Below are 62,500 nucleotides of genomic sequence, written 5' to 3' on the forward strand. Positions count from 1 at the left end.
CAAGCCTGAACACCTCTGATTGTTTGCCTTAGCTAATGTTGTGTACCCCATGACCCTGTGTCCTCAACACACACACACACACACACACACACACACACACACACACACACACTCACCAGAGTCTGCATGCTGTGTTAGCCTGAGATAAACAAGCTATTGTGCTATTTTCTTTCAGCACCCTCTGTGTGTGTGTGTGTGTGTGTGTGTGTGTGTGTATGTGTGTGTGTTTGTGTGTGTGTGTGTGTGTGTGTTTGCGTGTGTGTGTGTGTGTGTGTGTGTGTGTGTGTGTGTGGGTTGAGAGAGAGATGGGGAAACAGGAGCAGCTAAAGTGCATCAGCTATCCATCACGCAGTGACAACAAACACACACACTCACCCAACACTACAAAATGACAATGGGACAAACTATATTTAATGAGCGAACATGTTAGACATTAAATCAATCAGTAATTGGGTAATAATAACTATCTCAGTCAAACGGCTGTTGACCAAGAACCTCAGCAAGCAGCACCGAGGCCGCGCACACACACACACACACACACACACACACACACACACAATGAGAGAGATTAGTTTGAAGCCTGGGCGAGGCTGAGGCAGAACCAGCAAGTAGTATTTACCTTGACTGACTCTAAAACACTGAGACTATACACCCCCACTACTATGTTTTAATTTTAAACCGGCGTTTTAAAACAAAAACAATCTCTGTCCTCATGAGTATTTTAGGACCGTCTCAGAACTAATCTCTGTCCATACTAACATAAAACTGCACAACAGCTGCTAGCATTGACATGACAGGTCAGAAACAGCTTTAATACATTATCCATGTTGAATTAACCACCGGTAGTCAAGGCTGATGTCGTTGGTTTTCTTCCGGAAAAGGGTGATGTGATAGGAATGTGACGAATCAGGGAAGAACACCTTGTGACTGAGAAGATCCAATCAGGAGGTGAGTGTGGTTGTCTGCGCCGTTGTTTTCAAAGGTCTCCGTTTCTGCTCGTCCAGACTACAATGCAACCAAGGATTTTTTAAAAACGAGAACAGGGTCAGCAGCGTCTCCAAACGGCTCCGTTTTAGGAGCTCCGAAATGCAAGAGTGCTCTGGACGCCGAAATAAATGAAGCAAAAGACATGCGTTTTAAATAGGTTCCTCTTACGTGTGATGAAACAGGTAGCAACATGACGAGTAAAAAAGCAAGGCTATAGCTCTTTGGAAATACATCCATATTGGGCAATTCTGCACCTTACAATTTACGTCTAATGCCAAAGTTCAGTGTCAATGAATGATAGTCTCGCTTTGCCAGACCTTCCTCCACAGCACTGCAAAAGGAGGGTCTGGCTAGTCCACACAGCATTCCGGGATGGGAGAAAAATGTGCTCTGGTTTATTGGCATTTCCTTAAACCACTCACAATCGACATGGGTGGGGCTAAGCACCAGGCAGAGCCACGGTGCCTCTGCAAAATAGCCTCGGGAAGGAACTTGTTTTGGTGGAACATGTGTACGTTCAAAAGTTTGCAACAGAAAACTCACATTGGACAGATAGTCTAGCTAGCTGTCTGGATTTACCCTGCAGAGATCTGAGGAGCAGTCAACCATAGTCCTCAGAAATCCACCAGAGTTTAAAATTACACAAAGAAAGTGGAAGGTAACGGGACATCCGGCCGAAAAGAGTGACATCCGGCCGAAAAGAGTGAAATCCGGCGGAATTTCCGGCAGCAACAGAGCAATCTGCACGGAAGTGGGATGTCGTGGATATAGACTAGTGAAGGAAACTGAAAGAAAGGCAGTGAAGGTTGGGGTTTTGGATGGGCATGATGTCTGACTTGGTGTTGAAGAAAGTGAAACATGGACATTGAATGTAAAAAAAACTTGTTGGAAATAATCCAGGGTTTCGCAGAATTGTCCAATACTAATTATCTTGACTGGGGGCAGGGTCTGTAGATCAGTAGATGGATTTAGTTCATGAATTCACGCTGAGATCACATCTCTAAAACATGTGGTTGGTCTTTGTTTGCTTTCAGAGTCTGGCTGGAACCAAACAAATATGACATGAAAAGGGGGTCTTGGTCCAGCTTTTGGTCCGTACCAGAGTTCCATTTAAAGCACCCTAAATTTGACCTGCACACACAATGTGCTGAACAAGATTCATCTATTATTTGTCTATTAACTAGTGTTGAGGAAAATAAATCGATCAATATATTTGGTGGGACCTTAATATGTAGTCTTAAGTCAAATAGTTCCATTAAAATGTCATTAAAAATTAAACATTCCCAAGGAAGGCCAATCTTTTAGCATTGTTAATAATGATTTCTTGTTATGATGAGTTGATGTTATTGCTTTGAGGGATCAATATCCATGTAAAAAACACCACAGGCAGATCACGCCTGTGTTTAGTGCTGTCCACCTGTGATTGGTTCACTCAAGTTGCATTTAGTGCCACTGTGTGTCTCCGGTCTGTTCTGTTTCCTGGAGGCCAGACAGTGAGGTCATGACCACAAGTTACCATCGATCAGCAACAGTTTGACCACACATACACCTCCAAGACTCGCCTGGGGAAACACACGCCATTATAAGACCTCAGGTTGCCAGGTGAGAAGACTTTATCCTTCTTTTATGGCTCCAGTGCAGCCATGATTGAGATCTTTCCTTGTGCCCATTACATTATTGTTGTTGGGTGAGTTGTAGGGCTGCCAGGTTTGGAGCTGTTCCCCTTTTATGGCTCCCATTGACACATGAGTGAGGCCTTTTGTCATCTTCGTATGTATCCTTATCATTGCCAGTTCAGTTTTAAGGTCGCCAGTTTACAGTGCCCCCCCATCCCCAGTTTGTGACTCACCACTGAGCTCCTCCTTTTGTCTTCTTATCCTGTCAGCTCCAGCCTTAAACTTCCCAGTTTGGACCAACCTCCCCATTTGTCGCCACTTACTGCACGACTTTCCATTTGTCTCCCTGTAGCTGCTGGGTCATTGGTTAATTGCCAGGTTTGCAGTGGTCTATCCTCTTTTTTATGGCTCCCTGTGACTAGTGACTGAGCTCTGTCCTAGTTTGTTTCTCTCCTTACAGTTTTTTTACTGACATTGGTGACATTTACATCACTGTTTCTTAAAGTATGCTCCAGAAACATTAGCAGGGCCACGGCCATTGATCCAGGTCCAACATGTGTCAGCACCGTATGAGGCTGATATAACCTCTTACACGTCTGTCAGGGGCAATTCCAGAATTTGTGGGGTGGAACAGGAGGGGCATTTTATCAGAATACAGCATAGAAAATCTTCTAAGAAATATAGGAAACATTGGATAGGATAGAACAACACAATGCAATTCTGCTAAATAAAACATCAAATTCATTATTTCACTTGTTTTAATTTTAAACAAATTGTATATCCAAATACAATACACAATGGGAAGGCAGCCAAGTGACAGTACTGTGATCCAATGGAAATCACAATTGTCAGATTGACAGCACTCTAGCCCAATGGATTGGCGGGGGGGGGCATTCATATTTCAGGGGGGGCTGGTGCCACCCCGTGCCCCCATTCTAGCCCCGCCCCTGCACGTCTGTCCGTTTGTTGTTAACATAAACTGAATTTAAAAAAGGTGAGAGGTACACCGGCAACCGTTGTGTTCGGTAAGCTCTCTGTAAAAAAGCAAGCCCTCATTTCAGCATCTGCAGCTACTATTGACCAGTCAGTAAAGCTAAGCAATGCCTCAAAAACACAGCTGGATGTATAAAATTACAAGTTTAATATGGAATGGCAAGGCAGCAGAATTGCCGATTAGGGAATATAGGCAATTTATTTGTGTAAGCATTTCTATTAAGTCATACTCTCACACCTTTACTATATGTTTAAATATCAAATTAATAGTTAGATTTTTGGGGGCATTTTAGGCCTTTATTTGTATAGGACAGCTTAAACTTGAAAGGGGAGAGAGAGAGGGGGGAATGACATGCAGCAAAGGGATGCAGGTCGGAGTCGAACCCGTGGCCGCTGCGTCGAGGAGTAAACCTCTATACATGGGCGCCCGGTCTACCAGGTGAGCTAACCAGGCGCCCCAAATTAATAGTTTTAATTAGAAGTTTATGCAATCTTTTTAGATATAACCTTAATATATGGTATTTTACCAATCCAATATCATCACTGAGTGGAGTCTGCACTCTGCAAATGGCAGTGTAGAGCCTGTAGTAGCCTGGGCTAGCTAGCCAGGTGGCTGATCAAGTTTTCAAATGTAAACATAAGAGTAAGCGCTGAGGAAATGGTGAAGATGGTTATCAGCTATGACCTATGGCTATACAATCCCGACTACGTGGAGTAGCAAGCCCATCTCTGCGTCCATCTCCATCTCCACATCAGAGGGACAAGAGCTCGACAAGAACAGGACACGAATCCCGGTCTCCTGGGTGAAAGTCCTGTGTTTGACCCATCCACCACCCCAACCAACCTCCTTACGCGGCATTTCGGTCTTTCATACTACTCGCTACCGTTGTCGCTCTTAATACTAGGTCATCAGCTGGTGCTCTGCCCAGTGCGTTCCATACAGATGCTGAAGGGTGATTTTTGCGTCGTATCTGACGCTGAGAGCCACTGCCCAAGCATCCGTATTTTACGAGTTAGGTAGTGAGAACGGGTTGGTCCTGTTAGCCATTGTCGGGCGTCGGACAGTGAGCTGTGTAGCCTCTGTGCCTCCATCGGTTTCCAGAAGGATGTTGGGAGCTGAGGTGTTTTTTCGCCAAGACTTGGCTAGATCCTGGAGTGCCAGCCGGTGACTCTTTTTCTGTTTGCTGATCTGACGGCGACATTCTGCTTTATGATGAATCATGCACAAGATGAAGAACTGATGGGATAGAATGTCACTGGAATTGTACCTCCTACAATTTCACATGAGAAATAAAATTGATTGATTGATGAATAATAGTTTAATTAACTGGGAAATATCCCCCCCAACACTGCCTGTAACCGATAGACCTGTAATGTGTCCCATAGTATAACATGTTGCATAACCCAAGGACCCCTAATAACACTTTATAACAGTCCGGCTGAAATGTCAGCTTGTTTTGCTATGACGACTTTCGGCCAAAGAAAGGTCAATAGTTTCAGTCCGCAAATGAATGTCGGGAGGTACAAAATGGACAGATGAAACTGTAAAAATGAGATTGCCTTGACCTCAAAGTCAGAGGCAGACAGAGAGAGAGGGCAGAAGGTTAAAGGTGGTCAAACATCCGCCCCATCATTCATCTTTCAGCTATTTTTCTTGTTGCTGTTCCTTCACCTTCCTGTTGTCCTTACATTCTGTCCTTTATCTGTTATGCACACTCTGTCTGTGTGTGTCCCAAGAAAAAAGTATGCAAGCACTGAGTAATACTGGGAATCATCAGGTCTAGATGCTTTAGCTGGCTGTCGAAACTAGAGATGGTCCGATACCGATACCAGTATCGGTATCGGCTCTGATACTGCCTAAAATGCTGGTATCGGTATCGGGAAGTGCTGGAGATTATGCACCAATCTGATACCACGTAATAAAGCCCTAAAGAAAATCTACGTTAAAGTAGTTTATTTATGTTCTTTTTCCGTTATAATGTTATAAAGTTCTGGCATTCATTGTTTTAGTTTTGTTCATGTTTCACAAAGAGTTTAACCTGAGCCAGACAGACAACAAAGATAGAAATAATATCACATCCATACAGGGATAGTAGTATACAGTTGTTAAAACATAATAAAATATATGACACACTGGTATCGGATCAGTACTCGGTATCGGCCGATACACAAGTTCAGATATCGGAATCGGTATCGGGAAGCAAAAAATGGTATTGGGCCATCTCTAGTCGAAACACAGAAGTTGGGTTCATATTTCAAAAGCATTTTGTTTTTGTTTTTTGTCATTCTAAAAAAGCCAAAAAAGAAGGATATGGTAGACTTAACTATAGGCCTATAGACACCAAAAGGGCAAACTCTGCCACTCAAACCAAAAAAAGACCAAATTTGAACCTTTATTCTATATCAAGAGTTCCCAACATGTGACGCAGGCTTTTCTCAGCCCTGTCCTGACAGTATCACCACCACTGTGTGTGTGTGTGTGTGTCTGTGTGTGTGTGTGTGTGTGTGTGTGTGTGCGTGTGTACAGAGATAGCCTAGCTCCTCTGAATCAGGTTTCGTTGACCTTTGTGGACCTTTACTGGGGTCACAGTGAGGTTGGGCCAAGAGATTCTTGACATTTCTCTCTTCAACACCTGACCCAGCACATAGAGAAAATGTGTGTGTGTGTGTGTGTGTGTGTGTGTGTGTGTGTGTGTGTGTGTGTGTGTGTGTGTGTGTGTGTGTGTGTGTGTGTGTGTGTGTGTGTGTGTGTGTGTGTGTGTGTGTGTGTGTGTGTGTGTGCATTATTGGCCCTCACCATGTTACAGTGTGCTGACAGCAGGGACAGTTTCCTATGTATAACTCCACAGAGCTAACATCATGACAGGATGACAAATACACTGCAGGATATATCCTGGGGGAGATACGGCAGGCAAAAACATATTTTTATGCACTGGTCAATTTTGAGATTTTGAGCAATTTGTCCTCCATAACATGTCTTCTTTCGGACTTAAAAAATATACATATATATATATATATATATATATATATATATATATATATTATATCCAAAATACACATTTAGATCTTTATTTTAGTACACTTTGTCTATTTGCGTCTGTAGATTTCTCCTAAATTCTTCAAAACAAAAGTTGGCGTTTCTAAATCAACGTGCTGCTCCGTGATCGCTGTCTGCACCCTGTCATCACATATACCGTTAGAAAGCTCTCTCTCAATGTTGTCAGATCCAAATATGGTCATTTCCTTTTTAAAGTACAATGGGGGATTTAACTCTAAATGTGCAATCTCATTGGCTGATGCCAATTTCTGACAACATGGTTTCGTCACGTGACGTGCGTAAATATATAGGTGTCACATATATACTACACTGTACTGACTGCGATACAACACACTATATTACAAAACAATTACATTACACAACAGTTACAGTTTTTCTATAATATCATTACTATACAATACTAAACAAATCGTTAATTTTGGGATCAGGCAGGCAGGCAGATTCATATTTAGCTGTCAGTGGAGCTGCTGTCCCCTCTCCTAGGAGAACTTCCAGCTTTCCAGAACTTTTCTTTCTTTTTTGGTTATTTTTCCAAGATGCAAATCTCTTAGTGAAGATACATTTTCACAGTGGATGAGGAAGTGCATCTCTGTCTGACCAAGTTGGTGGTCACTGAGCCTGTATTTAGTCAGGATCCGTCTCTTCTTCGTATCTCTGATAGTGTGCAGATACTCCGTCAAATAACAATTTAGTCTACTTTGTTTGCTTTCTCCAATGTTCTAAATATTGATCTTTTGAATGATTCATCATTTGTTTTTTATTGTGTCGTGTTGTTATGAACCAGTGCTGATGGGAGCCTGGTCAGTTAGCTTCACCATTGGCTGACTGAGGGGACTGCACTCAAAATGCAAATGAGTGCCTCAATTCTGTTATTTAAGTGTGGTGTCCAAAAACAGTCTTTGTGGGGAAAAGTAAGCTTGAGGCAGCAGCAAGTATGGCCATCTCCACCTTCAATGAAGGTGCCTCTGCCATGCTTTCTGTTTGCACAGTTGTGACGGCCAATTCAATGAGAGAAACTGATCTCAGGATCTTGAAAGCTGAGGCCGTCACAGCTGCCAGTGCAAAATATATGCGCAAGAGTCTGAGCACAGCTAAAAAGGTGAAAAGGTATCAGCAGGAACTGGATGAGGGGCCTATATATGAAGCAGGCATGGGAAATTAGGCTGTAGACGGTATCTTGAGGCCAGGGTGGCTGTTCTAAATGGGACCATTTGTGTGTGTACACTGTTTTTTACTGGGGTTCTGTTCAGTTGAAGGCCATAAATGCTATGTGTGTTGTTTGTTATGAGTTTTGATGTGTTTTAGGTGGTTTGTATTGTTGGTGCTAATTATTTGATAAGATATTGTGTCTGTAAATAGTTGTTTCCACTAAAAAAGTATGAATTTTTACAATACAAATCTTTAAAGGCTGTTTTCTCAAAATGGGTTTTTTCTCATACTCTGAGCGAGAAATCTCCACTTTAGCAGCACTTACATACACCAAACTTTCCAGTTGTATTCCTATGTAAATTCTTAAGGTTTTTACAGAGGGGTCTGATTTATACAACATTTTATACCTAAAAACGGGGCGAAAATGGATTTTTTATGGCTGTTGACAGTATTTTCTGATTAATTGAGTGATAACAAGAGATATCCAAAATCCCCTCTGTAAAACATAGCGCGTATTTAATGAGATGATACCTTCTTTGCATATTTAAACATAAACATTCTAAACACTTGTAATACTTTTTCACTATTCACCTGGGATGTCTCTTAATTCAGACAAAAACACTGAGACCTTTATGGTAATTAATTATAAATAAACAAAAAGTTGTCAGTGTTCACACCAAAAAACCTGGTCATAAATTCAAAAAGAACAAACAGTAAATGAAATCTATTAAATAAAATAAATTATTAATTGCAACTGTTGAGACAATTATACTCTTTATTATTATAAATACAAAATAAATAAAATAATCCCAACTAAAAACATTTTGGTGATTTGAGTAGAAGATGTTAACATCTGTTTATGTTCTAACTTGTGTCCTGTTTACATGGTAATTATTTTTTCAATGGATTTCATCAGATCAGAGAGAAGACCAAAATTCTACCTTTTTAAAATTGTTGTGAGCGTTATATAATTATATAAATGTAATGTTAATGTGAGCGTTGTGCACAAACAGGATCGCTATTGTGGAAACTTTTTGTCAACCATGGCATTAGGGTAGGCACTCTATATATATATATATATATATATATATATATATATAGACAAATACACACACACACACACACACAGGGACAAACTACAGCTGAGCTGTAGGCCTGCAGTGTGTGTGTGTGTGTGTGTGTGTGTGTGTGTGTGTGTGTGTGTGTGTGTGTGCGCGTGTGCACGCAGGGGTCAGAGTGTTAGAGGTTGCAGGGAGGACAGGCTGAAGTGACGCCGCATCTTGTCTGCAGCACGGCATGGTTGGAAATATGAGAACAGAGGAGAGAGAGAAAGAGGTCAGCTTGTCATCACCATCATGTGGGTTATCTGAGATTGGAAGGGTGGGGGGGGGGGTGTCGTTGAAGGATGTGGCCGTGTCAGATGAGTGATGAGTGAGAGGAGAGAAGTAGAGAGAGTAAATATATCAATATTTTAGTGAATTACTATTTATTCTCAAGACGATTTTGGAATATTTATGACATACAGTATTTTGTCTTTTTTCGTCTTTGTCTCAGGATACACTGATTTGGGGTTTTTGTTTGTAACTTTAAAGGATAGATTCATATTTATTTCAAGTGGATCTTATGTAACAACAAAGATTAGAAGAAATAAATTAAGTATAGCTGGGCACTGTAGTTTTCAAGTGCATTTGTCGGCGACTATTTTAGTGGCGGATTAACACTACTGTGTACTGTGAGACAACACTACTGTGTGTTCATTAGAGACAGTGGTTTTAAAAACTTTAGTCTGTCAATCAATGTGCTCCAGTCCAACCAGTTCTCACGTTCCAACCTTTCAAATACTGACGCTTGGTCAACGGCTCTCAGCGTCAGATACAGATGCAAAAATCCCCCTTTAGCGTCTGTATGGAATGCACCATAAGATGACATAGTATTAACAGCGTCAACGGTAGTGAGTTGTTTGAAAGACCGAAAATCCTCATAAAGAAGAAGGTCGCCCCCCGACCTTCTTCTTCTTCACCCCCCCGGTGGATGGGTCAAACAACATAGGACTTTCACCCAGGAGACCGGGGTTCATGTCCCGTTCTTGTCCCACATGTCACTGAAAAGCACATTTTGTAACCCCACCCACAATCTTTATTGTACCTAACCCTAACTGTCCCATTCTTGTGCCGCATGTCAGTTGAACATACGTCCTGACCCAGAGCGTGAAAAAGTGACGCCAAGAGTTCCGACCAAGCGCGTCGAAAAATAACGCCAAATGGACATTCAGTAAGAAATGCCAAAGGCACCTGACCAAGCGTTGCTTTAGTGACTTGCTGGGAGTGAGAATGTGTTGTCCAGTCCCTTTCTTTCCCTTGTGCCATTTTGTGTCTCTTATCTAAGTTTGTAAATCCTCTTCTAAACATGAAAGGGTGACAATTGCCTGATTACACCGGCGTTATGTTGCTTTCTTTACCGCTAGTGCTTTCTAGGTTGTGACATAGATATTCTTTCTCCAAACTTAATTTGTTAGTCACGTAATTATTGCTCTAAGATTCCCAAAATGAAAGGGAAATGATTTTAGGGTAATAATTTCAGGACTGTTTGGGAATTTCTATATTACAGTTACAGGTAAATTACATTACGTTTTATGTATGTATCCATATTAGTTGTTTTTTGATTCGGATTCTTTCTTAGGGAATCATAGCTGGTTGGTTTAATTCATTGAGTCATGTTTCAGCTCATAGAGTCAGACATGAAGGTTTATTAGCAGAACAACACAGACAAATATGAGCCAACATCAGCCTGCTGCTTTTCACAGTGATCCATTCAGTGCTGCGTGCTGGATGCCAGAGGAAACATTAGCTTTCTGTGGCGGCGCAGCATTCGTCCACCTCGTTAAAGACAAGCAGCTCGGGCGGCGGGACACGAACCTCACGCAGGAGTTCCAATTTGCCCGGAGGCAGGTGAGCCCCGCGGTGCAGGTGAGCCCCACAGTGCAGCTCGTCCACAGGGCTCTGTGGCCTCGGCTTCATTCATCACTGGGCTGACACATTCCTGCTGTCTGCCCGAGGCTCACATTCACACGCACACACAAACAGCAGGCTGTTGTACTCCCACACAGTGCCATGCGGTCAAACTGACAACCCTGCTCACCCCATACACAGAGTCCATTCTGTTTGTTAGCCGGAGGTGAACAACACTGGGATTCATGTCAGTTGTTTTTCAGGAGATAAATGGTTCAACGGTTATGAAACATACAGATTCTAAAGATGCCAAAACTGAAAATTTAGCTGAATGATAAATTAAACCTCATAATGTGACACAAACACTGCCAGGGCCAAAGGCTTAATTCCTTGTGCCTATAGCTGTTGTATCCGTGTTAACCAAATTGTTTGAAGACTACAGTAGCAACAATGTTGGGAAAAACAATCCAATGCTGCCTGATTTTTGCAGTTCAAGCTAGCTAACAAAGAAGCAGAGGGGTGTCCACTTGGTTCCCAGTAACTGAGTCTAATTGGGTCCTACCTGAGTGGATGTGAGAGCACTCTGGCAGTGGATCATAATCATCATGAATGTAATGAATTTATATAGCGTGTTTCAAGTCTTAATGACTACTAAAAGCACTTTTACAGAGTACAGCAGGGGTGTCAAACTCATTTTAGTTCATGGGCCACCTATCCTTAATTTGATCTCAAGTGGGCCAGACCAGTAAACCACTCCAGAAAGATCAGAAACTTTATCTGCCACAGAGTTTCTTGTTTTCTTACAGACATGGGCGAGAGATGTAATATTCAGAGAAAAAACTCAGAATTTCTAAGATTAAAGTCGTAAATTTGGAATTGTAATTAATTACTTCTCTGCAATTTTCACACTTTGCAAAGTCATCCAGTGGGCCTGATTGGACCTTTAGGTGGGCAAGTTCTGGCCCACGGCCATATGTTTGACCCCCTGGAGTGCAGGAACCATTCACACACATTCTTACACTGGTAGTCTATATCCACGATGTTCCACTTCCGGGATTGCTCCGTTGCCGACAGAAATTCCGCCATATTTCATTCATTTTTGCCGAATATCCGTTGCCTTGGGCTTCCTTTGTGTTGGCATTTTAAACTCTGGTCAATTTAGGAGGACTACTGTATGGTTAACCTTTTCTCAGATCTCTGCAGGGTAAACCCAGACAGCTAGCTAGACTATCTGTCCAATCTGAGTTTTCTGTTGCACGACTAAAACAACCTTTGAACGTACACGTTCCACCAAAACAAGTTCCTTCCCGAGGCTATTTTGTAGCGGCACCGTTGCTCCGCTCAGCGTAGACATCGGACTGCAGGGCCCGGGATCGGACAACCAACCTTCTGATTGGTAGGTGACGACTCTACCACCTGAACCACATCCACCCCTCACAGTTGAAACATTCATTTTTTGAGCAGATGGAGAGTTTGAAGTGTGAATGCAGTAGGAAGATATTGCTGCTCTTTTTGACTATGGTTGTTTGTTATCTGGTGTCTGCATTTTGGATAAGTCTGATCATCCTCATGTTTTCGGGTCCTTTTCGGATTGGCTAAACCACCAACGTGAATAATTGAGACCACACTCTATAATTGACAAATAACCAACAATTCCCCCAAGAGCAACTGCATCACCCTCCTCATTCTTCATGTGAAAATCATATATCATATACCTCTATTTTCTTACCACCAGAATGCTTCATCTACATTTTAGCGGAGGGATGCTCCCACATGCATGAGTTTTGCATAAGAGCTGGAACCTTCACCGGCAATTTCCACTGGATGCGGAACGTCTGCGGAACGTCTCCGGAACATCGACGGAGTCATTAGGTTTCCAATAAAGTCAATGTGTGTATTTCCACTGACTGCAGAACGGCTGCATCCCTACTCCGTCCCAGTTCCGTCAGTCTGCGGACTGACGGAGCAGATACGTAGAGCTTCTTTTTTTGACGGACGACGGAGAGCTCCGCAGCAATTCAGCACAATTCAGATTTTGCGGGACAGGAAGTCGAGCACAGAAACAAAATAAAACATCTGGTTACTTTTCAAAATAAAATACACCGTGCTCACGGCAGGTCATATCTCCCTGCACTACACCTTGAAAACACAGCACAGAGTTGTTTCCCCTCTACTCCTCTGGATGGAAACAAACTGTTGTTGGTTTTATGGTTCTGTTTATAGAAACTACATCCCGTTATATCGCATGAACATACGTGAATTCGCGAGATTTCGTGGGCGGCTGGCCGCAGCCGTTAAGCAACAAATCCGGACCTGGTGGGTATTGACGGACGGCGGAGCACGCAGCCGTTCCGCAGCGGAGCCGGTCCGCAGACGTTCTGCATCCTGTGGAAATCCACGGCCATGATCCAACTTTACAGGTCTGGTTTTAGTGTTTGATTGTGCTCACAGACGCCAGCAAAGAAGCCTGAACTACTTGTTATACCTGAAAGTGTCAGTAATGTCCAACACCTTTTATTTTTTTAGCATTTGGTTGTCTTGTTCCTGTCATATTTGATCCTTTACTGTTTGCAGTGAACAGTAGGATGCATCCACTGTACTCCACATGAAACTGGAAGTGTAAAGTCTGACAGTGTTGTGGCATATACAACTATTCAAAATAGGAGAAAGTACCTAAGCTAAACAATCTACCTTTTTATAGATTAAAAAAAAAAAAAACACCTAAATGATCTGCTCCATTCTGGTTTAGCAGTTTGGCGTTGATAAACATATTCCATTTCGCTGACCAATGAGCAACGAGGAAACAGAGTGTTACTTCCTGGTTTCAAGTTATTGGCTTGTACACAAAGAGAAAGGCAGATGCTTTGGCACATGTTCTACCAGCAGCATGTGGAAATAGTGGTTGTGTGTGTGTGTGTGTGTGTGTGTGTGTGTGTGTGTGTGTGTGTGTGTGTGTGTGTGTGAGAGAGAGTGAGCAGTGTGGAAGACGGATGAGTGTGTGAATTCATCTGACTTCCTGTGTACCAGTCAGCTGGAAGCTTTTGACTTGATTAAAGCCTTTGTCTGTGTGTGTGTGTGTGTGTGTGTGTGTGTGTGTGTGTGTGTGTGTGTGTGTGTGTGTGTGTGTGCGTGCATGTGTGTGTATGTGTGTGTGTATGTGTGTGTGTGTGTACAGTAAGTGTGTCTGAGTTACGAACCAGATGCTGCTTGCTGTGAGAGACAAGACTGTCTGGCACAAAGAGATGAACACCACCTGGACGAGACAGAGAGAGACGGGGTTTCACAAATAATTTTTACACAACCACGACATCCTAAAATGCAAAAAACAAAGAGAGTGAAGAGAGAAGTTCATGTCTATCAGGAAAGACCAGGTGGATACAGGAAGTAGGTTGACTTTGAAGGCAAAGCCGTGTACACCAGGAAGTGTGCCGGGATTTGAAGCAAATTGAACATAGCCGCCAAGCAGCAGTGGAACTGCAACTCCCGGCCCATCACATGATGCCCTCTGGCCCAAAAATACTTTTTCCCATAGACTTAGATGGCAAAAGTCTGTAAATCAATGGATACATTATTTTCTAGCGTCACAACCCCCACGGAATAACTTGATTCCCTGTCAGAATTTGACCCTCTCGGTGCTAAAACATTTGGAAAGTTTAAAGATTGTTTTATCCTGATTCACGTTAGCGGAGCGCTAAATAGGAAGTAGCCAGCTCAGCCAGCGGAAGTCTCCAGTGCATCTGCTCTATGGGCCCCATACTGTGAAAGCAGCACCGATGATCCGGCTAATTTTAAATGCGGTTTTGGCTCCATTATGGCTTTATGTGCCACTGAGCACCGCTCATAGGAATTAACGGTGCTCCGCCTCGAACGCTGTATCCAGTTTGTATAGCATGGCGGACACCTGGCACAATAACAGCCATCTTGCAGATTCATCGCTTGTTATTTGAAATGGGTCTGGTAAAGTTTGGTCTCAATTTTTGTCAGACTATACAGTATAATACACACTTTATACAATCTAAATTTTGAAATCTAAAAATGGAACTTAGAATGGTGTGTAGGCCAGTGTACTGTATTATTTAATGTAATATTTCAGCACTTTTCATACATACAAATGTAGCACAAAGTGCTTCATACAATATCCCCACACACACACACACACACACACACACACACACACACACACACAGATATTCACACTTGACACATAATACAATATCCCTCCCCCAGTTCTATTTGCCCACCCACAACTAAATCGACAAAAAATGAATTCATTAAAAACAAACTGAGGAAACGCCGTCATAAGTGAGGAAACACCAGAGGCAAGAAACTTAAAACCAAAAGGTAAAATAAATATATGAATAAATAAATAAAATCTCTAAACAGTGGCTAATAAGTACATTAACTGTAGATTGTTAAAAACAATCAATAAAATACAAATAAATAAATAAGTAGAATAAAAACAACCAATAAATTCAATTATAGAACCAACTAAAACAATCAGACTACATACACATAAATAATTAAATAAAGTAGTTTAATTAAAATAGATACATAAAATGGATAAATATGTTGTTTAATGAACGGCCTGACTACAAAACAAGATTTTAAGTTTGCCTTTAACAAATATTAACACTCTCTGAGTCCCTCAGGTCTTTAGGCAGGCTGTTCCAGAGACATGGAGCATATTAATAGAAGGATGCCTAACCGTGAGTTTTCGTTCGGACCTTTGGGACTATTAAAGACCACTGTCAGAAGACCTGAGGGTTCGAGAGGGTTCATAAGATAAAAGCAAATCTGATTAATATCTAGGTGTAAGAACATTAAGAGCTTAATAAAGCAATAAAAGGACCTTAAAAAAATGGTAATTTTGAAATTAATATTTTACGCCATGGGAGAGTGAGACTCATGCGGTGACTAGTACATTCTAGCATCTTGTTGACCGGTGAAAGAGCAGTGTGCATCAAGATATCTAGAAACAGTGGAGGGATTTAGCCATGGTCTACATGTTTGAGCCTCGAGCCGGGTTCAGCCAGGAGGCAGCGGGATGGCCATCGTTGTCTCGCAACGGCCGTCTCAGGGGTCCGAGCGGCTGTGTCGGAGGGGCTCCGTGGAAGGCCAGCCCGCTTACAGAGCTCTGCAACTACAGTTTCAGGGTCCTGTCTTAACCAGGTGTCAGTCAGACCCTCAGTCAGACTGATAAGGATGCTGTTGTGCACTAAAAAAGCAGACATATCAGAATGGTAAGTGTAGTTAGCATCTTTTATTTGTTCATGTTTTTTAGCTTGTTACCCTGTAATTGGCAGTGGCTGACTAATACGATGACGGTGTGTTTTCCCTCCCTGTACTGACAGTCTGCTCTGCTCTGAAGGTTTCAGATTTCTTTGCCGGTGTTGTGTCGAAATTGTTGCCCCGTCAAATAGTGTTGCCCATATCAAACGCTTTAGTGACGTATCTATCTACCTAATCAAGCTTGCCCGGGATACGTTTGGATCTAAAATTTCAGGGAAGTGCACAGACATCTTCAGTAGAGGAATGTGAAAACACCTCTATAGTGACAAACTGTGCAAATAAAAGTCAGTATTAAAAGTCAGTATAGTCAAGGTCTGACATTTTAGGGGACATAAACCCATAAACCCATTTTTTAGTGTTGGGGGACTTTAAAATGTTTGTACTTTTGAAGACAGTATGAGATTAGGTACACATAGATCCTGAGTGCAAAACTCTGTAAACTAAATGTATTTATTACGAGAGAAAAAGGACACTGAAGGAAGTGCACCTCACTTCTGGGAAACCAGCTCTTTTCCCATTGGCCTGCAGACCTGGCGTCCCCAGATAGTTGGACTCTCTGGGGCTTGCCAGATCACAAAGCAGCCTACAGCAGAGATCAATCAAGGAAAAACACGCAAAAACACATTGTATTCACATAGAAGTTAGTAAGCTGAAAAATATATTTTCAAGCTTCACACTGCTAATATTTAATGTCATTACCTGATGTTTTTAGTCTGAAGTTCCACCTTTCAAATGGAAACAGGTTTTGGGGAAATACAACTAAATGGTAGCAGTGGGTATACTTCAGGGGGCCTGGGAGATTAGGTCATTTACAACAAAACACTGTGTGTGTGTGTGTGTGTGTGTGTGTGTGTGTGTGAGAAGAAGAGGAGGAGTCTCTCTGTCCCTCAGGTCTATTGCTGTGCTGTCTCATCAATAACCTTCATATTGACAGGTGAAGGGACACACACACACAGGCAGGGACACCCCCACGGTGTAAAGACTGTGTGTGTGTATGTGTGTGTGTGTGTGTGTGCGTGTGTGTGTTTCTAAAGCGGTGATGTGAATGAGGTTTTTCGGGTTTAGGACAAACATCTCAGTGTCTTCAGCTCTGTCAGTGAGCAGGTGGTGAGTCCAGTCTCATCTGCCTTCCCCTCTGTCATACAAACATACACACACACACAGAGACAAACACACACACACACACACACACACACAAACACCAGGACAGCAGTTCTCTTGGAAAGGACAGATGTGTGTAGTCAAGAAAGAGTACACCGATGGAAAAGACAGTCAGTGTCTTTCATTTGCTCCCTATGTGTGTGTGTGTGTGTGTGTGTGTGTGTGTGTGTGTGTGTGTGTGTGTGTGAGTGTGTGTGTGTGTGTGTGTGTGTGCATGCATGCGTGCATGTGTGCGTGCGTTTGTGTGTGTGTGTGTGTGACAGTTTTATAAGAGTGAATGAAGAAACAGAGAGAATTACTATGGAAACTGACTTTTATAGATAGTTTTACGTGTGTGTGTGTGTGTGTGTGTGTGTGTGTGTATGTGTGTGTGTGTGAGTGTGTGTGTGTTATGTGTGTTATGTGTGTGTTGCTGCGGATAATTAAATGCCAATAGGGGAGAGAATCTCATTTGCAGTGAAGGTCTTTATAGCAGAGTTCCCATGTCAATCACACACACACACACACACACACACACACACACAGGTTAACGAGGAAATTAAGGGAGAACAGAGAGGAGCAAATCAGGAGGAAGGAGTGGTGTAGATGGAAAAAGAAAAGAAGATTCAATGTGCAGATCGAGGGAGAGAGGATGTTTACGAGGAAGACTTGTAGGTCATAGACGAAGAAAAGAGAGGAGGAAGTCAGTAAGGAGCAAGAGGTGAAGATAGAGGAGAATATAGGGAATGTAAGACAAATAGTACAAAGAGGAGTTTATGGAAGTGGTGAAGAAAGAGGAGGAAGAGTTGAGTGTAGGATAGGAAAGGACAGGTGAAAGGACAGGTGAGAGAGGAGGAAGAGGAGATGATTTGATTGATTGATTGACATGAGTCAATCAATCAATCAATCAAACTTTATTTACAGAGCACTTTAAAACAATAAACGTTAACCAAAGTGCTGTAGAGAAGAATGAGTAAAATACATAAAGTACATAACTCACACAGGCATAAAATACAAATAAGACAAATTAAGAGACATGAAACATGAGAAGACAGCCATACAATAAAGCAATAAGAAGCAAGAGGACAGGGAGAGGATGTTAAACATCAAGAGGAGAAAGAGGAGGAGTGGAAAATGAAGGAAGAGGAAGTCGGCGAGGTAAGAGAAGGAGGTATAAAGGGAGCAGAAAGAGGTAGCAGCAGCCAGTCCTGATGAATAATCTGAAGTGACACTTCATGCTGACAGCCTGTGACTCTACTTTCACACTGTGTATGATACAGGACACAGAACACACATTCAACCAATGACAACCACTAAAAGACCGCTGACTGCTGACCATTTGTACCAGTCACAGGTCCCAGGTTGTCAGTGATCTTGGAAGATGTTAGACCTGATCCGAATCTGACCCGTGGAAAATCTACTTAAACCCAACATCCATAAATACATTTTCTAAAAAGAGATTCAATCCCTGAGCACAGTCAAACCCCATCTGAATTTGTAACCTTTATTTATACAGGTAATCTCATTGAGACACAGGGTCTCATTGTCAAGAGAGACCTGTTTCGGACAGTACACAACATCAGTTACACACAGTCAGACAGACAGGTTTCAGTATATACAAGATTTAGCAAAAAGCATATACAATATGTAAACAAAAGTGCCAAGTAGACTTAGAACACAAGAACAATATTCCAAAGATGTTTTTATTTACAGTGCCCTTCAAATGAGTTTAAAATCCCCTAGCAGGATCAAGCTGGACAGCTTTAGATCCTGCCGCAGTGTATTCCAGGTTGAGGGGGCAGAAAAAGAGAAAGAGCCTTTTTACAGTAAGCTCTGTACAAACTGATGGAACTTTGAATAGACCCCAAGATAGCTGATAGATGACGCACTATTTTCTCGTTAACAAATGTTTTTAATTGTCTTAACTGCTCTTTAATGTTTTATGTAAAACACTTTGAATTGCCTTGTTGCTGAACTGTGCTATACAAATAAAGCTGCCTTCTTCCAAAACCTCACTGTTTTGCTATGTTCTGTACATATATTATCCAACTGTACATTCGTTGATGTTTGATACTTTACATACCTCACATTTGCAATCAGTACTGTCTACATTTTAGTATATTCACTGCAATACTTACGCCTGCACTTTCTGTATACATATAGATATATACATATATATCACTACATTCCTGCACTCTGGTTAGATGCTAACTGCATTTCATTAGCTCTGTACTTAAACTCTGCTTCATGACAATAAAAAATGTAATCTGAATCTTGAATCTGAATCTTCTTGCTATTAACAAATAGTGATGTTCTGTGAATGAAATGTATTTCTCATAATATTTCCTTCTGTGATTATGACATGCTACGTGATCAGAGCTGATACTCTATGTATGTATCCATTTGGATCCACTATGGTAAACAAACCAGAGCATTGTTGTTTTTTCCCTATCCCAGAAGCAGTGAAGCTAGATCATACTTAGTCTATATTGACGGCATTTCCAGGATTGTTCAGGTGCCGCCAGAAATTCCGCCGGATGTCCCTCATTTCTATAGCTCTGAGTAGTGACAACTTCATGAGCTTCTTTAATGATAAAATTATAAAAATTAGAGATAAAATTCATCACCTCTTGCCCTCAACTTTTAATGGTTCACCTTTAAATGCAGGACCGCTAGAAAGAACGACAAGACCTGACATACAGTATACTTAGACTGCTTTTATCCTATAGACCTTCAACAATTAATGTTAAAGGTCTCTTCAGCTAAGTCATCTACCAGTCTCTTAGACCCCAGCCCAACGAGGCTACTTAAAGAAGCGTTACCCGTGGTTAACACTTCATTACTAGCTATGATCAATATGTCTTTATTAACAGGTTATGTACCACAGTCTTTTAAAGCTGCAATAAACCTCTTCTGAAAAAAACCCACCCTCGATCCTGAGGTCTTAGCCAACTATAGACCTATATCTAATCTTCCCTTTCTCTCCAAGATCCTTGATAGCAATAGTTTATTTGAGGACTTTCAGTCAGGATTTAGAATGCATTATAGCACAGAGACGGCACTGGTGAAAATTACTAATGACCTTCTAACTGCTTCAGACAAAGGACTTGTCTCCATACTTGTCTTACTAGATCTTAGTGCTGCATTCAACACTATTGACCATACCATCCTGTTACAGAGATTTGAACATTTGGTTGGCATTAAAGGAATCAATTTGTTGATGTTAACGATGAATCCTCCAGGCACACTAAAGTTAGCCATGGCGTTCCACAAGGCTCAGTGCTTGGACCAATTCTATTCACCTTATATATGCTTCCTCTAGGCAATATTATTAGGAACCACTCAATTAACTTTCACTGTTATGCGGATGACACCCAATTATACCTATCAATCAAGCCAGACAAAACCAGTCAGTTAGCTAAACTTCAAGCATGCATTAAAGATATAAAATCATGGATGACCTACAATTTTCTGATGTTAAACTCAGACAAAACCGAGGTTATTGTGCTGGGGCCAAAACACCTCCGAACCTCATTATCTAAAGATAGAGCTACTCTGGATGGCATTCCTCTGGCCTCCAGCACTACTGTCAGAAATCTAGGAGTTATTTTTGATCAGAATATATCCTTTAACGCCCACTCAAAACAAACCTCAAGAACAGCTTTTTTCACCTTCGTAACATTGCCAAAATTAGGAACATCCTGTCTCAAAACGATGCTGAAAAACTAGTCCATGCATTTGTTACTTGCAGGCTGGACTATTGTAATTCCTTACTATCAGGTTGCTCAAATAAGTCCCTTAAGACTCTCCAGCTGATCCAGAATGCTGCAGCGCGTGTTCTGACAAGAACTAAGAAAAGAGATCATATTTCTCCTGTACTGGCTTCCTGTAAAATCCAGGATTGAATTTAAAATCCTTCTCCTGACCTACAAAGCTCTAAATGGTCAAGCACCATCATATCTTGAAAAGCTCATAGTACCTTATTGTCCCACTAGAGCACTGCGCTCCCAGAATGCAGAGTTACTTGTGGTTCCTAGAGTAGAATGGGAGCGAGCCTAAAAGTTAAAAGTTAAAACTCTCCTCTTTGATAAAGCTTATAGTTAGGGAGTGAGGAGTTGCGGTGTTCGCCTAGACCGGCGGGTGAGCCACAGACATATAGCTACAGACATGGCACCCCTTCTCTTCTCTGCTTCTCTTCATAGTCATCAGATTAATCTACCAACCCCTATAGAACTGGCTCAGGTTTGCCTTGCACCAGCTCTTAATTATGCTGTTATAGTTTTAGACTGCCGGGGGACTTCCTTTGAGACACTGAGCTCCTCTCTCCTCTCTCTTTCCATCTGTGTGCATCCATGTCCCAGAAATGCTTGTTACTAACTTATCTCTGGGGGGCTTATTCCCCGGAGTCCTTATGTTTTGTCGCCCAGCAATCTTCCTTGGATTAGGGTGGCACCTAAATCATGGTTGCAACTGTTGCCGTGGTCCTGCTCCACACCCTGCTATGTCCTGCTACATCATGCTACACTCTGCAATGCCCTGCTACGCCCTGCTACGTCCTTCTATGCCCTGCAATTCCCTGCTGCGCCCTGCTATGCCCTGAGTGCCCTGCTGCGCCCTGCTACACCCTGTAACGCCCTGCAGTGCCCTACTATGCCATGAACTACTACAACTACTATTTCTAGTCATAGTTCCATAATCTTTATTGTGACTATTATTGCCACTGTTCATCACTCTCCCAACTGGCACCATCAGACACCTCCTACCAAGAGCCTGGGTCTGTCCATAAAAGGAAGCTTTCCTCACCACCCAAGGTTTCTCCCTAAAAAGGAGTTTTTCCTCGCCACTTTCGCACTAAATGCTTGCTCTTGGGGAATTACTGGAATTGTTGGGTCTTTGAGTGTGGTCTACCTACTCTATCTGTAAAGTGTCTTGAGGTTTATGATTTGATACTATAAATACAATTGAATTGAAATGAATTGAATTTTGGCTGGATGTCCTTCACCTTCTGCTTTCTTTGTGTTGGCATTTTAAACTCTGGTGAATTTATGAGTACCATGGTTAACTGCTCCTCAGATCTCTGCAGAGTAAATCTAGACAGCTAGCTAGACTGTCCAATCTGAGTTTTCTGTGCACGACTATAACAAACTTTGAACGTTCCTTCCCGAGGCTATTTTGCAGTGGCACCGTTGCTCCATCTGGCGTCTAGCGCCGCCCAAGACGATTGTGATTGGTTTAAAGAAATTCCAATAAACCAGAGCAGCGCTGTGGAGGAAGGTCTGACAATGTGAGACTACTGGGGGACTGACTGTAACGGAGTATAGCAACACTTTCTCCTGTGAAAAATCACTAATGTAGCTCAGCGTAAATTCTGTCAGGTAGACTTCTAATACATTGTCTCTATTCTCTTTAACTGATCAGCTGGGCAGTGGGTGTTTCGGTTCTGTATACCAATTAGAATCGGGCACGTATGTTCTATCCAATCACAGCATGACTACCTTGTTTTAAATATCTTCTCTCTCCCGTTTCTGTCAGTTGTATTTTCAGACGAGAGTGCGAGTGCGACTAGTAGTTGTTGGCTTATGGCATTAGTGTTTTTCTATGTTGCGTCTGGTTCGTGGGTGTGTGTCATTTCAGGTTAAGAGCACATTTCAATTCACCTTTTCCGGCGTGTCTCGTGTGGTAGAAAATGATGTCTATCCTAGAGGATTTCTCTCTCGCACTTGTCCTGCAAGCAGTTTTCCGTAGCCATGGCGCATGCACGCGGGTGCAAACAGTAGCATCCTGGCAGGCAGAAATCACTCCAGAAGTACTTTCACACGACTGCAGTCCCGGAGATTTTGCCTTGTTTGTAGCTCCCGACTCGCTGCACGGCCCGCTCTGAACTGCAGCTGGCCTCCAGCCGCGACTCTCAGCCGTGGCGTTGTACGTGTTTCGGTCAGGTTCATTACGGCAGAGGAACCGGCATGTCAACTCAGATGAATAATCCAACCCTTCGTAGTTAAGTTATCTCATCGGGCATATTTTGTTCATTCATGTTTGCCGCCCACCAGTAATGCGGATCAGGTTGCTGTGGCCTGGAGTTCCGGGCTCTGTCTAAACTCTGGCTTCTGCCGCAGATTCCTCTGCATCTCTGGGGCCTATTTACCGTAAATTCTATGATAGAGACAGCCGGGGACGTCGTTTTACTTCTATACATGCATCAAGGTTAATTGTGTACTTAGACTAGCACGTCTTTTCTCTATGGGCTCTCTAGGCAGGCTGCTTTTTAGTTTTCCGACATTTTCTTAGTGTGCTGTCATTGCAGCTGACGTTCTAAAATAAAGTATGTGCGCGTTTACATGCGCATTTACGGTGGATTCAGTTTTTCAACAGGTGTTGCTCTGGACATGGATGCATTAGCTGGATGGTGACACTGAAGTATGTTAGGGCTGAGCGCTACTGCGCAGCTGCAAACTGAGTTTACCTACGTAGTTGTGGTATGAAGAGCCTGTCCGAAGTTGTAGTCTTCTGATGGTTGTGCATGAGTAAACTCCATCGTGTCAATCTTGCAGAGTGAGATTGAGTTATGTGCTAGGAATAATGTAGGCAAGGGGTAATTGTTGCTAACTAGAATGCTAGTTAACATTAGTTATTATCTTGCAAGTAACGGTAGCTTTTTTGTTTTTAACTATAAACGTCTGTTATGGTGCACACCGTGACATACAAGCTATGGAGCATTTATACATTGTTGTGTTTCTTTAGTTAAATGTACGAATTACGTCTTTAACGCTTCGGATGTAAGTTATTGGTGTCAAGTGACGTCATATGGCAGTCACTGGATGCTACGGGGGGTGAGTACTTGGTAGCATATAATGGGCAGTACATGGAGGTACGTAAGTGTTTTGTCCCATATTCGTGATGTTTCTGGGCTTAAGTACTGTTCTAATACTTGGGCAGGTGTAAGATTCTTTCTCGTTAGGGAATGACACGTTAAGGTTTGTCTTCGGAGCTGTCGTGATATTTGTCAGTAGTCATGCTGACGTCAGCAAAATGCATAAGGCAGTTATATTCTGCATTTGTACATAAATATACTCATTGCCGTTGTTGCCTGCTTACTAACGTTTTGTGCGTTATGCTCACTCATGGTGGGTAGCTCACACTCATTATGTTTCATATATGGTCTTTCAAAGCAAGTGTTCTCAGCATAATATTTATATTGTACAAACTATCTAACAAGCTGCATTGCTCGCATCAGCTATTTAGCCTACTTTTATTTTCATCTCATATCTGTGGGGGCCTCTTGGTGTTTTACGTTTTATTTAATTTATTTACAAAGATGTGTTGTTCATTTCCACTAAGCTTCCTATGTTGGTAATAGATTGGTGTGAGTCCTGCAAATCAGATTCTGACTGATTCCCGGTAGATGTGTTGGAACCGGTGGCAGCCCAGGTTTCTAATCACTACGTGTATTCACTTTCGGTTATGGCTGGTCTCGGTGGTTAGTCTTGCATCATTAAAGTACGTTGTCTTATTCATGGGCACGCAAACTCAGCATGGTGCATATGGGTCGCGTGTCAGCATTATGGTCATCGCATCCTCCTATTTCATGGATCCTTCTTGCGGTATCTTATGTCTGACTTTGTTACTTTGTACCTAGATTCTGCGATGCCCTCTGAAGGTAAGTATTTTGTGTATTACCCAGACACTTTCTATCACTTATGAAATATTTTGGGCATGTCAAGAACAATACATTTTTGTTGTGGTTGGTAATCATTTGTTTCGCATAATCGTCATCGTGCGGTTGGCTTCTCTGTCTTAACCACGCTAGGTCAGTTGGTATCTGGGTATTATTAAGGTGCTGTATTAATAATACATGTGTGGCACTCGTTTTCTTTTGCTGAGCTAAGTTTTGGGGGAATCCCTATCCTAAGTATGGTGGTGGTAGTCCATCTTACTGGGCAAAAGGTATGAAGGTAAATATGGTGCAAAAAAGGAGAGCTTGTAGAATACAATGTGAGAACTTCCAGAACAAAAAATCTGAACTTGTATGTTAAAATTTGCACTTGTAAAAATTTAATTTGCACTTGTAAAAATAAAATTTGCACTTGTAAAAAAATTCACACACATGTGATCTGAATTTGAAGTCATACAAAGAAAAAAAACATGAGAGCTTGTAAAAAAAATCTGAACTTGTAAGTTGAAATTTGCACTTGTAGAAAATGTTCACACACCTGTATTCTGAATGTGAAGTTACAGAAAAAATATTCACAAATGTGTAGATTGATTGACATGAACACAATGACAGCTGCAAACTTATAATGCAACATTTACTCGTATACTTTTTTTTTTTACTCTGGTTCATTTTCCATCACAACCACAACTCAGTGATTACAACCTCTGGAATCTGTCACTGCAACTTCACATATGTGCTCTCTCGCATCACAAAGTGGCGAATCTGCGCACCTCGACTTTCACAACACTCTTGACGATACATTTGGTGCAAAACTAATTTGTACCTGTGGACTTAGGCTGTGGAGCTCTGAGCTAACAGAACGGGAAAATCAGGGTTTCTATCGCCAGATGAGGGACAACTCTGTCCGGCTTATTTATGTAGCATGGAAACTTGGTGGAATAGCATGCTAGCGTTAGCTAGCTAACTAGCAGCCAGCCCGCTTCTAAATAAATACCTTTTAATTATCTAAACACTTTTTAACAGTCAAACTAAAACACTGGCGGTGAGCTCCAGGGCCTGCAGCCGCAGACGGACTGTCATCAGTGGGGATCGACCAGCGTAGCAACACTGCTTTTGCCAGAAAGCTTCGCTGCCGACCTCGACCTGCAGTCGGAAACAATAATTTCTGCAGAATTCATTGCTGCCGAAAATTGCATCTAGGTAGCAAGGAAATGCTACTACAGAGTCTGATAAAACATTGATGTCTCTAAACCTTCTAAGATCCTAATCATTATTGATGAACATGACAAAGAGATTTACTGTTGCCTAGTTTTTAAACAGTACTTTGCCTTATAAAATCATTATTTTCCCTAGTGGATGCAATTCTCGGCAGGGATGCGAAACTTGGCACCTGTTACCCACTGATGACAGTCCGTCTGCGGCTGCAGGCCGTGGAGCTCACCGCCAGTGTTTTAGTTTGACTGTTAAAAATGTTTAGACAATTAAAAGGTATTTATTTAGAAGCGGGCTGGCTGCTAGTTAGCTAACGCTAGCATGCTATTCCGCCAAGTTTCCATGCTACATAAATAAGCCGGACAGAGTTATCCCTCATCTGGCGATAGAAACCCTGATTTTCCCATAGACTGTATATAAGAAGACTTTTCCCGTTCTGTTAGCTCATAGCTCCACAGCTCGTGATGCGAGAGAGCACATATGTGAAGTTGCAGTGACAGATTCGAGAGGTTGTAATCACTGAGTTGTGGTTGTGATGGAAAAAAATGGAGTAATAATCTTTGATGGAGTAAAAAAAAAAGTATACGAGTAAATGTTGCATTATAAGTTTGCAGCTGTCATTGTGTTCATGTAAATATCAATCTACACATTTGTGAATATTTCTTCTGTAACTTCACATTCAGAATACAGGTGTGTGAACATTTTCTACAAGTGCAAATTTCAACTTACAAGTTCAGATTTTTTTTACAAGCTCTCATGTTTTTTTTCTTTGTATGACTTTAAATTCAGATCACATGTGTGTGAATATTTTTTACAAGTGCAAATTTTATTTTTACAAGTCCAAATTTTAACATACAAGTTCAGATTTTTTGTTCTGCAAGTTCTCACATTGTATTCTACAAGCTCTCCCTTTTTGCACCATATTTACCTTCATAAAAGGCAGTCGTTATTGTCTTATGTTACTGATTGAATTTTAGCAGCTAGTTGTACAGTTCATCTCTGCAATATGTTTAAACATAATTCACCTTTGCAATGGGATTCTTATATAGCTACACCCTATAGATCTCCTCATATCTATGTCTCATTATGAGCATGTTTTACACGATATCGTTGCAGTACGGCCAGCTATACTTCATATTATGCACGTTTAAATAGCTTCTTATTGCAGCATGTTTAACCTGTTTTTCTCGCAGGATGGGTAAATTCTCTATTTAGTGCATTAAGTGACGTTATCACTGACCTTGTACGCAGCTAACTCATGACATTTGACCTCATTAAGTTGTACTCCTTACAACACTAACCTTCTAAGTCTCAGACACTGCTTCTTTTTATTGCTTTTAATCTAAGATTAACTACTCATTGCTTATGCTCATACTAGAGGTTTTCCGGGTGTATTTCGGTTTAGCCATCATTTAGTTTTCTTTACTCAGTTTAGTCGGGTCATTCATTCAGAATAGGGGCCGCTACTAATGCGGGAAATCAAGGCATTTCATGTACGTCCCTGCAACAACCCGGCATATGGTCTTCCTCTGTTTATTCCCCTTACATTCGTGACGTCTTCGCAACCCAGTGATCTTTTAGGCATAATCCAGGTAAGCGTGCATATAACTGGTTGTGGTGTATTGATCTCTTAACAGTGGTGGTTGTAGTACTGCATCTCAGTAAAATAACCAGGCATATATTTATTTTAGTAAAAGTACTATGATAACCCTTCAGTAACAGTACCCGTTTCTAATGTACTTTAAGTATTAAAGTATAAAGTCTGCAGAGGTTCTATGTTTGTTCCGGCCTGAATTGCCGAGGTTTGGTTTTGTGTTCAGCCTTCTTAATGTGGATGCGCTAGTTCAATCATTGTTGCCCGCACTGACACACAGTTTTGCCATTTAAAGATATGATTGAGTATCTATCTTACAGAGTAGTACCCTGTCACCCTTATTTGTATTCCTGGAGATTTCCCTATGTCAAAATGTTGGTTTAAACAGCATTTGGTACTAGTCCTTATCAAAGCTAACATTTCACCAATGCGTTTTACGAGTCATTCATTTGGAATAGGGGCTGCTACTACTGCTGGTAGTCGAGGGGTCTACAGTACTTCTCTACAACAACTTGGACGGTGGGCTTCCTCTGTGTACTCTTCATATATTTGCTCTGATGTAGAAGACATCATCAATAACCAGAGATCTCTTAAACCTTGATTGTGGTAAGATTGCATATAACTGGTGGTGGTGTAATGGATGGGTGGTGTTCTCAATGGTACTGATGTATTGTTATAACTGTTTTCATCAATTTAGATTTTATTTTTGCATCTATCATAACTACAGGTTCTGTGTTTGTTCCTGCCTGAATTCCCAATGTTTTGTGTTATGTTCAGCCTGAATTGCTGATGTGTATTGCCCTTATAATTACAGGTGCCTTTGTAACTGCAGAGGTCTGTGGTCCTGCCTGGATTGCTGAGATTTCGTGTTCAGCCTGAATTACTGATATGTATTTTTTGTTTTAGATCTGCAGAAGTTTTGTTTGTTCCGGCCTGAATTGCTGATATGTGGTTGTTTTGTAAATACAGGTGCCATTGTAACTGCAGAGGTCTGTGGTTGTTCCTGCCTGGATTGCAGAGTTCATGTTCAGCTGAATTGCTGATATTTTGTTTGTTCCGGCCTGTATTGCCGAGTTTTGTTTGTTCCGGCCTGAATTGCCGAGATTTTGTTTTGTTCTGGCCTGTATTGCCGAGTTTTGTTTTGTTCCAGCCTGTATTGCCGAGTTTTGTTTGTTCCGGCCTGAATTGCCGAGATTTTGTTTTGTTCCGGCCTGAATTGCAGAGATTTTGTTTTGTTCCGGCCTGAATTGCCGAGATTTTGTTTTGTTCTGGCCTGTATTGCCGAGTTTTGTTTGTTCCGGCCTGAATCGCCGAGTTTTGTTTGTTCCAGCCTGTATTGCCGAGTTTTGTTTGTTCCGGCCTGAATCGCCGAGTTTTGTTTTGTTCCGGCCTGTATTGCCGAGTTTTGTTTTGTTCCGGCCTGTATTGCCGAGTTTTGTTTTGTTCCGGCCTGTATTGCCGAGTTTTGTTTGTTCCGGCCTGTATTGCCGAGTTTTGTTTTGTTCCGGCCTGAATCGGCGAGTTTTGTTTGTTCTGGCCTGTATTGCAGAGTTTTGTTTTGTTCCGGCCTGAATCGGCGAGTTTTCTTTGTTCCGGCCTTAATTGCCGAGGTTTTCTTTTGCAACATCGTATTCTTATGTCTTTTGGGGTTTGTTCAATGTCAATGCTCAATGTCTTTGTTACACTGATTATTCACTGATTATTTAACACATTCATGTTTCTATTACCATACAGATTGTGGCAGCTGTAAGGTATGTAGGCTATATTCTTGTCATTTAATCACTTAAATTCTTTTCAAGTTTTGGGGGATGTGTTTGGTTTTCCTAAACATTAATTGTATAGATCCCCTTTTACAATGGAGTCTAATCTCCAAATAATTGTTTGTACTTGTTTGGTTAATTGTTAGTAATAAATGTTTGCATATCTGCAACGAAGTCTCTCCTGATTGAAATGTAGCTCAGCGTAAATTCTGTCAGGTAGACTAATACGTTGTCTCTATTCTCTTTAACTGATCAGCTGGGCAGTGGGTGTTTCGGTTCTGTATACCAATTAGAATCGGGCACGTATGTTCTATCCAATCACAGCATGACTACCTTGTTTTAAATATCTTCTCTCTCCCGTTTCTGTCAGTTGTATTTTCAGACGAGAGTGCGACCCGCCTCCTCCCCTTCTACCTCCAGACATTGTCGACGGTGTATCGGTCTTCTCCCGGCTGACGGCCCATTTTATATCTCGGATTTTCTCACCACCACCACCAGTGTCTAGATTCCATTGGGGGATGTGTTTGGTTTTCCTAAACATTAATTGTATAGATCCCCTTTTACAATGGAGTCTAATCTCCAAATAATTGTTTGTACTTGTTTGGTTAATTGTTAGTAATAAATGTTTGCATATCTGCAACGAAGTCTCTCCTGATTGAAATAAAGGCTTTTAAACCAAAATCTACACATCCGGACATCACCGAATTGTGATCTAAAATTGGGAATAAATTAACAGCATTTGCTGCCAAATATTACAGCTTTTTCGGGCGTTGGCATAGTTACATTCATCAGTGTATGTGATGTAAACACTCCAGTAATGTGCCTGGAGCAGATGACCATATAAAGAAATCCAGCAAGAACCTTGAGCCAAGAGTAGAACAAACACTTGGAAGTGTTAGGGGGGTCAGAAATCTGAGGTTTTGGAAGTTTAGGTCACATTCAATATGAACATCTAACATTGTACCATGATGTATATGACATGGAGAAGCATAATATTGTCTCCTTTAATATACAAACAATCTCTCTCTCTCTCTCTCTCTCTCTCTATTTGTTACAGTGGGTGGGTGGGGGAGGGGTTGGATGTGAGGTGAGGAGAAGTGAGACGATGAGGAAGGTTAGAAAGAGAAAATAGGGAAATATGATCTAACGTTAATACATTCACACACACATTAACACTGAGCCTGGAAGGCCATCACATGTTTTTTTTTCCGTGTGTGTGTGTGTGTGTGTGTGTGTGTGTGTGTGTGTGTGTGTGTGTGTGTGTGTGTGTGTGAGTGTGTTTGGACCTGTGGATTGACGTATGGTCAAATGAAAGAGGAAGGCTAGTGGATCGCGCTTGAATGGAGCTTAATTTACATGCTAATGTATGTTTATGCACGTGTGTGTGTGTGTGTGTGTGTGTGTGTGTGTGTGTGTCTGTGTGTCTGTGTGTGTTATAGTGCTGAGGGCGATTATTTTAGTCTGGATCAAAGGTGAGATGAGATGACACTGCCTCAAAGAGTTGTCACTTACCACACAATGGACAGGTTTGAAAAAAGGAATGTTATTTTTACTAAAACATTCCTGGTGAAGTTGACCATTCAACCACAATGTCCAGGTCCTACAACCTTGTTACTCCAACAGCAGCCACAGTCACTCCATATCTCACAGCCTTTCTAAGGCTCTCTGCACTATGGACCTTTTGCCTTGTCATAACGGAAAAGCACAGGTGTAATTAATTACATTAACGATGGCTGCATTCCATTTAGGGCTGTCAGTTCCAGGTCCTCTGTATTATGAATGCAGCTCACTCTCATGGCTTATTGAGAGATAAACAGATAAACAGTGCCCTAGTTTCACACAAATTCTTAAGTATGTTATACAGTATGTTCACTCTGGACAAAAAGTACTATAGGTGAAACATTTTTGGTTCTTCTACAGTTACATTACATTTAGCTGACGCTTTTATCCAAAGTGACGTACAACTGCTATATATGTCAGAGGTTGGACGCCTCTGGAGCAACTATGGGTTAAGTGTCTTGCTCAGGGACACATCGGTTGATGTATTGCAGTGGGAAGTGAACCCAGATCTCCCACACCAAAGGCATATGTCATATCCACTGCTCCATCACCACCCAATTACAACTCTGTATCGATTACCAGATTAGTGGGTTCCAATTGTACTCGGTAGTCGGATCCTCCGAGGTCAAAGTCAGAAACACGCTCTTGACCTCCAATTGTGCTCGGAACTCAGACAACCTCTGAGTACCCCAAGCTCAAAATCCAACATGGCTGCCCCGTGCATCAACAGTTGTGAAAGATGTAGTAACATACACTTATTAGCACTTCTGTCTTATTTGTGTCTCACTAAATCAGTCGTGCACTCAGTCCTGTCCAACGTCTGTGGACATGTTGCTACACTGTTTGTATGCACACAAAAAAAGCATAATGCGTTGTTATCAGCTAGTATTGCTAACAATGGCCAACCTGGCTAGAACTAACCACAGTGAAAAATCTGACTTGTAAATGGAACGCATTCAACTTGTGTGTGACGTCATTCCCAGCTCCGGCATCTGAGTTCGGAGGCAAATGGAACGCACTATTACCCTGGTAGTTGAAAAATGATGCCAAAGGGATACCCAGGGCGTCAAAAAGTGATGTCAAGAAGTCCTGACCAAGTGTCATAAGTTAGGAGTGAGAATGTGTTTATTTTTACTTTCGACATAAAGTCATTATAGTAACAGCACTGTTGATCCCTATGACTCCAGAATATGTACACTAACACTGTGTTCCTACAAAACCTAGACATTTGGCCAGTGGTGGTGGTCAATGAATTACATTGTCATTACATAATTCTCATACAGGCTGAAGACTGTAACATGTTTTCAAATAAAAAAGCTGTGAACATCCATGAGGATTTCAACTGATTCAACAATCAGAACTTCAAACATGAGTGAATGGTTTGGCACACAGTGGCCCACAGTGCACTGGAGGAGGAGCCTGGAAATAGTGCCTCCTTTTATATTGAGGTAATTGACAATACATTCTGAATCTAATCACGGCATCAACAATCTGAATCCAATTGAATTGTGAGATTGTTACTTAGAGTGTGTTATTCTCCCATAATGCAGTGCACAAAGGAAATAGAGGAGCTTGTTTGGAACAACATTGTACCTGCTGTTTGTAAAGTTGTTTGTGTTCTTGTTTTATTTGGAAGTGAAATGCTAAGTTACTGGAGTGACCCTTCAATCCCTCACTCCTTAAAACATATAGTCAGGATGTGGAAGAGAGCCTGAGAAGTTCTGTGGAATCCTAATGACAAAACTAATAGGAGCTGTGTGTTAGTGTGCTTTTACATAATACAAGCACACAGTGTCAGTTACTCTTGGCAGGAGCTGTACTGTCCTACTCTGCTGTCACTGACCCCTCTGATCATCTACATCCTAATCAATCAATCAATCAGTCAATCAATCAGCTAGTGTTTCCTCACTCTGGTTGTGTGTTAAGGGAGGAGAGACAAGCTGCTACAGTCTGGATTATTAACAGCTAATAAGATTGATCAAGTATTACAGTTAATCCAGTAATAACAGATGAATTCAATCAGAATGTAACTGTCTGTATTGTTTGTGTCCACCGTTCAGAGTGTTCTTCCAAACCAGGGATTCAAACCAGCAACAAGCCTCGCTGCAGTAATATGTCTTCCTTCATTCCTTCCTTATTTAAGGACTGAAGGGTGGAAGAACAAAAGCGTAGATGAAGATTTCAATGAAGACATAGAGGAAAGTGAGAAGGGATGGCACTGAATCCACTGTTACCATAGCAACCGAGAACCCCTCACCCATTCCCATCAAAGCCCCCCTGTCCTCATTTACAGGCGGGCCCCGTCAGGTCCCGACCCCGGCCAACACTGTAGCCATGGCAACCAGACATATACAGCAGAGGCTAATGGCAAGAGATAGATAGATAGATAGATAGATCCTCTGCATTTGTGATACTTTGATTTATTCTCCTGCACTTTAATTCTTCTGTTATATCATGTTGTCTCTTTTTTAGTTGTTTTTGTGATTGTGAGCCTTTTTATTTTTACTACTTTAATTTTCTTTCTTGCTCACTTACACAGGTTCCAATGTATGCAATGAAGAAAACAATAATTTCGTAAAAAAGACAAGTAAAACACACACACACACACACACACACACACACACACACATATATATACACACACACAGCTTGATCGTAAATACCTGTATCTAGACGACAGTAAACATTTTACCTTAATAACAACGTACAATAACCCTATCCATAATGGACATTGAATTATAAATACCAATGATAAAGTGTTCAGTCTTAAGACACATCTTCAGTCTTATGTAGTACAAACGTGACTCAAATGATCATAAGCTACCAAAACAGATTTTTACCCACCAAATAAAAAGTAGGCCAGTTGGGTTGAAGTCTGGAAACACCGCAGCTGATATAGCAGCTAATTGTACAGAGTTACAGTAGTAAAGTTTTAGTTTTGTGTCCCTCTCTCTCACTTGCTCGCATGCTTCATTTCTATCTCTCTCTTTCTTTCTTCTGGGACCCCTTTGGATGTCGTCAAACATTACTAAATGAAGACTCGGCCAATAGGCTAAATCTTCAAATTTTAGAGCCTAGTTATCAGATCTATTTCATAACCGAGCGCTATAACCAAATCACTACATATCCTATTGAGTGAATGCCTTAAAAATGCCACTGGACAGCAGCAGCAATTACACTTGCCTAATCTAACTACAGTATAGGTGACTGGATGGAACTCTAGGGGTCTGACTTATTTGATTCAGTAGGACACATAAAACCTTTCTTAAACACCTAAATGTGTTTGCATGCAATATAAAAGCTCTGATCTGTTGCTAGTACACATCTCTTTGCGGGAAGGATAATTATAGATCAATACATTACTTAACAGTCAAACAATAACAACCAAATGACAAAAAGAAAAGTAAATGTAAAGGTAAACGTAATGTAAATGCAAGTCAAAATTCTTCCTTGCCATTGCTGCAGAATCCTCAGCACCCCTACGTATTAGATCAAGAGCAAAAGATCTGCAATGTGGTGGTAGCAAACAATAAGAGTGATCCAGAGTGCAACCTTAGAGGGCAATAGTGTCTTTCAAAATATCAATTATGTCAGCATATATTTAATATATAGTGTTGAAAAGACTTCAGATGGTCATGAAACAACTCTAACATCTACCATTTGAGAGAAACTCTGACAGAGTGAAGGAGCTGCGGTACCAGTATGTACAGGTGAAGTAGTAGTGTGCACTACACTATTGCACAGTGTTATGAGTTTTCCTTATGGCCTGTATATACTTGATGAAGTTGCAGAGAAGAACACAGAACATTTTGACTTTGCTGTAACTGTACGATCTACAGAAAACTGATTTGATATTTGGTTTATTGCATTATAGAGAATTATGGAGCTGGACGGTAGTGAAATCTCTCACACATTTGTATTTGTGGATGAGGCTGGTTTGGATGTGCCAGGCCAACGCGGGGACAATATCACTACGTGTGATATTTTGCTGGAGCTATGGGTTGCTCAACTTTTCAGTGAGGATGCTGTGAGATTTAGGGTTTCCCATTAATGTGCTGGTTGCCACAGTTTGATTTATACTGCAACAATCCCTGACACATACACACATGTGCACTTATGCAGTTACAATGTCATTCTGTTTTAAAGTTATAGTGCGTCGTTTCTGTCGCCCCCATGAGGAATTCTAAGTAACGACAACAGGCGCGTCCACATGATACATGCCTTCCGTGATCGCGCACCATCCCCATCCCTCCTCTGCGCAGTTGCTAATGGCCAAGGAGGACACGGAGGATAAAAAAAAAAACATGATGGATTCTTCAGAAAAGGTCATTATCGTCACTTGAATTTCTGCGCACAAAAGTCGCCGGACGTCACAATCTTCTGAACATAGCCATACTGAGAAATACAGAGAGAGTTGTGTGGAGCTGATAGTATTGATTAGCTTTGTAGCAACTCATTTGGCAAATGACTTACCAACATTTGTAATTGTGTGAATGTAAGCTTTCACCAATCTTTTACAGACTGATAAAGGCCTCAGCATCACCGTGTAATATTGTTAGCCAGCTCAAGAAACCAGATCACATTAGTCATCATGGCCATGGGTTATAGTCGGGGTTTCATTTGTGTAGTGTGTTCTTGGTTTAGCCTCTACATCTCTATGCAGCAATACAACCTGGTTAAAGTTGAGGGAAGCTCACCTGAGAACAGCTTTCAATCACTTGATATGTGTATGCACAACCTCTTGTGAAGACCCTTCAGGGTTGAAATGGTTTGGTAGAGAATGACTTGTTACCAACTTTGTAACTTTATATGTTGTATTTTGTTGTTGCGCTAACCTCAAAGATAAATTAGTAATCTCCAATATGGCTCCAGATTAAGTTCTTGCAACATCTGTTAGCCTGATGGCATTTACACACATAGTGCATGCACTCAGTACAATAGCACTTACATATGAATTTATTTATCGCTTCTCTGGAAAAACAAATCAATCTCCAGAATCTTCTTATTTGGTTCAAAGTTAGTCAGCTACTTAATAACTTGTCCGTATGGTAAAGTCTACGTCGGTAAGACAAAAAGAAAGTTAAATCTATAGTGCGTAGTTTCTGTCGCCCCCATGAGGAATTCTAAGTAATGACAACAAAACTGTCGGCGCGTCCATTTGATACAAGCCTTCTGTGATCGCGCACCACCCCCATCCCTCCCCCATACAGTTGCTAGTAGCCAAGGAGGATTAAAAAAACATGATGGACTCTTCAGAAGAGGTCATTATCTTCACTTGAGTTTCTGCGTGCGAAAATCGACGAAAGACGACACAATCTTCTGAACATAGCCATACTGAGAAATACAGAGAGAGTTGTGTGGAGCTGATAGTCTTAATTAGCTTTGTAGCAACTCATTTTGCAATGGCTTGAATGTACATTAATATCAAAAAGTTACGCACTAGAGCTTTAAAGGTTAGAATTGAATATTGCAGCACTATAAGGTGCACATCATTAAGCCACCCAGATGCTGCACATTGCATTGAAGCTTATCATCACATGTCCTCTCTTTGATGTATAGGGGTCGAGAAGGTTAACCTGCCTTTATGCGATGGGGACGTGGATTCTTTATTGTTGAGGTGAGAGGCAGGCTGGATCTACTGTAGGTGATGGCTCGTCCAGGCCTCAATGGAGGATTTGACCTCATCAGGATTTTGTTTCTTTGTTGGTCTAGACCAAATTGATTGGTTGATTTATCCTCTCAGATTATTTGTGTCAGAGGGGAATAGTGACGACCATATGTGATACAAGTTGTTTTGAACATTTTATTATGCTTGTGGAGATTCATGTAGGTGATAATCAATATTGTATTTTCGTTGATATTGTTTCTATTTGTAAACTTTGCTTTATTTATACCAGTTGTTTTCAATATTTTAAAATTTGCTTCATTTTTGATATTGTAAATCCATTTTTCACACAGTAACTTGAACGACTTCAAACCAGTGTTTCAGTTTCTTCATTTACCTTTAATTTTGAAATAAAGCATTATATGTGGATTTCTTTCTCAAACGGGACAATGTTTTAAATCTTTACTGTCGCTGGGCTTTTATTGCTGCTGGACATGTTTTTGGTTACAGGCCTTCCTTGAATTGGCCACAAGTTGATTTGTAACACTAGCAATGTAAATGCCTAATGCCTATGTCTGTCTGCCAAAACATTAATCTTCATAACTTGAAATAAATGCATCGTAGTTGTGAGTTTTCTCTTTTTATCACCTAAAAACAGTAGGTGTGCTTTTTCCTTGTTTTCTTTAGATAACTGACTTGCATCATAAAGGTCTTTTTAATCCTGCAACAGGGCCTGACACAGAGACTGTCAACTTGTCTATGAACAGAACACACCTAATAATTAAATAAAATCAGCTACAATAAATATTGACGTCAGTAACATTACACACATCCAGGTCCTGCCTCCAATTCAGACACAGTACAGATTGCCCCCTAGTGTTGCTGATAGTGTACTGCAAGAGGGGGCTGGGAACATGACTGGAGTGGTGTGTGTGTGTATGTGTGTGTGTGTGTGTGTGTGTGTGTGTGTGTGTGTGTTCTTGTTTAACTATATTCATGGGGACCAAAAACCGGGAATCCAGTATACTTGTGGGGTCCCGACAGCTTTGTGGGGCCAAAATGCTGGACCCCACAAGGTTAAAGGACTGTTTGAGGGTTAAGACTTGGTTTTAGGATTAGGGTTAGAATTAGGTTAGGCATTTCGTTGTGATGGTTAAGGTTAGGGTAAGGGGCTAGGGAATGCATTATGTCAATGATGGGTCCCTACAAAGATAGTGAAACGCACTGAGTGTGTGTGTGTGTGTGTGTGTGTGTATGTGTGTGTGTGTGTGTGTGTGTGTGTGTGTGTGTGTGAGGTGTTAAGCCTCCTACTCAGTGAGAGCACTCAGAAAAGTCAAGAGGCTATCTCCTTTTCCCTACACACACACACACACACACACACACACATTGTGGAAACACACTCACAGCCTGTAGGTATCAGTGGGCAGCTAGCCGTGACTATAGATTAGGTTTTTTGTTTGTCTCACATCATCTTGAGGAGTTTTATGAGCTCAAAAATGAATCAATTAAAATTAAATTTGTTTAAGAGTTTAGTGGTGTAAAAAACACAATAGCATATGCTGTAGTTTATATAAGACAATGTATTTACAACAGTACTTTTGTGAAACAGATTATAATCTCTGTAGCATGTTAGGAGAAGAAAATAGAAGAAAATAATGGATAGAAAATGATGAGGAAAAATGAAAGAAAGAAAGAAAGAAAGAAAGAAAGAAAGAAGCAGTTCAGCAATATCGACCACGCTTAACACAACTTAACTGCATAGCCATACCCTCGGGCATGTTGCCATGGCAACACAGTGATGGAGAGAGTGCAGGGCTGATGTCAGGGTCACCCAGAGTGTGAAGAGAGGGAGGAGTGTGTGTGTGTGTGTGTGTGTGTGTGTGTGTGTGTGTGTGTGTGTGTGTGTCTGTGTGTGTGTTCAGGGCTGTGAACAGGGGAGGTTTTACTGAGCAGATCTGTCAGTACCTCTTTGGAGTCTTGCCAAACTCAAAATGCTCACGATCCCTATGTGTGTGTGTGTGTGTGTGTGTGTGTGTGTGTGTGTGTGTGTGTGTGTGTGTGTGTGTGTGTGTGGTGCACCAGTCACTATTAGCTCCTGCCATCAGTTTTCAATTAGCAGCTTGGTCAAACTGAGCTAACCCTCCATAAAGTGAATCACACAAGCACCATCAGTACATAAAGCATACTCTGCTGTGTTACTGCAGTAGTAGGAGGAATACATGAAACAAGTCTGTTGATGTTATCGGTAGTTGGTTCAGTAGTAGGCGTAACGGTGTCTGTATCAGCAGCAATGTAGTTTGGAAACAATTTACACATGAAGCAAAGAGAGACCTGAGATTGCAAAATACCACACACACAGTCTAAAAACCTTACACGCTGCACTGCCCCCCATTGACTGATCGCGGTAATAGCAGACACTCTGTATGAGAAGTTCTACTGAACTGCAGTGATGCATCAGTTGTATACTACTGCTACCAACAGAAGTGGAAGAAGTACTCAGATAATTTACTCAAGTAAAAGTAGTAATACCATAGAGTAGAAATACTCTGTTACAAGTTAAAGTTCTGCATTTAAAACTTTACTTTACTTTTAAAAAAGTATTAGTATGAAAATATATTTAAAGTACCAAAAGTAAAAGTACTCCTTATGCAGAATAGCCAATGTCAGAATAATATATGTGATATTATTGGATTATAATATTTAATTTGAGAGATTAATGCACGTATGATTTGAATGTTGGACCTACAAGGTGGGGCAGGCAGGTGAGCTGGTAGTCGGTGTGGTTTCAGACGCCGTGGTTGGAGTACTGAGGAAAAACAAACAGGCTGTTACTGTAAACGAAAGCATGAACTAGATTTACTGACTTGGATAACAGACCTTTTTCACGGCAGACATGTTGACATATCATAGTAGGAAAAGCACAGGTGTATTCAAAACCATTAATGATGGCTGCATTCCACTTAGGAGAGGCCCTAGTATTGTGCATGCTGACTCACTGAAATAGCGTACTGGGACACTTGATGGAATTGAGCCATCGTTAAGGTTATCAATTTCAGCTGTGCTTTTCCTACTATGACAAGTCAAAATGTCTGCTGGGAAAAAGGTCTATACATGCAAAAAGGTGGCCGTAGTTCGCTACCACTTGATAGAAATAATCTGGCGACGAAAATCAGTAAACCAGGAGTCTTTATGCAGGGTGGTTGATTGGATGGTTGATTGGAAAAGACTGTCAGGTGTGTTGATTGGCAATGATCCTCAGGTGTGTCACTGGCCAGAAGCCTAGAACAAAGTGCCGCACACAAACAGACAAACAAGTAGACACACAAAAAAGGGAGGGGAAACACAGGAGGAAACAGAAAACTGCCCAACTGCCCACTATGTAGGGAACGACCAAATGAGATTTCGGACACTCACTGAAAACACATTGTTGCGTGACTTGTGTCAGTAGAAGATTATTTGTGTGACAGCATCACTCAGCATCATGTAAACAAACCGAAATAGAAATACTTCTAATACGTCCCTGAAACAAACCGAGCACCTAGGAGGAAAGTAAAAGGTTGTATATATGTTGCATGTTACATTTCCAATGTTCAGAAATGAAGGCCCCCTCCATTTTTTCTTCTCAGTTTTTCGCGGTTGCTTCTGCTTCTTCTTCTTCTCCTCCGGGAAAACACGACCTCATTGCATTGTGATATATGGGAGTAAAATGTAGGGTACATCATATGTACACTCAAATTAGCTGTGCTTTGTCGTTATTTTACAGTGGACTATATAGTGAATGAAATTAACCGCGGAGAATTCGAACACCACTACAAAATGCTGAACACACTGTATAGTGCACTATTTCCATAATATAGGGAACGGTTTCGAACACAGCTACAGCCATCTTTGTTGTGTACGATTACCATGGTTACAGTTTAGTTTTACAGCTGTTTATACACGAATAAAATAGTCCACACAAACAACGGCACGCCACTCTGCTCTGCAGATATCCAGCAGGCTGACGCTGCTTGGTAAATCCAGTCTTCATTGCAAACTCTGGCTGTTTAACCAGAGCCGCTCACTCTCTGTTGTTCCTGCTCACTTGACAGTATTGCACTTACCTGTGCTCTCTGATGCAGAACAGCTTGATCATTCAGAGGCCGGATGCATTCACCTGTTTACTGAAATACTGTTCACTGTGTGGGTACAACTTGAGACGAGCAGCTCAAACGCTAGCTAACAGTGATTCAAAATTGTTCCTTAAGCAAACATCTGTGGGAAGATTAAGATGTCTATCTTAATCTTCCCACAGATGTTAATCTTGCACTCATTCCTACTGAAAACCTATTAACGCAAAAATCTTGTACTTTTTCCTCCCAGGGACCCGTAACGTTAGCTAACATTACTGGCAGAGACATGATGTTACTGAAATGTGAAGTGCTTATCAGTGCAACAATCTATTCTAAAGGATAGATTGGATTGGATGAAACTGTTTTATAGGATTTTCCGGGCGTGAGCAGGTTGCTCAATAAGACTGTATTATGGTATTGTTGTCCATGTTGTCAGTTATCTATTATGTGTTGAATGAAAATTGCAATAGTTTGTCATAGTTTCTTTTTAAGTTTTCGAGGTGTTTTTTTCTGATGAAATGAACACTGCACTGTTCGATAAATATGTATGACAGTTTACCATTCCTATTGTAATTAAAGTGGAATACTCACGAACAATATTTTTCATTTAGAATACACTGAGTATATTATTATATAATATTTGGATGAGTCTATCTATTTATCTATCTATATATCTATCTATCTGTCTGTCTGTCTGTCTATCTATCTATCTATCTATCTATCTATCTATCTATTTGTCCCTTTAAACACAATCAGTCTACATTAGCATAAATTACGTGAAAGCAGTTTACTACCAACAGGTCCTCCAAACCATTGACGACAAAACTGTTGGTGCGTCCACATGTTGCAAGCCTTACTTTATCGCGCACCACCCCCATGCCTAATTCACACTGTTGCTAGTAGCCAAGGAGGACACAGAGGATTAAAAAATCATGATGGACTCTTCAGAAGAGGTAATTATCTTCACTAGAGTTCCCACGCGGGAAAGTCACCAGACACCACAATCTTCTGAACATAGCCATACTAAGAAATACAGAGAGAGTTGTGTGGAGCTGATAGTCTTAATTAGCTGTGTAGCAACTCATTTGGCAACGACTTTAATGTAATGGATGTTCATTAATATCAAAACTTTACGCACTAAAGCTTTAAACAAAAAAACCTTTGGGAGCATTTTTAGGGGAAGGACAGTCTCCAAAATAGTACCACTGCTTTGACTCTATAGTATAGTCAAATATGTACACCCCATGTCTTACACAGAACTGTCCTCATGAACAGTTATAGCAAGCATCATTTATTACATCTGACAAACATCATATCCAGTATTGTAGAATGAGAACGTTGCAGGCCAAATAATGGAAAGTTTGTTTAACTTCACAGAAAAGGAAAATTTTGACCTCTTGTGCTTACTGAGTCAACAGTTCTTTCATGATTTGCTAAGTAAACTCCACATATGTACAGAGGGCCTATTCAAAAAATGTGAAAAGGAGTTAATAAAGGGTTCATGATCATAATAAAAGCAAACAAAACTGTAGAAGGTGCAACTGACATTGAGTCTTGGGGGAAGGACTGTACCAATCACAAAATCCTTTTCAACTGTTGAATTCATATTGTAAGTGCTAGGTGCGATAGGTATAAACAACCCAGACAAAGTTGATATTGGATGATTCTGCTAAACCCTAAAATATGTTCCAAAAAAATAATAATAATATGATAAAGCATCTTCTAGCAGTTAGCCTTTTTCTCCCCTGGAGAACCATCTCACGTTTATTGTAATTATTTTGACCAGTGGTTTGGTTTATAATAATATCCCCCAGCTGCTGGGCACTGAGCTGTTTAATCTCAAGTTGTTGTTTTTTTTGAAAGGGCAGACTTTGAAATTAGTTAGCAGTTACTATCTTCTTTAAAAGAAATGCTAACTTCTGCTTATTACGAGCAAATGATGACAACAATACTTGGGAAATAGCCAATCAAATTGCAGCAGGGCTACAGGCAATCAGCAGGCAATCCCACTTGGCATCAAATTTGTGCCATACGCTTTCATTGCTAAATGCTTTGGGAATGTGTATTGTTGTTTTCCCACACTCTGGGAACTTGAAATCACGAGCGTGGGGCTATTCCCTCATCGAGTCCTCTCAAGCCAAGTGCAATTAAGGGCCTTTTCACCCCTGAAAATTGGAACCACAGTTTGCATTTTTGTTACACTGTATGCACTTTGATCTGGTTAGTTTTATCTACAACTATACATGACATGCCAACATCCTCTGGTCATCACCTACATGAGCTGCGTCTCCGCTTCAAATTGATTGGTTTGTCGCCAGACGTGCGTCTGACATCTGCATGTTGTCAATTTGGTGGGTAGCCTTCTATCTATTTTTTTCCCAACTGACTCTTTATCAAGTTGTCTGACTGAATGTCAATTCAACATTTGGTTTCTTCTCCTCATATGCTACCATGGCTCATTTTGTTTTGTTGCATTTGGGATTTTGCCACAAATGACCCATCGACATGCGCATATTGTAGAAAGCATGATTAAATGATGAAATGATACAATATGTGGCATTGGGCATAAACAAAAACTCCTTATGGGGTATTGCAAAATCATCCAATATTAGCATCCTTGACATCCAATAGGGTATGAGAAGAACTTGCGTTCATTGGCTCCTTGGCTACCCTGTCAAGTATGAAAGATAATAGTTATATATTTGCATGTATCCTACATCCTGCATTGCATACAGCATTAGTTTAGCACCAAACTAAAATAATTGAACGACTTAAAAACAGATTTTGACACAGGGCTTCGTAAGACGGGGCCTTAAGATCATGTTACAAAATAGGATCCACTATATGGCCCTTAACATGTCAGTTGATATTATGCTTTAGTGGTGTATATTCCCACACAGATGTTTGATTACATGACTAAAAACTGGTTGGTACTCAATATTCCTGGTCCTTACAGGGTCCTGGACTCTACTGCCCTTGACACTTACCCTTTTTGTCCTCACCCTAATGCTTATTAAAGGGAAAATAAGAATTTCCTTGAAGGAACAGTTCTATTAAATCCCAAGTTAATATTAATATTATTTGCAACTATTATTAAAAACTCAATTCACAATACATGTTGCAGTGTATTTGACGTGGTTGCATGTTCAGCTGACCTGCTGTGGACTGACGAAAACACAGGTAACACTAGCCGTTAACAGGGATTAGGATAAGTGTACCATCTGAATACTATCTATTTTCCATATATTGTTTCGCCAATTCTTTCCAGGCAATGTTTGTGAACATTTTAGGACATAATTGCATTATCGACATGTACAATAAAGCATGCCCAAAGATGGTTTCGCATCTGAACCTGCAGATTGACTAGAACTTGAATTTGTTTTGTGCTCTCTCCATGTTTTTGTCGGTAACACACGTAAGTCTCTAAGTCTGACCAAACCCTGAAACTAGTAAAGTATGCAAACAACCAAGCTTTCCAAATACACACACACACACACACACACACACACACACACACACACAGACACACACACACACACACACACACAGAGTCGTCATACAATAACTTACAATAAAGAGAGACTGTGGGCGTGCACGTGAAGAAAGACAGAGAGAGAATATCTTCTCATCTGGTTTGGTTTTGAGCATGATTATTAATTTGCACACACACATTTGTGTCATGGGAAAGATGATGTAGGAAGGTTTATTTAATAGCCTTTTGTAAAGAAAAGCAAATGATCACACCCATTTTCTGTCTTTCATAGCCTAGCTTTTTATTCTCTCTTTCTGTCTATCGTCAGTGTGATAACGAGGTTGTAAGAGCTCGTTAACCTCACACACACACCACAGCTCAACCTGAAACCACAACGGCTGTGTGTGTCTTTCGCTCTCTCTCTCTTTCTGTCATCACCTGATTTAAAAATACTTAGGGTGAAGTAATATTTGCCTCAAACCGTTTGTGTGTGTTTGTGTAAGAGCGACAGAGAGAGATGATTCCACATAACAGTGTTTAACTAAGACTTATCGACCTGTGTGTGTGTGTGTGTGTGTGTGGGTCTGTGTGGGTGTGTGTGTGTTATCACTGGCAGCTTACAATGTCAGAGTGTTGGCAACCAGGTGTAAAATGTTGCTTACTTGGCAACGCTGTAACCAGGAACAGAAAAACACTGAGGAGACAGCCAATAAGAGAGAGAAGAATTGCCTGTGACTGTATTACAGCCTGAGTGTTATAACGATATTGCATGCTCACACACTCTTAACTGCCATCTATGTGAAGACATGTCATCCTCTCGGCATACTCTTCCAGCTCTGTACAGAGCTTTTATAAGATGTCAACCTTCTTTGGTGGCCGTATTGGAGTTCCAGCCAACCCGTTCTCACTCCCAACACGTTAATACTGACGCTTGGTCAGTGGCTCTCAGCCTCAGATACCAATGCAAAAATCACCCTTTAGTGTCTGTATGGAATGCACAGGGCAGAGCAGCAGCTCGACCGCGGCGCTGTAAGATGACGTAGTATTAAGAACAACAGTAGCGAGTAGAATGAAAGACCGAAAATCCGCGTAAAGAGGTTGGTTGTGGTGTGGATGGTTCAAACAACACAGGACTTTCACCCAGGAGACTGGGGTTCATGTCCTGTTCTTGTCCCACGTGTCACTGAAAAGTAAATTTTCTAACCCCACCCACGATCTTTTCCAGAACCTAACTGTCCTGTTCTTGTGCCTCATGTCAGTTAAACATACATCCCGACCCAGGGCGTCAAAAAGTGACGCCAAGAGTCCCGGCCAAGCGCGTCTAAATATGATGCTAAAGGGGACTTTTTCCGTCAATATCAAACGCCAAAGGCACCTGACCAAGCGTCGTTTTATGACACCCTGGGAGTGAGAATGTGTTTTTCCAGCAGGTGTAATAAGTATTCTTATCAGTTTAATATCTCAAATGTCTTCTATCTTGGGACAACTCATTAATCAGATTTTTAGCAATGGGAGTAGGAAAAAAGGGGGTTGCTCGTTCCATTCACTCTACGCATCGACCTGGTATTGCAGCAGCGTTGGATTTTTTGGGATGGCAGTAGCTCAGTCTGTAGGGACTTGGCTTGGGAACCAGACAGACTAAGTACAGAGGATGGACTGGAAGCTGGAGAGGTGCCAGTTCATCTCCTGGGCACTGACAACGTTCTTTTGAGCACTAAACAACCAACTGCTCTGGGCACCCTCATTGGCAGCCCCCTTAATCTGACATTTCTCCATTTGTGCATGTATAGGTCCTGTGTTTTTTTTAGTGAAATGATGTATGACAAGACATGTGCATCATAACAACTACATGAGCTTTAAATTTAAGCGTTGCTGGCTCTAAAGTAAAGTTGTGAATGTAACTTTGTTGTTGTCTATTCAGAGCACTCTCTAGAAGACAGTAGCCCCCTTTCACACAGAGAGATTCCGCATTAGCGACGTAATAAAGGTTCGCTGTTATGCCGGCTTTGTTTATTCACACAGAACCAAGCAAAGGCAGCATAATGTCGCCCCAGTGTGGGATTTCACACAGCATGCTGGCATTCCGGAAGCAAAAGAGGCGTGACGTGTAACAAAACAGCGTCAGTGTCCAGCATAGGCAGACTGGCAATCTGGCAGTTCTGGCGAATGCCAGAAGGGCCAATGCACTCTTGGGCCGATTTGGGCCGCTGGAAAAAAGAAAAAAATGTGGCAACACTGGCGTTTCACACTAGTTTGACAAAAAATGCAAGACTAAACGGCTGCAGCCTGGAGCCTCCTTTGTAATGCCGTCGGGCTTCTACTTTTTAAAATAAAAGCTTGCGTCTAAACCCAACTGTCCCGTTCTTCTTTTCCTAAACCCAACTGGGACAGTTTACCTAAACCCAACTGTCCCGTTCTTGTCCCGCGTGTCACGGAAACGTACGTTTTATAAGCCCACCCACGATCTTATCCTTAACCTAACTGTGTCAAAAGTGACGCCAATAGTCCCGACCAAGCGCATTTAGATATGACACTAAAGGAGGCTTTTAGCGTCAATAACAATGCCAAAGACATCTGACCAAGCGTCTCTATTTTACACGAGGGAGTAAGAATGTGTTGGGATTTACCACTCAACCTGTGAAAACATTTGTCCTCTTGTCTAGTTGTAAAGGTGGCCCTTTCAAAGTCTGAAAAAATAAGCTCTGATGATGTCATCACAGACATATTTTAATAGAAATCTCTGTCACAAACCTGCTGGCTAGGTTCTAATGAAGAGAAATATGTTGAAATGTAGGATTCAGCATTTTTTAAGCTTAGTCATATAGGTTCCCCAACAGTCAGGATATAGGCCTACTGAGTGATTTCCTTTCTCCACACATTTCTTACCTTTTTATATTTACCTTTTGCAAGTCATGCAGATTACTGGAAGTGCAATATTATCTTTTTGCCTTTATTGGAGAGTTATGTGGCATGCGCTGCAACCACTTGACTAGCAAGGCTCCACATTAAGTATACTGCTTTAAAAATTAAAAATAAATAAACAACAAATAAACAAATTTCACTTCGATGAGCTAACAGTCAATTTTTCACCTTGATGGAAAAAGAAGAAAACATCTCAACTAGTGCCAGCTCCTGTTACACTAATGCAAAATATTAATTCCTACATCAGTGGTTCTTATCCTTTCTCATGAAAACTTAAAATTGAAGTGATGCCGTGATGCAACCACTCTTTGCAGACTGCATCAACTAAAGACAGATTTTCTTATTTAAAGTTGTGATAATTGATTAAAAGTTTGGACCTACGGGCTGGAAACTATACAGTATTTCATGGGAAAAAAGGAAAAATTACACTGACATGATAATACTTTTGTGTAGCAGAAATATGATTCTTTCCTGTTCCATGTATCATCTTACAACTGCCAGAGGGGTCATCATCCTCACTAGGATCTCTGATAACACTGGACCACACTGCCCCTAGTGGCTGTGTGTGTGTGTGTGTGTGTGTGTGTGTGTGTGTGTGTGTGTGTGTGTGTGTGTGTGTGTGCGTGCGCAGATGTTTGAATCCCATAAATTGTATCTTGATCTGTTCTCTCTCACTCTTGAGACAGAAAAATGAGATAGATTGATTCCTCCAAAAATCCCACCAGTGGCAATTGAAGAGTTATGTGTAGGTCTCACACACACACACACACACACACACACACACACACACACACACACAAACACAAACCACTGTCTGTCACACTGCACTGCCCCCCTCAGTTCAACCAGAGGAACTTCTGTGCAGCACATCACAGCCTGTTCTCATCAGCTCCCATTTGATTGGTCACTTTTCCTTCAGGCAGCCAATCAGGAATCAAAGGATGAAGCTGGGGAAGACAGCTGAAGTATGTGTGTGTGTGTGTGTGTGTGTGTGTGTGTGTGTTGTGTTGTGTTTTTACAGTCCCCTGCCATTTGTGGCAGGTTTATTTTGGGACTGAATTTGTTTGTTGAATTATCCACTATAGTTTTATAGTATAGCTTTGCTCTGAGAGCTGTTGTCACAGTTTCATTATTTTCCCATGTCCTAGTTTAGCTCTTTTGCTGAGAGTCTGGTTATCCCAAGCTGGACCTGGTTGTGTGTTCATGACTCACATCTTTGGAATTGGGTGTGGTGCTGTTAACTTAACCACGAAGCAGAGTGTGTGTGTGTATGTGTGGGAGTGACAGGTGAAGCAGACCATGAGTTTACCTACTCCTCCTCTCCTTTATTTTCCCAATTCTTTCATACCTGACCTGTCCCCTTCCCCTCTCTCTGGCTCTTTCTTTCTCTCTGGTTTACACATGCGTTCTCTTACTATTAAATTTTTGTCCAAATCTTTGAGTACGTTTCTAATATTTGAGCAACATGAATATGATTAAGTGCGTGTTTTCCAGTGGAGGTGTCTTGGAGAAAAATAAAACTTGAATTACTTCATTTGGACTCTCATATCTCACGCATAACACGTCTAAGGGATGTCAATGGTAACAAAATGTGGTTTATAAATTGCTAAAAGGTTGCACTTGTATGACCCGATTAACTGAAATGAAAGCTATAAAAAAGTTAGAACACTAACTGTACGTACACACCGCCGCCGATTTGAGCTTCAAAGTTACAGGAAGTCATTAATTTTCAATGGAAGCCGGTTTCTCTCAGCTGCAAGAAGCGGAAAATCCGCCGGCGTTGCGTTTTGGGCGTGTTGAGTGACCAGAGCGTCAAGCAGAAAGTTGAACTTTGGTCAACTTTATGGTAATGAGCTATGACGCGGTTCAGCGGCAAGCGACGAGCAACCAATCGGAATATAAGCTATATAAGCTAAAAAATGTTTTACTCAAAACTTTAATATACAGTATAGTTTGAGAAAGTTATATTTGAGGAAAGGGAAATATACAGTTATGAAGTAGAATATACAGTATATTTATGATTATTTACTGCAAATATTTTGCAACAAGAAAGTTAAAATTTAAGAACATAAGTGGAGGAAGGGCTTGAATACATGTACAAATGCATGACAAGAATATAATATATTAGAGAATTTTTTTTTTTCATGACACCCTTTTGAATTCTTTTATGACATAGTCAAGATAAAGATATAGACTACATGGGGGAAGAGAAAAGGGTAGAACATGTAACTAAGGTCCCCTGCTGGAATCAAACCAGGGACATTGCAACCACCAATAAACCCTCTCACCAGACAAGAACGTCATTAAACAATTCTCCAAAACCTCAGATTTCATTCAATGACAACGTTGTTGCTACAACTAATTGATAAAGCAACATTTTGAAAATCTGCGCCCCCTACAATATCTGTGCATGGTAAATACAGTATTGCGCAGAAATATGGCCAAACTATGGAATTGACAGGCAACTATATCACTTGGTAAAAGGCACGTTTAGACTGCGAAAACCACAATTGTAAAAGTTTGGGCTATGTTTAGACAGAAACGATCTGAAGAGAAAACGCAAAAGTGGCGTTGCGTTATCACTTTTTATTCCGTGTTTAGACGAGCGTTTTGGGGGGGAAATCTGTGTGCATATGGTGACGCAAAAGTGTGTGAAAATTGATTGTAGTATGCACACCAGGCGGCTAGGTGGTAGTGTGAAGCACTGCAACACAACACCACAAAGTCCGCGCGCCTGCATAGAACCTTCCTTCTACTTCTCCCCCTAGTAGCACGAAACCCTAACATGGTGAGGCGAACAACAGAAGCTGACAATTTTGTCTGGACAGACGAGGAGGTGGCACTGAGAGTCCTGCCAGTCCAAATATATAGACATATGGACTGAATTTCTTCAGCAGTATCCTGTACCTGGAGGGACGTCATATCCACACGAGAAAAATGCTATCTGTAAAAGTCAGATATCATCAAAGCTGAAAGCCATCCGGACCAAGTATAGGCAGGCTGTGGATACCCACTGGCGGAGTGGCCATGGGCGAATATTCACTCTATATTTTGATTTATGTAACAAAATATGGGGTGGGTCGCCAGCCACCACAACAATAGAGGCTGCAGATGTTGCGTTTTTACCCTTTAGCGGTTTTGAGATTTCCACTCTGGAGGGTGGTTTCACTTTTTTGCGTTTTTAAGCCCCAAAAACGCCGTCACCGTCTAAACGAAAGGCACATCTGATAAAATATTTTTAAGTTTTCACCCGTCAGCATTCTTGTGTAAACAGGGCCTTATTGTGTGTCATACCGTGCAAGATGGGTTTAATAAAACCTTAGTCGCAATCTGTGTCACTGTATGAATTAAGGCATGTCAGACTGTGCAGTGAATTGTAGTGCTCTGATATTAAGAGGAAAAAAGAAGTATATCAGAGCGGAGGCACATCGTTGGCTTGCATCATTTGTTGAAAATTTCTTTATTAGGAGTAACCCCTTGAGATGCAGCATCTCGTTTTTGAGGGGGTCCTTAACAATAAATAAATAAACAGTACAATCATAATTAGACACAATAGTTAACAACACAAAAACAGACAAAAGAACAAAAACAACAACAAAAAACAAAACAAACAAACATCATAGTCAGTCAGTCATAATCAAGTTTGAGGCAGAGCAAGAATAAAACTGGATATTAATAATATTAGAAGAGGTGTTATCATGATATTGTAGAGGATTATGGACAGGTACGGTTGGTACTGTAATAGGAAAACAGGGCATTTTTAAAGGAGTGAAGAGATAGACTGGATCGAATGTTTACAGGTAGATTATTCCAATCTGAGGGGGCATAAAACCTAAAGGCTTTCTTAGCAGTAGCGAAAGATACAGCAAGGACAGAAAAAAAAATAATTGTGTAGAATGTCTCAAGTGTTAGGTAGAGGAAAAGGGTACCATAAGCTGTTTTAGATAACTAGGGTAATTGGAATGTATACATTTATAAATAAACTGCAACCAATGCTGATGTCTTCTTATTGAGGGTGATGGTAGAGCAAGTTTTTCATACATAATACAATGATGAGTTGTGAAAGGACATCTAAAAACAAATCTACAGATTCTGTTGTAAACAACATTGAGAGGGAGCAGATTAGTGCTGGGTGCAACCTGATATACATCATCAGCATAATCCATAATTGGTAAGATAAGTTGTTTCTTTCTAACATTAAGGGAGAAGCATTTTCCGGAGCGGTAGAGAACACCAATACCAAAGTTGATTCTTTTTAAAATATAATCAATATGACACTTAAATGAGAGCTCAGAGTCTAGCCAAAGTCCAAGGTATTTGGTGTGTTCAGCTTTTTGCAGTGAACTACCATCAGAACATGTAATTACACATGTGACCTTTTAATTTGGCTTTGATGGTCTGTTGAGTTCCAAAAATCATAATGTGAGATTTGGTTTTATTAAGTACTAATTTATTTCTTATGAGCCAGTGTTGTAGGCTATCAAAGTCAGACTGCAGAGCTGATTTTTTCTGTAATTAATTAGTTTTGGAAGTTTATAGTACTGCATCATATGCATAAAGCTGAACACAACATTCAGAGCAGATTGATGGAAGGTCATTAACAAAAATAGAAAATAGAAGTGGACCAAGAGTTGAACCTTGAGGGACACCTCGTTGCTGAATTAATATATCAGATTTGCATCCTTGTATCATAACACATTGTTTTCTATTATGGAGATAAGAATTGAACCAGAGTAGTGCAGACCAGCAGAGAACAATTTATCTAAGAGCAAGTAGTGATCAACTCGAACGCTTTTGTCAAATCAATAAAAATTGCACCAAATCGTTGACTGCTATTAGATGCGGAGAAAATATCATTTGTAAGCTTTAATAGTGCAGTGGTTGTGGAGTGATTTGATCGAAAGCCAGATTGGAACGGTGATAAGGTATTGCACTTATTTAGATAATGGGACAGTTGATCATATATCATTTATTCAAAAACTTTTGCAATAGAACAGATGATTGAAATTGGTCGATAATTATTGGGATCAAGACCATCACCGCCTTTGGTGGAGTGATACTGGAGCATTTCCATATGGCAGGTATTTCACATGTGGATAAAGACATATTAAAGAGATCACATAACGGATACATAATGATATGAGATGATCATTTTAGAAATTTGGCTTCAATGCCATCCAACCCAGGACCACTGCTCACTTTTAGAGTATTGATTGCATTTTGTACCTCCACAGGTGTTATATGCTTGAAAGAGAAACTATGACTGGGCAGGGAATTGTTTAAGTGGCAATCAGTAGAGAGATTGGGAACTGTAGCTGAAGCTACCTGGGAAAAATGTTGATTGAACGCTTGTGGTATTAGTAGTGGGTCTTGTAAAGTGATTTTATTGACTGTGAGTTTAGTAGATGAGGATTTCTTAGATGTATTAATTATATCTTTAATTGTATTCCAGAACTGTTTAGGGTTTTTAAAGTCATGTACAAGGGATTCCTTATAATGGCTAGATTTAGCATTTCTGAACATAGTTTGGACCTTTCCCAGTCAGTCGGATCTTTGGTTTTATGAAAGTTAGCCCAGGCATTATCTCTCTGTCTAAATATACTTATAAGGTCAGATGTTATCCATGGAAGATATGCACCCTTAACTTTAGTGGTTTTCATGGGATGTGTTTATCTACAACGTTAACAAATTCAGAGTATAGAAAGTCCCATGCATTATTTACATCTGGAATAAGATGAAACCTATCCCAATTAATTGAGATCAGGTCATTTATAAAATGGTTTATATTCAATTTCTTATATTGCCTAATTCTAATTAATTTGGGTTGTAATTTTTAATTTTCCAGATGCAATATACAATGACATGGTCACTTAAACAGTCGGACATAATTCCTGCTTTAATGAATCTGTTTGGATGAGAAACCAGTATCCAGTCAAGCAGAGATTGACTCCGGGGGGTAACACGGGTGGGTTCTCTGATAAAATGGGTTAGGTTTAGGTTTCCAAAAAGGTTTCTTTCTTTTGAGGATTTATCAGTGCAGTTCTTGTTAAAGTCTCCCAATAAGATAATCTCATTTCTGCACTTAATTGAATTAATAGTAGAGATGATACAATCAAATGATTCCGCTGGTGCAGAGGGAGGTCTATAGATGTTGCGTAGATATGTATTTATTATCATGCAGGGTTATCTTTACAAAAATACACCCAAAGTGAGAGGGCTTAACATCAGGGACAATTAACTCAAAGACCAAGTGAGAGGACACATATGTGGCTACACCACCACCCCTGGAAGCTCTATCAGCTCTGTAAATGATGTAGTCTTTGAGATTTATTTCATTGGTACCTTTTCTATCGGTGAGCCAGGTTTCAGATAATATAATGACATTTGGTTTGTATTGTTCAACCCATGCTTGAAATAGGTCGATTTTTGGTAGGAGGCTTTTTATATTGAGATTAATTATTTTTAATCCTTTAACACTATCCAGTGTGAAGTATAGAGTTTAGAGACTGACCAATGACGAGATATGTCAGAGCTAGGAAAATCCAGATAATCAGATTATAAAATAATAATAATCAGTAACATTTAAACACACGGACAGAACACACAGGCAAATCATAAAAAACAGACACAAAATCATTGGCAATGAACACTGCCACGAGATGTCAATGTTGGGGTTATCAAACTGATGCAATTCTGAGGGATACTGGGCTGGTATCTACTTTTCTTCCTTAAACCTCTCTCACTCTCCTCTTTCTCTCTAGTTGTTTTTCCATCAGTCGTGGTATGTAACTTAGTAATGCACTTAAGTACACATTTGAGGTACTTGTACTTTACTTGAGTCTTTTCTTTTCATGCCACTTTCTACTTCTACTCCTTACCTCCATTCATCTTTAGTTACTAGTTACTTTACACATTAAGCTTTTTGCACACAAAACACATGTAGTTTATAAAATACCATGTTTTATTATAAATTAAACTACCCAACAATATAACGGCGTACAAGTCCAGCTGAATTGATTCGACCATTAGACAGTTGATTGACAGAACTGTTTGGATCGTTTTCAGTTTCTAAAATGTGAGGATTTTTCTGCTTTGAGTACTTTTACTTTTAATACTAGTTTAGTACATTTTCCTGATGATACTTTAATACTTTTACTTAAGTAACATTTTCAACGCAGGACTTTTACTTGTAACAGAGTATTTTTAAAGTGTGGTATTATTATTTAAGATCTGAATACTTCTTCCACCACTGGTTTCCATTCACCTACTTTAATGCACATTTTGCTGTTAGAAAAGCTCAATAGTACCGGCAACATTTCATAAAACTTCCTCAATGGCGTCCTCAAGGTGGTTTTTGTCTTCGTCGGGTAAAGAGTAAATATGGAAATGGCGAATAAACTCAGAGATCGAGCGAACATTTAACTCAGCAGTAATCAGCTGTTTTTGCTGTCGCCGTCTTCCGGGATATTCCCAGAATGTGTCTTTGTCTCCGGACAACATGAAACATGGCCAATATCACAGACATGAAGGAACTTATTAAAACTTGCTCAATTGAAACAAATTCCTGAAGAACTCTCTATTTTTAGATGGGATAGATGGTCAAAGCGACTTGTTTTGTTTCCAATTACCAACCTCTACTTCATCTGACAGTTGAATGGAAACCCAGCTCTCTCTCTCTCTCTTCGCTCTCTCTCTCTCTCTCTCTCTCTCTCTCTCTCTCTCTCTCTCTCTCTCTCGTTTCTTTCTCTTGTTCTGCCTATGAAAACAGGGCATAGCTCAGTCTTGCATAGACGATTCCATTCATAGAATCTTGGCTCTCTCTCCAGCCTTTCCTCCGTACCACAACTTTTTTTTATAATAGAGCCTTCATCATCCCTCCCTCCATTCCTCTCTTTCATTCCGGCGCTACATTTATTCCTTTACTGTCTCTTCTTTCCTTCCTTGCTTTGTTTCTTCTTTTCCCCTTATTTTCTTTCCCCCTCCTTCATCCCTCATTGCCCCTTGATCACTCTTTAATTCCCCATCATGCTTCCCTCTGTATCTCTATTGCCTCTGCAGCTTATACCTCTGGGTTTGTTTGCTTTCTAAACATGGCGCGTCCCAGAGGGGTGGTGCTGCAGTACTAAACCACCTGACTGATATGAACACACATCATAACCACACTTTTCCGGCCTGTTGCCGCGAACAAAGTCGCCATTTACAGTTGACAACACTGAGTTGTTAATGTAGATTCAAGCACACACACACACACACACACACACACACACACACACACACACACGCAGACATACACACACACACACACACGCAGACACTGTGTCAATGTGTTCGCTGACAGGCATATGTTGTGGTGGCAATATCGAGGTGTTGATGGTTTGCCAAATACTGCTCCACTCTCACTCCTGTGGTTAGTGTGTGTGTGTGTGTGTGTGTGTGTGTGTGTGTGTGCGTGTGTACAATACAGTAACAGAACCCTAATTACACTTGGTTTTTAAATGGGTTTCGGTAATGTGAACACAAGTAGAAAGCCGTTCACACCTGTGTCTATCATGGGTCTCCAGCTGACCACTTGTGTTCAGATTTTATTACTGCCTACGTCACTTCTGTGCACAGTTGTCATATCTCGCCATGCACCTTGGCATGCCTTATCCATACATAAATGGTTTCATGTAGGGTTTGATTAGCCTCGAAATCCATTACTCTCAGAGATATCCAACACAGTATCAGTACTGTAAGTCATGTTTACATGTAGAGTAACAAATTATAAAACTCACAATTAAACAAGGCATTTGACAGACAGCATACTGTTCCTGGACGTATTGGTGCCTGGGTTCTTTGACCCGCTCACTATTTTCCTACAATTCTGACATGTTGTGTGCACGCATTTGTAAATAAGACAAGAAAGATCCATACTTTTGGGATTGGGCAAGCTTGTATGTAAAGAAGTAATTACCATTTTTATGCATATTTTGTGGAAACAACATGAATTGTGTTAATGGTATGGCCTGAACAGACCGAAGTTGGGCTAATTGTGTTGAGTATTTTGAAAATGGGACTACAGATTGGACAAAAGGATGTTAGTGATAGTAAAAAGAAACTCTATTATGTAGGCTAGACACTGTCACAGGTCATGTTAGCAGTGGTGTTGGTACGCAACATTTCGTCCAAGCAACCACATCCTGCATTGACGACAAATTTTAACATTTCACATTTAACAAATGCTAGGTTGTACGTCGACCAAAATCAATGTCAATATGTAAATGAGAATCGCCCACCCTGACCCCCCCACCTCAACCCTGGCACGGATTCTTCCTCTTCTTTTTTCCAACAAACTTATTTTATACGATTTTGTGGGGTTTATATTTTACATTAACTGCTAAATGTAGCTACAGACACAGCTTGGTTGCAGATGTTGTTAATTATTTCTCCCCAATTTCGGTTCACATTCCTGTTGAAACATGTTTGATATAGGTTTTGAATCCTTTATTGGGGATTTTTTCCTGGTAGAAAGTGCAGACGGTACCAGTGTCAGGCTGTAGCAAGGTTCAGATAAACATCTGTCGAATGTTGTTGAAGCCCAAGTGTTGACGCCTGTCCACTATGCCCGTGTTAGATCGCATATCAGGTGCGATCTAGCAAGGCTGGGGACCAGTGTTTGAGGCCACGGGTATAGTTCTGACTCATAAAGGAAACTGTGGCTGAAAAGGAGTACTTGCACTTGTAACCGAGTGAAGCACCGGCGTCTTCGCTTCCTGCAGTTTCCTCTTGATATTCAATTGACTTGAAACCTCACCGTGAACCCTCTGCGAACCAGCCACAACCCATAATAGACCTCCCTATGATCTCTGATACCCCAATTAACCACCCCTCTTCCCCCCAGTCATCTCCTAATCCTCCCCAGGGAATGAGGATGCTTCTACCAGCTGTTGTGGGCAGGGAAATGTTACTTCTACTTCTTCCTTTCCTCTTCTTGATCATGTATAATATAATCGTAGATCATGGGGTTGATTGCTGTGACCTTTGACCTCTTACCTTTTATTGTTACGATCAAAAATAAAAAAGTTGAGCTGTGTTGTAGAATAACAATAAATTAACTTTGCATTTCTTTCTCACTCTCCACTAGGTTGAAAGGCATTCTGGGAACTATAATAACAAACAGTATTTGACCAAAGAAAGTAAATGTAACGCTTTATTCTAAAATCATCAGAAAACTGTATTGATCACCTCAGGGAAATTGTTAAGTTGCAAATGCTCACAATCAAATTTAATCCAAAAATAAGAGTAAGAAAAAAATAATTGTATAAAATAGCATCGCTAAAGTGCAAGAAATAAAAAAAGTTACGTAAAAATAAGTAAGTTTAGGTTTGAAAGATTCAAATAATGATGTTATACAATGGATTGTGCAAATGCTATTGAACGTAAATAAAGTACACTGTGAACATAAGTATCAACAGTGAACAAGTGGCTGAAACATGTCAGACTACAACAATGTCATGGTATTGCACATATAACTAATGGATTTTTGCACAGAGTAATTATTGCACATCGTAGAGATATGATATGGAAATACATGTTGTGAGTCCAGTTCTCTGAGTGCTATACACTCAGAGGGAAGAGTTAAATAGTTTGATGGCCACAGACAGGAACGAGCTCCTGTTGCGCTTTGTGGTGCATCATGGTTGTATGAGTCTCTCACTGAAAGTGCTCCTCAGACGGAGCAGTTTGTTGTGGAGTGGGTGGGAGGAGTTGTCCAGGATGGAGTGTACTTTGGACAGCATCCTTCTCTCTGACACTGTCTTTAAGGAGTCCAGCTCCATACCAACAACATCACTGGCCTTGCGGATCAGTTTGTTGAGTCTGTTGGTGTCTGCCACTCTCAGCCTGCTGCCCCAGCATACAGGAGAGCACTATTCACCACAGACTCGTAAAACATCCTCAGCATCATCCGACGCATGTTGAAGGACCTAAGCCTCCTCATAAAATAGAGGCGACTCTGGCCCTTCCTGTACAGCACTTCAGAGTTCTTAATCCAGTCCAGATTATTGTCTATATGTACTCCCAGGTATTTGTAGTCCTCCACCATGTCCACACCGATGTCTCGGATGGAGACAGGGGTCACTGGTGCTTTTTTTCAGGTCCACTACCGGCTCCTTTGTCTTTGTCACATTGAGCTGCAAATAATTGTACGCGCACCATGTGACAAAGTTCTCCGCCACAGCCCTGTATTCAGTCTCTTCACCATTGCTGATACATCCCACCACTGCAGTCATCAGAAAACTTCTAAGGATGGCAGGAATCTAATCTTTACCCTTGACGTTCCATTTCCGGGATTGCTCTGTTGCCTCATTTATGCCGGATATCCGTCGCCTTGGGCTTCCTTTGTGTTGGCATTTTAAACTCCAATGGATTTATGAGGTTAATCTTTTCTCAGATCTCGGCAGGGTAAATCCAGACAGCTAGCTAGACTATCTGTCCAATCTGACTTTTCTGTTGCACGACTAAAACAAGTTTTGAAGGATGTTCCACCAAAACAGGTTCCTTCCCGAGACTATTTTGCAGCGACGGCGTTGCGCCATACGCCCAAGATGATTGTGATTGGTTTAAAGAAATGCCAATAAACCAGATCACGTTTTTCTCCCATCCCGGAATGCTGTTTGAGCCAGACCTTCCTACGCAGAGCCGTGGAGGAAGGCCTGGCAATGCGAGACTGCTGCATGTGCGACTTAAAGTGCCCATATTATGAAAAAAAAACTTTTTCTGGGATTTGGGGTGTTATGTTGTGTCTCTGGTGCTTCCACACACATAAAAACTTTGAAAAAAATCCATCCATGCTGTTTAGAGTGAGATACGGTTTCTGAATGTGTCCTGCCTTCAGTCTCTGGGTGAGCTGTTCAAAATCGGCACGGCTTGTGAAGTCACAAGCCGAAACAAGCAGGCTAACCGCAACCATTAGCTCGTAGCATTAACGCTAATGCTAACGCTAGCATGCTACCTCGTCCTCAATAGCAAAGCACTGCTACAACACACACAAGTTCACCATAATCTACAAAATAACTACTTACATGTGCGTCCCTCATTTAGAAGTCTCCCAGCTAATCCTGCCTTGTAACTGACCAAAGTTGTAGAAACAGCCTTTCTTTTACTGTCTATGGAGCTAGCTAGCTGACATGATCTACATCTGAGCTACTGGGCATGTGCAGTGCAATCAAAGATAGTACAGAAGAAGAAGAAGAAAAGAGGTCTCACTCTGTAGCTAAAACAGAGACCAGCTGAAAAGAGGATCTGCAGCAGTGAGAGAGAGCGGTGCAGTACAACACAAATATGGTGTTTTTTGAAAATTAAACCATGTAAACCTATTCTGGTACAAACTTAAAATACAATTATGAACCTGAAAATGAGCATAATATGGCTGCTTTAAGTGCGACTCAAGACCGAGTCTCAAACTTGAGTCCACAATTCTGGCTAGGACGTGGGGTCTTTGACACAGGATCAAGGCAGGACGTCTTTCACAGCACGGGGACAGTTTAGAAAGCCAGGATCATATTGAAGGCCTGCTGAAGGACTCCACTCAGCTGGGTGGCACAGGCCTTGAGCACCCTGGGGCTGACACCATCATGGCCTGCAGCTTTTCCTGCGTGGGTCCTTTCAGCTGTCTTGTCAATACAATATTAATAATGAGTACCTGCTGGAACAATCTGAGCTTGTGACCTCACTGTGACTCTCTGACATCACTGGGACCTCGCAGTGACTCCACAGTAACATTACTGTCCCGTGACCCCACTGTGACCTCCTAATGACATCACAGCGAGATGAAAACCCTTCATCAAAAGCTTCTGCCGGTAAGAGTCACGCCACGCCCACATTCACCTGCAGTCCTATCAGGAGGTTCGTTTATCACCCTGGGGGTGGAGTCTTCAATGAGCAGTGGAATCAGCTTGTGTTTCTTCCTCAGCCCTTTGATCACATTCTGATGAGTCACACCCTCGCCTCGGGGGCGGGAGGAGGGCCAGCCAGGTGTGTGAGTGAGTGTCTGTGTGTGTGTCTGCGTTTGTGTCAGGTGGATCAGTGAGAAAATGGGAGTTGCAACCTCTTGCTGACACTTAATCGGTTTGGCTCAGGCCGTTGCCACAGCGATGGTGCAGCGCTGAGAAAAAAACAAGTTGTCCATCATTTACATGTATTTGATATTTCTGTTGATCTGCTGGCATGTGAGCAGACAAGTTTACTACTGGTCACACACACACACACACACATACACACACATACACACACACACACACACACACACACACACACACACACACACACACACACACACACACACACACACACAAATAAACACTACATGTACACTCCTGAATAGGCTCCACCCATCACTTTCCTTTAGCGTTGAAGCATATGAAAGAAAAATAAAACTCCAATCTGTTTCTCTCTCTGTGTCTCTCTCACACACACACACACACACACACACACACACACACACACACACACACACGCACGCACACGTTTGTTTCACTATCTTTGTGGGGACCCGTTATTGACATAATGCATTCCCTAGCCCCTTACCCTAACCTTAACCATCACAACAAAATGCCTAACCTTAACCCTTACCCTCCTTACCCCCTTAACCATAACCTAACTCTATCCCTAATCCTACAACCAAGTCTTAACCCTCAAACAGCCCTTTAACCTTGTAGGGTCCAGCATTTTGGGCCCCACAAGGCTGTGCAGACCCCACAAGTATACTGTATTCCCCGGTTTTTGGACCCCACGAATATAGTAAAACAAGCACACACACACACACACACACACACACACACAAACAGACACACACACAAAGGCAAAGTCTGTCTATTTCTATAACAGTGTGTGTGCTGCTACGGTTGAGTGTATTTGTATAGCTGCTTATGTATGTGATTTTGTATGTGTGTGTGTGTGTGTGTGTTAGCCAATAGGGCGGTGTCTGCTGTACAGGATTAGATGTCACCATGGCATGTATGGTTATGTGCATGTCACAACAACATCATCACGCATTGCCCTTCCCCTCGCCAACCTGTCGCCACGTGAACGCTTAACGAGCTGACCAATGGGATCGCCCGGTGGATTTTATTTATTTATTTTCTTGAAATCTCAGATTTACGTCATCAGTAAGAGAAAGAGGAGGGAGGGTTGAGTTAAAGCTCCTCCCACTCGCCCTCCCTGTCTTCTCGCTCGGCGCAGTCTAGCTCGTCCCAACACTGCCACCTGGTGTCTGGTCAGCATCACCGACACTTCCTCTATCCTTGAATATCGCCTTTGTTCTCCCTTTTTTTTTCTTTCTTCAGGGCTGTGTTGCTCACCCACTAATAATATAAAGTCTGTGAGTGATATTGGAGTTTTGTCATTACCTCTTGTCCTCCTCCATACCACACATATATCCTCCTCCTTTTCTGCCTTTCCATCATCTCATCATCTGCTTGTCCTTTCTCTTCTCTCCTCTCTTTTCCTATTTCCTTTTCCCCATTTTGTTTGTCCTCCACTCTCTTTGTCTACCATCCCTTCACCTCTTCTTGTGCCTTTTCCTCTCCTTTGCTCTTCTTTCAAAGGCCACAGGGAGGTCAGAGTTCGGAGGGAGTTCACTGTCTCTTCCCCCTCAGCCAATGACTGATCACTTCCTATTTAGACCCGAGAGACAAATGAACGGTGTGTGTGTGTGTGTGTGTGTGTGTGTGTGTGTGTGTGTGTGTGTGTGTGTGTGTGTGTGTGTGTGTGTGTGTGTGTGTGTGTGTGTGTGTGTGTGTGTGTGAGAGAGCGGTTAAATAATAGAAGGGCGAAAAAGAGGAAATTAGAAGAATATAATGGAATGGAATAAAACAAAGGTTATAGATTATGATACTATTCATTCAAACACACAACCTTTGTAAAAAAAAAAAATAAAGTTATACTGCTAAAAATAACATAAATGAGTTGTATTTTAAGGATGAATGTATCCATTAACGAAACAATGTTTAAAATATATGTGTAAGCTTTTACTGGACTCCAGACCCACTAGATTTAAGACAATACTGAGGTCTGGAGTCAATCATTATTTTATATCATTGCATGTATTGTCTTACCTATTCTGCTTTTCATTTTCTAACATGCTCTTTCAAATATTCCTCCACTGGAAAAAAAATGCTTATTTCAAAATATTACATTCTGAGTAATGCCAGAATGTGAAAGTGTGTAAAATCCCCACATTTTCAGACACAGTCGGTGTCCTCAGTAGTAGCTATGGCCTTCTTCCTATTGTGGAAATAATGTGGGATAAAATGTTCACACACACAAACACACATACACACACACACACACACACACACACACACACGGACAGGTGTGTTTTAGTCACGATGGTGACACGGTGTTACAGATACACACAATACACAATGAGTG

General features: G+C 41.1%; 2 long non-coding RNA genes across 2 annotated transcripts in view; one reads left to right on the top strand and one right to left on the bottom strand.

Moving 5' to 3' along the window:
• Positions 1-16,810, bottom strand: part of LOC116062794 — a 22,318-nt gene extending 5,508 nt beyond the window's left edge. Inside the window, exons 1-2 of the long non-coding RNA XR_004108099.1 lie at positions 16,798-16,810; positions 16,528-16,531 (exon numbers count right to left, since the gene is read on the bottom strand). This is a non-coding gene — a long non-coding RNA (uncharacterized LOC116062794). The remainder of the gene's footprint in view (positions 1-16,527; positions 16,532-16,797) is intronic.
• A 22,324-nt stretch (positions 16,811-39,134) lies between these two features.
• On the top strand, positions 39,135-55,691 carry LOC116062797. The gene is made up of 3 exons (XR_004108101.1): positions 39,135-39,144; positions 51,377-51,384; positions 55,611-55,691. It is a non-coding gene; the product is annotated as an uncharacterized LOC116062797 (long non-coding RNA).
• The last annotated feature ends 6,809 nt before the right edge of the window (positions 55,692-62,500 follow it).

Source organism: Sander lucioperca, chromosome 2 (assembly GCF_008315115.2).
Source record: "Sander lucioperca isolate FBNREF2018 chromosome 2, SLUC_FBN_1.2, whole genome shotgun sequence".
NCBI classification, from domain to species: domain Eukaryota; kingdom Metazoa; phylum Chordata; class Actinopteri; order Perciformes; family Percidae; genus Sander; species Sander lucioperca.